This window comes from Sorex fumeus, unplaced genomic scaffold (genome assembly GCF_029834395.1).
Source record: "Sorex fumeus unplaced genomic scaffold, SorFum_2.1 ptg000011l, whole genome shotgun sequence".
NCBI classification, from domain to species: Eukaryota; Metazoa; Chordata; class Mammalia; order Eulipotyphla; family Soricidae; genus Sorex; species Sorex fumeus.
Genome location: NW_026606068.1, coordinates 6946391 through 7016236, shown reverse-complemented (window position 1 = coordinate 7016236; position 69846 = coordinate 6946391). Strand labels below are relative to the sequence as shown.

Below are 69846 nucleotides of genomic sequence, written 5' to 3'. Positions count from 1 at the left end.
ATCTGCGTCTCTGCAGGCTCCTGGCTTTGCTGCAGCCGGACACTCAGGCCAGGGGCAGTGGCCCTGCCCAGCAGCGAGCCCCCAGCCCCACCCACTTCCCTCAGAGGCTGTCGGGGGTGCAGTGAGCTAGGCGCGGAGCCTGGTCAAGTGTGGCCACGGGGTGAGCACTGTGTCAGCACTGCAGGGTGAGCACTGTGCCCAGTGAGTCATGTCAGCAGGTACGTGGAAGGTCAGAAGCGGGTGGAGGGCCCCACCCAGGGAAAGTTTACAGATGGCCTTTGGGCCTTGCACAAACCTGGGCCTCAAAGGGGCCACATGCGAGACGCCTCTGGATTTTGCCTGTGGTCCTGGGGAGCCCTGGGACCCTAAGTCAGGCAAGAAGCCCCTCCCCCCCGCCTCCGCTGCCCTTCACTGCTCATGGGGGCTTGAACTGACGCACTGGGCGTAGCCCCTCTAGGTCACCTTACCATGTGCGCAGTCTTGCCCATCACAGGGTGAAGCTCTGTCCAGGTTGCAGTTAGGCGCTGCCACAGTGCAGCTGACCAGAGGTGGGAGAGGCCTGTGTCCTGACACACAAACTCTGGACTCCAAGGCGTTGGCACCGGGCAGCTGAGGGCCTGCTGTGGGACTGACGGTTGGAAATGCGCACGCTTGTGGGATCCTCTGGCCTGGGCGTCCTTGGGGGGGGGGGGGCGGGGAGTGTGAACTATCACTGCAGGCTTGGGAATAATGGCTCTCTTCACTCAAGAATAAAAGCTATGACTGGCTGCTGGTCCTCCCCTCCCTCCAGATCAAGAATAAGCCCTCTTGGGGCTGGAGCTATGGCTTGCCTTGCAATAGACCAACATCCCAGATGGTCCCCCGAGCACCGCCAGGAGTAATTCCTGAGTGCAGAGCCAGGCGTAACCCCTGGGCATCACCGGGTATGACCCAAAAAGCAAAATAAATAGTCACTGTCCTCCCATTGTTCATCGATTTGCTCGAGCGGGCCCAGTAACGTCTCCATTGGAGACTTTGTTGTTACTGTGTTTGGCATATCGAGTACGTCACGGGGAGCTTGTCAGGCTCTGCCGTGCGGGCGAGATACTCTTGGTAGCTTGCCGGGCTCTACGAGAGGGGCAGAGGAATCGAACTTGGGTCGGCCATGTTGGCTGCGTAAAAGAAAAGAAAAGAATAAGTTCCAGCAGGTCTTGGCTCCTGGGCCTTCCCTTGGTTCCTGCTTCTTTTCTTTTCTTTTTTTTTCTTTTTTTTTCTTTTTGGGTCATACCCGGCGATGCTCAGGGGTTATTCCTGGCCCATGCACTCAGAAATCACTCCTGGCGGTGCTCGGGGGACCATATGGGATGCTGGGAATCGAACCCGGGTCGGCTGCGTGCAAGGCAAACGCCCTACCCGCTGTGCTATCGCTCCAGCCCCCCTGCTTCCCTTCTTGCTGGCCATGGGAAGGCCCCAGAGGGCCTGCACCCGCCTTCGTCCTTCCTAAGGGCGCGGGGCTAGTTCAGGAGCCGCTGCACGTTTGAAAGTTTGGAAACTAGGGAACGAAGACGGATGTGGCAAGGCTGAGTCAGATGAATGCGAGCTCCCGGGACGGGACGCGGGCTGGGTGACAGACCGTCCCCCGCCGCCTGGAAAGGCAGCCTCATCACTCAGATTCCCTTGCAAATCGATTAGTCACTTCAATGCAACAGACTTTTCCTGAGCTCCTCCTGTACCTCTCACTAGAACAGGCCCCGGAGATTATGTAAATGATGACGGCGGCTGCCTGGCAGTGGAGGAAAAATCCGCTGAAATTAGAACCTCGATGGCTCTGAGTTAATAGCAAAAATGCCATGGATGCCTCGTGCTGTTTCCAGGGACGGGTTCACAGCAGAGCGGACTCACTCTCTGGGCCGATGGATGGTGAAAGAACATCCCTTCTGGGGCCAGAGCGATAGCACAGCGGGTAGGGCGTTTGTCTTGCACGTGGCCGACCTGGGTTCGATCCCTGGCATCGCATATGGTCCCCCAAGCACCGCCAGGAGTAATTCCTGAGTGCAGAGCCAGGAGTAACCCCTGGGCATTGCTGGGTGTGACCCAAAAAGAAAAAAAAATAATAAAAAAAATCTAAAAAATAAAGCTTTTTAAAAGAACATCCCTTCTGGAGGAACGGGGAGCCAGGCCCGTCCCAGGGCCCCGAGCAGGGACGCCACCCTCCCCCCATCGCTGGATGCGGCCTGGACAGGGCATTCCTTAGTGAGCTGAGCACAGGCAGAATCTGCGACTCCTGCCCCTGTCCACAGCCTCACAGACAAGAGCGGGGGCCGCCAGCCCAGTCCGAGGCGAGTTTCCCTGCAGAGCTGCATCAGGACCAGGCTGTCGGGGTCTGCAGCACAGCTGAGGGTGGCGGGTGGGTGGGGGGTCAGGCCCCGGCATTCTGAAGTTCCCTTCAGAATCTCGAGTCAGGCCACAGCTCTCCCCTGCAGTGCCCTATTCGGCTGCCCCGTGAGATTCTCCCATCCAAAGGAACTGCACTGAGCACGGAGACCACCGGCATCCCGGGGCTGCCCAGGGAGATGGGGCCGCTGGCCTGCAGGGGGTGCTGGTGTTCGGGCAGGTGGGGGAGGCTGAGGCCGCCTCACTGCCTCTGACCCGGTGGAGCTGAGGGAGAGTGACAAGGAGCTGAGAGGAGGGTGCCCACCTGGCAGGGGACATGCCGAGACACGGTACAGGAAAGGGGGACAGGAGGACGCGCCTGTTTCCCTGGGATGTAGCTGGATGCCTGGCGGGCTCGGCCAGAAGCTGACCTGCCTGTTTCCTCAGGCTCTGCAGACCCTCCTCCTCCCCCTCCTCCCTCCCCCTCCTCCCCTCCTCACCCTCCTGTCATTCCCCTCCTCTCCTCTCCCCTCCTCCCACTCCTTCCCTTCTCTTTCCCTCCTCCTTCTCCTCCTCCTCCTCCTCCTCCTCTTCCTCCTCCTCCTCCTCCTCCTCCCCCTCCTCCTCCTCCTCCTCCTCCTCCTCCTCCTCCTCCTCCTCCTCCTCCTCCTCCCCCTCAGAACTGGAATCGTGTTGATCTCAGACTGATCAGACTCAGGAGGTCACCACTACTTAAAAATTAAAAAAAGATTATGATTAATTCATAGCTATTTTAAACAAGGCAAAGGATTTGGATCACTTTCACCTCCGGTCCCTTCTGCTAATGACTCTTGTGAGGACGGGTAGGGTGGGGGTGTGGGTGTCTGTGTGTGTGTGTGTGCGCACACGTGTGTGCAAGTGAGTGTGTGTGCAGAGTGCCAGTGTGTGCGTGTGCCTCTGTGAGTGTGTGTGTGGGTGCGTTTATGTGTGCATGTGTGAGCACGTGTGTCAGTGTTGTGTCTGCACCTGTGTGCATGTGTCTGAGCGTGTGCTTGTATGCGTGTTCATTTGTGCACGTGTGTGAGTGTGCATGAGTAGGCCTGAGGCCAGGAGGTCCACTCCGGCTCCCACAGGCGGAGGGCTGCAGAGGTGCCCGGGGGAGGCGGTGGGCACAGAGAGGCTGGAGGTGAGCGCAGTGAGAGTGGGGCGTCCTGTGTGATGTCCCAGGGTGGACACTGGTTTTGTTCTAGTTGGGTCTCCGATGGAAGAACAGAGACAAGGAAGCATCAGTCACACACCAAGACGAGTGTGGGAACTGAGAGTTTGGGGTTCGCATCTGCTGGGGGTTCCGGGCTGAGTTTGGGGCTCGTGCCGGCTTTCTTCTGCCAGTTGCTGCAGATGGGGTACAGGTTCTAGCCTGACCAATGGTCTGTTCATCTTTTGTAATTTTTTTTTGTTTGTTTTTAGGTTTTGGGTCACGCCCGGTGATGCTCAGAGGTTACTCCTGGCTCTGCACTCAGGAATTACTCCTGGCGGTGCTTGCAGGCCCATATGGAATGTCGGGGATCGAACCCAAGTCAGCTATGTGCGAAGCAAGTGCCCTCCCTGCTGGACTATGACTCTAGCCCCGTCTTCGTCTGGAGACAGCTGGTTCTTCCTCCCCACAGTGCTGCCTGCGCTCGCCCAGCTGTGGGTCAGTCGGCCTGCTGCTTCCGTGGACCCCTGAGGCCTGCCGTGCCTCCCTGCCCCTCTCGAGTCCCTTTGATCAGATGTGCTTATGGGTCCCGAATGTCCATACTGTTTCATGGGGACAGCCCAGTCTCGAGGATCAGCAGGAAACCCCTTTCTCCAGCATGTGGGAAGCTGGACACCCAGTGAATGCCCCAGAGCAGACATGGAAGGGCCAGGGCAAGTGGCCGACCTCAGCCCCCACAGGCTCCAGCCAGCTCAACGATTTGATCTCAACGTCCACCCAAAGCCTTGGCAAAGCCAACGGTTGTGGAGCTGGAAGACGGCCAGTCCAGTCTGGCCTGCAGCCAGGGAAGAGAACAGTGACCAGGATCCCCACCCGGATTCCCAGAAACGCCCAGCTAAGCGCCAGAGGCAAGACGCCTCGCCTGGCCTCCTCCGGGGGGGGGGGGGGGCTTCTTGTGCTGGGCACCCGGGGGCAGGGCCAGCGGCGCCCCCATGAGTCAAGCCAACGCAGGTCCCCGAGGAGGCTTCTGTTTGCAGACACGATGCTCCGTGAGTAATGGAAAATCACTCACCTCCGCACAGCTACTGTGAGTCAAACTTCAGGAGGACAAAATAGTAGAATTCAGGAGGCCACGGAGAGAAGTCTGGCTCTGCAGTCACCCCCGTCTGCCCGTTTCTTCTGCTCAGCGCCGGGCCACGCAAACACAGGGCCTTATAAATATCCAAGCAGCAGAGTGTGTAAACCCCGTCATCCAAGGCCTCAGCAGGGAACGTGAGCCCACGGCGCCTCGTGCTGCCTTTGACTTCTGGAAGTCACTGGCCCGGCGAGCGGAAACGTTCACGGTTTGTTTCTTCCGGAATCAGTTCAAGTCCCTGTCTGGTTAATTAACAGCAACAGCGTCGGCCCTGCTGGGCTGGAGTCATCCCCTCCCGCCGAGGCAGGGAGAGGGGATTTGCTTGCGTACTAGATCACGGGCCTCCAGAAAACAGATGCCTCACACTATCCATATGAAAACAAGTAGACACAGCAGATAAAATTCAACGTGCATAAATTTGCTTTTGGAGCATTGGAGAATTTTTCAAAAAGAGATGAAACCGGCCTTTCTCCCACACTCCCTCTGCCCAGTCATCTTAGCTCTGTAGCACACACGCCTCAGCCTCTTTTTCAAGTTCATCCTGTCAGTTCATCAGTTCCGTGTCTATGGATTCCACAAATAGGGTGAAATCATCCAATACTTGGCTTTGTCAGAGTCATTGAACTTGTATAATCCCGTGATCCTTCTAGATTGCTGCAGAATGCCAAATTCCACTTTTTGATGGCTCAGTAGTCTATCATTGGGTAAACACAGCACCTCTTTTTTTAAATTTATTTTATTTATTTGGGAAGGGCTGGAGTGATAGCACAGCGGTAGGGCGTTTGCCTTGCATGCAGCCAACATGGCCGACCCGAGTTTGATTCCTCCGCCCCTCTTGGAGAGCCCGGCAAGCTACCGAGAGGATCTCGCCCGCACGGCAGAGCCTGGCAAGCTCCCCGTGACGTATTCGATATGCCAGACACAGTAACAACAAAGTCTCCAATGGAGACGTTACTGGGCCCGCTCAAGCAAATCGATGATCAACGGGAGGGCCTTTACCTTTTTATTTGGGAAACTGACTCCTTTGGGGTCAGGGGAATGAGACCCATTGTAATTTGCCAAGGCGTCGAAAATCAGATGGGCTGGACACGTAATGAGATTTGGAGACGACCGCTGAGCTAGAGCCGTTACCAACTGGATTCCACGGGTCGTCAAAAGACCACATGGCCGCCCAGATGGTCAGACTTCTTCGTCAAGACCCTGAATGATCGGTTTGAGGCTCTTCGTGTTCCTAGAATGAACAGATGCCATTGGGCTACACTAGCACGCGACAGGGACAAATGGAGACGTTACTGGTGCCCGCTCGAGCAACTCGATGATTAACGGGAGGTCAAGTGATCAAGTGATCAAGTTATTTATTTATCCTGGCGGTATTCAGGAATCACTCTTGGTGGTGCTCAGCAGACCATATGGGATGCCAGGGGTTGAAACTGGGTCAGCCATGTGCAAGGCAAACGCCCTCCCCACGGTACTACCACTCCAGCCCCACACCACCCCATCTTTGTTTAAAAAACGTTCTACTGAGAGGCATTTTGACCATCTCCATGGTTCAGCTGTCAGCTGCGAGGCTGCAGTGTGTACTGGGGCCAGTATTACTTTTTGGGGCGTGTTTAATTAATTAGTCTTTTGGGGTTATTTAATTATTTTTAAATTAAAAAAAATTCTTCTGGGAGGGACACATCCAGCATTACTCAGAGCTTAATCCTCTTATCCTGCCTCTGTGCTGAGGGGTCACTTCTGGAGGGCTCAGGGGGGCCGTATGGAGTACCCTCGATCAAATCCAGGTCGGCCTCATGCAAGGCAAGCGCCCTCCCAACTGTGCTATCTCTCTGGCCCTTGTGTGGATAAAAAAGAATCTGTTGGTATCTACCAGAATGGGAAGCTGAGCTTTGTGGCAATTCTGGTTTCAGCTGAAGAAAGCTTCGGACTGTTCTCCAGGTGACCACGCTGAGCCACATCCCACCCTGTCTTTTCCTCCAGGCCTGCCCCACCACCCTCCTCCGTGATGAGGAACAATCTCGTTGTGTGTGTGGGGTGTGTGTGGTGTGTGTGTATGTGTGTGTGTGTGTGTGCTGTGTGGGGTGTGTATATGTGTGTCTGTTTTTGAGTCACACCCAGTGGTGCTCAGTATTTCCTCCTGGCTCTGTGCTCAGGGCTCATTCTTTTTTTTGGCAGGGGGGTGGTCACATCTGGTGATGCACAGGGGTTTCTCCTGGGTCATGCACTCAGGAGTTACTCCTGGCAGTGCTCCGGGGACAGACCGCATGGGATGCTGGGAATCAAACCTGGGTCGGCCTCCTGCAAGGCAAATACCCTACCTGCTGTGCTATCGCTCCAGCGCCTCTGGGATCATTCTTAGCAGGGCTTGGGGGACCACACAGGGTGCTGGGGATTGAACTGGCTGCACGCAGGGCTGAGCCTCCCTTCGTTGTGGCTTTAATTTGCATTTCCACCATTGCTTCGTGAGTTCTGAATATAGCTTAAGATTTATCCAACTTAGGGCTTCTTGGAGTATTATTGTTACTGCAACGTAATGATGAATAACCTAACATGCTACAGCAACAATAGCACTAATAGTAATAATTAGCAGCTTTTTAAAAATCTTGTTTTATTTCAGGACATCATTTCCTCAAATCTGTTCACCTAGCATTAGGGTTTATAATCAAAAACATTTCTCTAGGTCAGAGATGTGTTAAAAAATAGAATGTTTTAGGGGCTGGAGCAATAGCACAGCGGTTGGGTGTTTGCCTTGCACGCAGCTGACCTGGGTTCGATTCCCAGCATCCCATGTGGTCCCCTGAACACCGCCAGGAGTAATTCCTGAGTGCATGAACCAGGAGTAACCCCTGTGCATCGCTGGGTGTGACCCCCCCCAAATTAGAATATTCTAGTCTCTTCTTGAAGATTTATAGAGTTGACTAGAAAAATACCTTTATGTGTCATGAACTTAGAATAAACTGATTTCTATTCAGAAGATCGAACATTTGGTAATGGAACCATTTATATTTGGAATATCTATTAGTGTCACAGAGATTGACATTTCAGAGAACAGATTTTGATTTTTTAATCACTAAAAACAAACTACTAAATAATGATTCCATTAAATATAAGAAAAATGAGAATGAGAAAGGCAATGTGATTTTTTTGTGTTTGGTGGGGGGGGCACACCCGGAAATGCTCATGGGGTACTCCCGGCTCTGCACTCAAGAATCACTCCTGGGGGTGCTTGGGGGACCACATGGGATTCCGGGGATTGAACCCGGGTCGGCCAGCTGTGTGCAAGGCGAGCGCCTTCCCGGCTGTCCTGTGGCCTCGGCCCTGGGCATCGTGATTTTCTTAAGTCAGCTATCAGATTCAGTTCCTGAAATCTGTACTAGCATCGTCTGATTCCAGAACCCTCTGTGAGAGGCTTACCATGCTTGGGAGACAGTGAGAGGCTCCCGAGGGGAACGAGGAGGATGAGGAGGGAAGGAGGCGAGTCCCCTCTCCTGATCTCCACCATGGGCCTAGAGCCAGGAGTCCAGAGAGCATGCAGCCAACAAGACACTTCCACCAACGCCTGCTCAACTAATAACTTACCAAATGTTGACTTCAGGTGAACCTAAATCTTCAGTTTTAATAACATCTAATATATTTATGATCAGTGTTTTGTGGTCGATGTAAGAAATCTTTCCTAAAACAAGATAGGGAAATAGCCACTTTATTCTAAAGCTTGATTCTTCTCACTTTGGGATTTATTTATTTATTTATTGCTTTTTGAGTCGGAAGAGAACAGTGCAGAGTCTCCTGCCCCCACACCTGGGTGTCCTCGCCGGGGCCCCTTGGAGGGAAGCGGGTTGAGTTTCCCTCCCTGCCCCGACCAGGGCTCCGGCAGCCGAAGACCTCCAGGACCAGCCACCACCATGCTGAGACCACTCTCCGCACACATGAAGGTACCGGCAGAGGAACAAAGCCACGTGGGTCCCGGGGCTGAGATCTCCAAGCCTACTCGGATCAGGGCTGAGCATCCTCCACCCAGATCTTCCAAATTCCGGTAGGTGCGGGTCACACCCACCAACTGCCCCCGGCGTCGTGTAATCCCATCATCAGCCAAGACCCAGAGACTATAAAACCCTGCTCCCAGAAGAGAAGACATCTTATCATCTCATTCCTACTTTGGACAAACTGGCAGGCTACCGAATGTAACCTGCCCACATGGCAGAGTCTGGCAAACTCCCCGTGGCGTACCCAATATGCCAAACACCAGTAACAATGATGGGTCTCATTCTCCTAACTCTGAAAGAGCCTTGAATACGGCCCTCCCCTTGATCGTCGATTTGCTCGAGCGGGCCCAGTAACGTCTCCATTGGAGACTTTGTTGTTACTGTGTCTGGCATATCGAATACTCTCGGTAGCTTGCCGGGCTCTCCGAGAGGGGCGGAGGAATCGAACTCGGGTCGGCCACGTTGGCTGCGTGCAAGGCAGACGCCCTACCACTGTGCTATCGCTCCAGCCCTATTGAATATGGCACTTTTTAAAAAAAAAAATCTCAGGGCTAGGATGAAGGAGACGTTACTGGGGCCTGCTCGAGGCAATCGACGAACAACAGGATGGTTGTGATTGTGAGCCACACCCACCAATGCTCAGGGGCTACTCCTGGCTCTGCACTCAGGAATCACTCCTGGTGGTGCTTGGGGGACCATATGGGATGCCAGGGATTGAATTTGGGTCAGTCGCGTGCCAGGCAAATGCCCTCACCGCTGTACTATCACTCTGGTCCCTCACTTTTGGATTCATGGTTCTGTTTTTTCTCAGCACTGTGAGGGTCAGAGAGAGCGCACCTGGGAAGGCGATTACCTTGCAGGTTGCTTACCTGGGTTTGATCCTTGGCATCCCGGAAGGTGCCCTGAGCCTTCTAGGAGAGATTCCTGAGCATAGAGCAAGGAGTAAGCCCCAAGCACCGGTGTGGCCCAAACAAACAAACAAACAAACAAAAAACAATAAAAGAGTGTCAAATGGTATTCTTCCATGGCATTCTGCTCTGTAAACAAAACAAGTAACAACAAAATCTGAGTCTATTAATAGATTTCGCCTTATTAGCAGTCTACTAGTTCTAACCTGTCCTGTCCTGTCCTGTCCTCTTGTTGTTCATTGATTTGCTCTAGCGGGCCCAGTAATGTCTCCATTGTGAGACGTGTTGTTACTGCGTTACTGTCGAATACGTCATTGGGAGCTTGCCAGGCTCTGCCGTGCGGGCGAGATACTCTTGGTAGCTTGCCGGGCTCTCCGAGATGGGTGGAGGAATCGAACCCAGGTGGGTTAGCCACAAAGTTTTAATTTTTCCCCCAAACATTTATTAGAGATATATTGTACTATGTAAGGTACTAAAGCAATTTTGTGCCTTGTGATTAAATAAACATTTGAGTCAGAAAAAAAAAGCATTTTCCACTAGGTGTCTTAAACCAATTACAAACATTAATGTGGGTTGTGTAGCATCTAGATATTTTTTCATTTAGAGTCAGTCCTTTTGATGCTTAAATGATAAACATTTGTCACACCAAAAAAAAAAATAGAAAATACCTAAACAAGTAGACAAAAATCCATGTTTCTGAGTTGAGATATCTCATATGAATATTTCAACATCTCCAGTTCATTTATAGACTGAATATAATTTCCATCAAAATCCAAGATCTTTCAAGTGAATGTAGCTATTAAGTAGTAAATTACACAGTTTTATGGAAATGTTATGAACATAGACTAGTTAATGCAAGAAGAAAAATAAAGGATTGGTAGGTTTTGAGGCTTAGTATGAAGCTGAAGAAATCAAGGAAATGTGGATATTTGCACAAAAGCAGACAGAAAGCGCTGGCAGTCGGAACAGCGTCCAGAAAGATCCCGACACAGACATTTTATTTTTTATTTTTTATTTATTATTTTTTTTTTTTATAATTTATTTATTTATTGAATCACTGTGGGAAAAGTTACAGAGCTTTCGGGTTTAGGTCTCAGTCATGTAGATACCGAACACATTTCCCTTTACCAATACTCATTTTTAACCCCGAACCCCAATAGACCCCCACCTCCCACCCCTCCCAATTCTTATGAGGCAGATGAGTTCTAGTTAATACTCTAACGCAGACATTTTATTCACAGGACAGATTTCCCTGGCGGTATCTTTTCAGGAAATCTTGTCATGAAACATCTAGTATGGGAATAAACTTTCCTGGAGGTGCTGGGGACCATGTGGGCTGCCAGGGACGTCCCTGGGTCAGTGGCCCAAGGCAAGCGCCTTCCTGAATGGACTCTCTCTCCCCTCCCTGACTAATCTATTTTTTCCCCTTACGGGGTCACACCTTCTAGTGCTCAGGGATCGCTACTGGTTGGCTCCAGGGACCATCTGGGGTTCCGGGACTGGACCCTTGGCCAGCTGTGTGCAAGGCAAGCGTCCTACCCACTGTACTAGCCCTCTGGCCCTATCATTCTTTTAAAACATTTTATTCTATAATATGAATGAGACCAGTTGAGGTTTCTCGGGAGTTCAAGATGCCACTCTGTTTAACGTTCATTGATTTAAAGAAGGCCTTTGATTCTGTTGAGACGGACGCGGTCATTGAAGCCCTAGCCAATCAGGGCATTCAAGCCCAATACATCAGGATCCTCCGTGAGCTGTATTGCGGATTCACTACCAGGATCACACCATTCTACAAAGAAGTGATCGTTGATGTCAAGAGAGGGGTGCGGCAGGGTGATACCATTTCACCGAAACTCTTCAGTGCCACCCTCGAGAACATCATGCGACGACTGGAATGGGAAGGAATGGGAGTGAAGTTAGATGGTCGGCAATTACACCACCTCCGCTTTGCTAATGACATTGTTTTAATAACACCAAACATCAGCCAAGCGGCACAAATGCTGGCCGACTTTGACCGTGAGTGTGGAAAGGCAGGACTACAGCTGAATCTTACGAAGACAATGTTTATGAGAAACAGCCTCGTTCCTGATGCCCCATTCGCTCTCAACGGAACGACCATCTCCGAATGCAACAGCTATGTGTACCTAGGTCGAGAGGTCAACATGACAAATGACCTGGCACCCGAGCTGCGCAGGAGGAAGAGAGCGGCTTGGAACGCCTTCAAGAACGTCGAAGAAATAGCTAAGAGGACGACGAACCTCCGGCTCCGGGCACATCTCTTTGATTCCACTGTTCTTCCTGCATTAACATATGCCTCAGAGACCTGGGCCCTATGCAAACAAGATGAGAACGCTATTCAGGTCTCCCAAAGAAGAATCGAAAGAGCTATGCTTGGAATATCACATTTCACTCAAATGAGAGAACGAATCCGGAGTTCTGACATCCGTCAACGATCAAGGATCAGGGACGCTGTCTCATTTGCCAAGGTGTCGAAAATCAGATGGGCTGGTCACGTAATGAGATTTAAAGACGACCGCTGGACTAGAGCTGTTACTGATTGGATTCCACGGGATGTCAAGAGACCGCGTGGCCGCCCACCTACCAGATGGTCAGACTTCTTCATCAAGATCATGAACGATCGGTTTGAGGCCCTTCATGTTCCCGGAGCGAACAGATGCCATTGGGCTACACTAGCACGCGACAGGGACAAATGGAGACGTTACTGGCGCCCGCTCGAGCAAATCGATGACTAACGGGAAGTTAAGTGATTAAGTGATTCTATAATATGCAACTAAACATTCACCTTAAAAATACTTGAGTATTTACATATGAATAGTTAATTTTTTTAGACTATTCTGTATATTCTGGCTTTGAGAAACCTCAGATATAAAATAACTCAAAATTTTTCAATAAAAATGTTTATGTCACAAAATTTTGAATTTATCAATGTAAAATCTTCAGAATTTCAGTAATACATAACACTTGAGCGATAGCACAGCGGGTAGGGCGTTTGCCTTGCACGTAGCCAACATGGCTGACCCGAGTTCGATTCCTCCGCCCCTCTCGGAGAGCCTGGCAAGCTACCCATGATGTATTCGATATGCCAAACACAGTAACAACAAAGTCTCCAATGGAGACGTTACTGGGCCCGCTCGAGCAAATCGACGAACAACGGGAGGGCCTTTACCTTTACCTTTACCTTTACCTAATACACTGCAAAACTGTGAAAATAGATTTTTTTTTTGCTTTTTTGGGTCACACCTGGCAATGCACAGAGGTTACTCCTGGCTCTGCACTCAGGAATCACCCCTGGCAGTGCTCAGGGGACCATATGGGATGCTGGGAATCGAACCCAGGTTGGCTGCATGCAACCCGCTGTGCTATCACTCCAGCCCCGAAAATAGATTTTTGAAGGATGGGTGTTTACATAAAGAATAATTATAAATGGATGAAAATATAAGCATTATAAACAACATATTGCTTTTATAAGTACAAATTGGAGGTAGATGTGAAAAGTAAAATTGTGTTATATCACATATTAAAAAATTTCTTTTTTAGTTTTTTGATCACACTCAGTGATGCTCAGGTGTTCCTTCTGGCTCTGTTCTCAGGAATTACTCCTTGGGGTGCTCGGGAGACCATATGGGATGCTGGCCATCCAACCTGGTCAGCCACATGCAAGACAAAAGCCCTCCCCACTGTACTATCTCTCCAGCCCCTATCATATCACATCTTATTCTATATCTTACCCACAAACTTCATGCTTAAGGTAAAAGGTAAAGGCCCTCCCGTTGATCGTCGATTTGCTCGAGCGGGCCCAGTAACGTCTCCATTGGAGACCTTATTGTTACTGTGTCTGGCATATCGAATACTCTCGGTAGCTTGCCGGGCTCTCCGAGAGGGGCGGAGGAATCGAACTCGGGTCGGCCATGTTGGCCGCTTGTAAGGCAAACGCCCTACCCGCTGTGCTATCGCTCCAGCCCGTGCTTAATATTTAAACTAATTAAATTATAAATATATGATTTATGTATTTTATAATTTAATTTCATTTTTATTATTCAAATTTAGGCGCCATGTTTTATATAGTTATTTATAGTAAGCTTTCAGGTAGGGTTTTTGGACCACACTGCTGTACTAACTCTCTGGCTCCAGGATTTCATTTTTAAAAAATTTTGGTCACACTCAGCTGTGCTCAGGAATCATTCCTGGGGATGCTGGGGTTTGAACACGGGTTGGACATGTTCAAGGCAAGTGCCCAGTCCTTCTCTAATTTTTATCAGCGGTACTTTGTGTTTTTTTTTTTTGCATAAAGCTGTCACATACCTTTTTTTTAGATTTATTCTTAAATTACAAACCATAAGCTTATATTTCTCCTTTGGCATAATTAAATATTGCACATTATTTAGTGACTTATTTTCTCTACTTGATAGTTTTCTATGCAATTGTAAATAGTATTTTCATGTATTTTTCCATCTTTATTCCTGCTGGAATATATAAAAATAATTGTTTTTATGTTGACCTTATATATTTGCTTTTCTTCTAGCGTCTTTGTTAAACTGACTTATTAATTCTAATTTAGAAAACGTATTCATCCATAATCACATCGTTTATGAAGAGAGATGGCTTTGTTCATCCCATTTTTAATCATTGTAGCTTTTTAAATATTCCTTGGTTTATTTTTGGGCCACACCTGACTGTGCTCAGGGCTTTCTCCTGGCTCTGCACTCAGGGATCACTCCTGGCTAGGTGTGGGGGACCATATGGGGTGCTGGGATCAAATCTGGGTCTGCTGAGTGCAAGAAAAGTGTCTTACCAGATGTACTATCTCCCTAGCCTCTATATTTGTAGCTTTGTGTGTGTGTAAATTTTTTTTAAAATCTGGTGTCCAGTATTACATAACTTTCAGGGATGACAATAGAGATCATTTTTTGTTTCTATCCTTACAGAAAAAAACATTAATGTTTACCACTGAGTGTGAGATCAGCAGAAGCTCATTTCTTGTACTCAATTAAGAAAATTCCCTCTAATTCAATATGCTGATGATTTTCTAATTATCAGAAGAATATCAAATTTTACAAAAGGTTGTTTTGTGCAAATGTTGGGAAGATGATAGTTTTTCTCCTCTATTCTGATAATGTGTAAAGTGTTTATAACTTTAATATTAAATTGAACTTTCATAAGCGAAGTAAATTCCATGTGGTCACATTTCATTGTCCTTTTTATGTATTGTGGGGGCACAGGAGGATTTCAGAAGATATTTCTGTTAATCTAGCTCATCCTCTCCTAATAGAATTGAAGATCTTTCTCTCTACACATATAATGCCATCCTTTATGACTGTTTTGGACACATCTAAGACGGTGTAACCTCTATATTTATAATCTATAATGTAGACCATTAAAAAGTTATGGGGGCCATGTTGTACTATATGTACAGATACACATAGATCTTACAGGGGACCGCCAATCTGTCTCAAGAATTTATGACCCTTGGACCTGCAGATGGCTCTGGACTCGCACCCTGCCATAGTCAGTCACACACCCTACGGCCCGGGCAGAGCCAGACGTTCAGGATACCGCTGGCTACCCTACACACGGACATCAGCACCCCATCCTCGCAGGCTTCTGGTTCCCTCCTGAGGTAATGTCAAATGGTAGCAAAGCTCTGTGGCTGAAGAGAGGGTGCTTATGACTTTTCTTTGCACAACAACAACAGTAACAGAATTACAGCATCTTCTATGGCGCTGAACTTATTTTCCAAGCATATCACAAGGCACACAACAAGTCGAATGGACCTTTAAACAAAAAAGGAAAGAAAACGAAGCCACCGTCTTTCCCCAGGGTGTTTGGACCTGGACTCTGATATTAGCTATTTATGAAAAAAGACTTTTCAATGCCCTTTCTGCAGTTGGGAGCTTTTCTTTATATACTATTCCCACCACGGGGAGCAAAATCATTAAAATCACTAGGAATCGCCCAATTTAAGCAGACTTTGCCTTTTTTTTTTTTTTAAAAAAAGCTGGAGCATGAATACCAGAAGGATTCAGTATTCAGTAACTTAAATGAAGTCTTTTGGTCAGAAATTACCTTTTTTGACACATCCTACTGAATGCTGTGTGTATATCTACATATCTACATATATATAGTGAAACTTTGTGAACTTAGAATTTTCTTGTATAGTGGCAGATGAGCCCGGCAAGCTACCGAGAGTATTCGATATGCCAGACACAGTAACAACAAAGTCTCCAATGGAGACGTTACTGGGCCCGCTCGAGCAAATCGACGATCAACGGGAGGGCCTATCTATTTCTGCAAAGTGTAATGATGTACTTATTTCTGCTAAACTTTTAATAAAAGTTTAGTTGTAAATTTAACTCTTTTATACAAAATAAATTTTTGTATAAATTTATTTATACAAATATTTATACAAATATCGCTGGAGCGATAGCACAGCAGTAGGGCGTTTGCCTTGCACGCAGCCAACATGGCCGACCCGAGTTCGATTCCTCCGCCCCCCTCGGAGAGCCCGGCAAGCTACCGAGAGTATCTCGCCCGCACAGCAAAGCCTGGCAAGCTACCAAGAGTACCAATATCCGATATGCAAGACACAGTAACAACAAAGTCTCCAATGGAGACGTTACTGGGCCTGCTCGAGCAAATACAAAATAAATCCAAGTGTGTTTAAAAAAAAAGAATTTATGAAAGTCGTTAAGGGAAGAAATTGTAGTTAAAAAAATGGCTGGGGTTTTAACACAGCAGAGAAAGGGTAGGGCGCCCGGCTGTCAGCCGCGCATGTGCCCAGCCCTCTCCGAGGGGCCATGGTGAGCACTGTAGGGTAAATAACCACGGGCACTAATGGGTCCAGCCAGGCTCGGCCAGGCTGCATTAGCAATGAGGGCGAGCACTTGAAAGAACAGAAATGACAAAATAGACGGCAATTTTAAAAATAGGCTGAAATTTGTCAAATGATTTGAAACAGTTCCCTAAGTGTCTGAGATCATTTAATGCAGTCCCAGAAGTCTCCCAAAGGACTTTGCTTTTCGGGTGCCAGAAAAAGAGACAGATCAGAGTCATTTTCCCCTGTTTCCTGGCTCCTCAGTGCAGCGATTACAAGCCCCAACAGCTCGGTCCCAGTGGCGCATCTTACGGGGGGGGTGGGTGTCTATGGCATGAGAGGACCCCCATCATCGCACAGAACAGCCCTGCTGTTTTTTTCCACTTTTTTTTTGCTTTTTGGGTCACACCTGGCGATGCACTGGGGTTACTTCTGGCTCTGCACTCAGGAATCACCCCTGGCGGTGCTCAGGGGACCATATGGGATGCTGGGAATCGAACCCGGGTCAGCTGCGTGCAAGGCAAACGCCCTACCCACTGTGCTATTGCTCCACTCCCTGGTTTTTTTTCCCACTTTTTATCACTTTATTTATTTTTCTTTTTTCTTTATTTCTTTTTTGGGTCACACCCGGTGATGTGCAGGGGTTCCTCCTGGCTCTGTACTCAGGAATGACTTCCGGCGGTGCTTGGGGGGCCACATGGGATGCCAGGGATCGAACCCAGGCTGGACACATGCAGGGAAAACCCCCTACCTGCTGTACTATCACTCCGGCCCCATCACTTTATTTTTGAAGACATTGTTTGGTATCTTTCTACTGTGTATCTTCATGAATTTGTGTTTTAGTCTTTTGGGCCACATGTGGCGATGCCAAGGGGTTACTCCTGGCTCTGTGCTTGAGAATTACTTCCGGAGAGCCTGGGGACCACATGGGACGCTGGGGATTGAACCCAGGTCAGTGCAGGCAGGCAAGCACCGTATCTGCTGTACTATCGCTCCATCCCTAAGACTCAGAGACTATAAAAACCAGCTCCCGGAAGAGAACAGTGCACTCTCCTGCCCCCGCGCCTGGCTGTCCTCTCCGGGGCCCCTTGGAGGGAAGTGGGTTGAGCTTTCCTCCCCGCCCCGACCAGGGCTCCGGCAGCCGAAGACCTCCAGAACCAGCCACCACCATGCTGAGACCACTCTCCGCACACATGAAGGTACCGGCAGAGGAACAAAGCCATGCGGGTCCCGGGGCTGAGATCTCCAAGCCTACTCGGATCGGGGCTGAGCATCCTCCACCCAGATCCTCCAAATTCCAGTAGGCAGGGGTCACACCCACCAACTGGCTCCCTGGGGCTGTGTAATCCCATCAACGGCCAAGACTCAGAGACTATAAAACCCAGCTCCCGGAACCTGCAAACACGGCCGTGCGACATCTTATTATGACATCTTATTATCTCATTCCTACTTTGGACAAACTGGCAGGCCACCGAATGTAGCCTGCCCACACGGCAGTCTGGCAAACTCCCCGTGGCGTACCCAATATGCCAAATACCAGTAACAATGATGGGTCTCATTCTCCTAAAGAGCCTTGAATATAATCTCAGGGCTAGGATGAAGGAGATGTTACTGAGGCCTGCTCAAGGCAATCGATGAATAACAGGATGATTTGTGATTTGTGATTGTGATCGCTCCATCCCTAGCTTCATGAAGTTTTCTTTTTTTCTCTTTTTGGATTATACCTGTTGATGCTCAGGGGTTACTCCTGGCTCTGCGCTCAGGAATCACTCCTGGTGGAGCTCAGGAGACCTTATGGGATGCTGGGAATCGAACCTGGGTCAGCCCTGTGCAAGGCAAACACCCTCCCTGCTGTGCTATTGCTCCATCCCGCTTCATGAAATCTTTCAAGTGAACACAGGCCAACCAGTCGGAGAGATGTAGAAGCTCTCCCGATCAGAATTCCTTTTCCCGTCCCCTTCTAGCCCATGGCCCTGACACATCAGCACGCTTCTGAGACCCTTCATCTTGTTTCTGTGATGGGGAGCTTCTTACCCGTCCCCCCCACACACGTCTTTAACTTTCTCTGCTGGTGAAGGGGTCCGGGCTCACGGAAGAGAGTCACTGCTCTGCTGACTGTTGCCACTCGCCTGAGTCAGGCCCACACCAGGGCCACAGGGCAGTGCCCCTGTCCTTACAGACTCAGAACTCTGACCAGAGCAGCCCTCGCTGCTGGCCAGGCCTCTCCACCCTCACCGCTGAGACTGTCGCTCCCACAGCTGACTCTGCGTGAGGAGCCGGGCTCAGGACACATGGCATCGGGGTTCCATGACAGCTTTGGGAGAACGAGGAGGCAGCATCCACAGTTTCCTCTGTGTCCCGGCTGGAAGGGACAGGCTCCTCTCCCGAGGAGAAGAAGGAGGAGAAGCCCAGAATGTAGCTCGGAGCCCGAGGACGAGAGGCGCTTCCTTCCCTCCCTCGGAAAGAGCAGCAGGTTGGAGGGAGAAGATGGATTCAGGAGGGCGGGGGTCTGGGCTTGGGGAGCGGCACACTCGGCTGTCACCAAGGAGGAAGAACGACAGATCAGGGACAGAAGCCCAAGCCCAGGGGAATAAGGCCTGCTCCCACTTCCCGGAAAATAATGATCGTAGCATAAGAAAATAGACTTTCAATTGATGACAGGCCAGGAAACGATCTTTTCGGCTGCTGAAGCGGACACACGATTTATATCAGTAATAACAAATGATGTCCCCGAAAATAAAAAATAAAAGCTGTCCAACAGGGTAGAACTCCGAGCTGAGGCTATAAATAGCCCACGACAGCTGGGAAAGTCTAAATTACTAATATGTTTGTGAAAAGTGCTCAGCTCGGTAATTAAAAAACCGGCTCGTTTAAACAACAAGGGGGTGGATCCTGATAGACAGTTCCCGGGAGCATCCCTGGGGAGGAGGGGGATTGGGCCTGGAGGGGAGCCTGAGGGAGGGCAGGGGAAGGGGCCACTCAGGGAGGGCTGGGGAGGGCAGGTGCCCCTACCAGGGTTGGTGCCCACTGACGGGAGAGATGGGGATGGCCCCTGCCCAGGCTGGGAGGGCAATCTGCAGGTGGCACCCCGACATCTGAGTGCAGAGTGAGAGAGAGGAGAGGAGAGAGGGAGAGAGAGAATGAGAGAGAGAGAACGAGAGAGGGAGAGAGAGGGAGAGCAAGTGAGGGGGGGGCGAGAGAGGACAAGAGAGCACATGCTAGGGGAATAGGCAGCTCAGATAGAGAAGGGAGCACCAAATAAAGGGTGTTGGGAGGATCCTCCCAGGATGGGAGAAGCATGCTGAAAGTAGACTATAGACCAAACATGATTGTCACCCATTGCCTCTTTTGCAAACCACAGGACCCAAAAGGAGAGAGAGAACAAAAGGGAATGCCCTGCCACAGATGGGGGGATGGGGGGTGGGAGGGATACTGGGAGCATTGGAGGTGGAGAATGGACACTGGTGGAGGGATGGATACTGGATCATTGTATAACTGAAACCCAAGCACAAAAATTTCTAAGTCTACAACTGTACCTCATGGTGTTTCACTAATAAAGATTTTTTAAAAAAATGAGAGAGGGCAAGAGAGAGGGAGAGATAGGGAGAGAGAATGTGAGAAGAAGAAAGAGAGGGAGCGAGAGGGAGGGAGAGGAAGGGAGGGAGAGGGAGGGAGGGAGAGAGGAAGAGAGAGAGGGAGAGAGAGGGAGAGAGAAGGAGAGAGAGACGGAGAGAGGGTGCTAATGTTGGAGTGGATCGATGAGGGTCTTGGTCTCTCTTGCGCTAAGGGATGTGACAATCGCTTCTTGTGCAGAAGATGCTGATGGATGTGACATGGGCACAGGTGGGGGCTCGGAGTCAGGAGCCAGTCGGGACCCCCGAGAGGTGCGGCTGAGATCCCGTGGGAAGGACGGGCTAAGTAGCCCGCGGTCTGCAGATGAAGTCACAGGGAGAATGAGGTGTCTCAGGGAGGGGTAACGGGGCAAGTGGGGGCTCAAAGAACCGTGACCCCATCCTCGATGGTGGGAGCCTGGAGGGGCGAATGGGGGGGGGGCTGCCCAAGATACCCAGATGCCCCTTGCGAGGGGAATAGAGATATTCTGTGCTGGTGAAGGAGCTGGCAGTGTTCCAGAGCGTTGTCGGGCCAACAGGGAGCCCCTGGCCCCACTGCATCCTGGTCATAGCTGACTGGGGGTTCTTTGAGGCCACACCCAGCCCAGGGGTGCTCAGCGCCCACCCTGGCTCTGTACGCAGGGATCACTCTGGTGGGGCTTGGGGAGCAACTGGGGTGCTGGGGATCGAACTGGGGTTCGCTGGAACCCCGACTCTCGGCTTTACAAAGCCTTTTAAGTCCCCCCGGTCCCCAACTCTTACCTCATGCTTTAAAATGTCTGGGTTCTTGGGGCCGGAGCGATAGCACAGTGGGGAGGGCGTTTGCCTCGCACGCGGCCAACTGGGTTCGATCTCCAGCATCTCACTGGGTCCCCTCAGCCCACCAGGAGTGATCCCTGAGTGCAGAGCTAGGAGTCAGCCCCGGGCATCGCTGTATCCATAACCCACACCCCTACTACATCACCTCCAGATGTGCATTATTTGGATCTCAGTTTGGAGGGCCGGTCCCTCCCCCAACGTCCGTCCACCGTCTCCCAGGGGCACTTTGTCGTGTCTCTGTCCGTCACTGTCTGCCTTGTTACTGTGGCAGACAGCATCTTCCTGGGCCCAGAGGCTTCGCTCTGCGGGCTGTGGTGAAGGCTTTGCACGTCAGAGAACCAGGTTCAGCTCCAGACCTGCCAGCAGTACCCCGGGACACAGAGTCACAAAACCCGGCGGTAAAGTGAGCTTGTGAAAACAGCGAGATTCGATTAAGGAAACCCGTGGGAGCCTGCGGGGGGGCTGGCGGAACAAGAAAACGGAGAGTTTTAATAACCTGTCACTACCGTAATAAATATTTCACGCAAGCACATTTGGAGCTGTTGAGGTAAATTAAAACATGGGCTCGTTTCCATTTCTTTCCTCTCCCCAGCATTAAAGTCTCAGCATGGGCCGGCAAACCTTCTGACTTTCCAAGAAAGGCCGGGGCGGAGAGGCGGGGCAGCAGGCTAGGGACTGGCCTTGTATGCCGCTAGCCACTGGCCCGAGTGTCAGTCTCCTGGCACCACAGAGGGTCCTCCGAGTCGCACCAGGAGTGACCCCTGAGCACAGAACCAGGATGACCCTCAAACACTGCTGGGAGTGGCACCCAAGCAAAAGGAGATGGGGGTGGGAGGAGGAGAGAGAGAAAGAGAGAGAGAGGGATGGGGCTGGAGCGATAGCACAGCGGGGAGGGCGTTTGCCTTGCACACGGCCCACTCAGGTTTGATTCCCAGCATCCCATAGGGTCCCCCGAGCACCGCCAAGAGTGATTCCTGAGTGCAGAGGCAGGAGGAAGCCTTGAGCATCACCGGGTGTGACCCAAAAGGAAAAAAAAAGAGTGAGAGAGACAGAAGGAGAGAGGAAGAGAGAGAGAGGGAGAGGGAGAGAGAGGGAAAGGCGAGGGAGAGGGGGAGAGAGAGAGAAAGAGAGAGAGAAAGTGAGAGAGAGAGTGAGAGAGCTCAGGAAGGGAAGGGAAGGGAAGGGAAGGGAGGGGAGGGGAGGGGAAGGGAGGGAAGGGAGGGGAGGAGAGGGGAGGGGAGGGGAGGGGAGGGAAGGGAAGGGAAGGGAAGGGACTCCCCTCTCAGGGGTAACGTGGGTCCCAGGACATGGTGCCCACTAGTGGTCATCACAGACCACAAGAGGATGATTGTTATCATTTTCCTATGAATCACCGTATACACAGTAACATGATTGGGTCTCAGTCATACACTGTTCCATCACCTGTCGCTTCATCAGTGCACATTCCCACCACCAAGGTCGCCAGCTTTCCTCCCTCTATGGCAGGCACTTTTCTTCTCTCTCTGTCTCTCTGTCTCTCTCTCTGTCTCTCCCTCTCTCCGTCTCTTCCTCTCTCTCTCCCTCTCCCTCCCCCCCCCTTTGGTCTTTATGGTTTGCAGTACAGGTACTGAGAGGTCTTCCTGCTTGTCCGTCTGTCTCCTTCCATCACACAGTTCTTGTCCAGAGGATCATTTCCAATTGTCATTGTCATAGTGCTTCCTTCTCTGTTTTTCAGAAAGCAGAGACCCCTCCCCCCGCCGCCACCAGCACAGAATGAAGTCAAGGTCAGGGTGGGGTTGTGCTTGCGGGAGGGGATCCCATGTCAGGCTTCGCCGTGATGTGGCAGAGGGAAGGGCTGCCCTGGCATGGGGCTTGCGGGCTCAGCTCACTTTAGGGGGTGACAGGCTGGAGTTCCCAGGTGCCCCCGGAAGGCACAGACCGAGAGAAACATCATAGACAAGCAGGGGAAAAAAATCAAAATAAGCCGAAACTAGTGCTGAGACAGGCTTTGGAGGGAGGAAGCGGCGCCTCATATGGTCCTGAGGGTAGCCTGTCCACAGCCAGAACACAAAGACCGGCCATGCCCAGTGGTGGGTCCTTGCGAATCACACAGGCCCGCTCAGGGAAGCCGACTTACAACAGAGGAAGGTGGTTCCCGGAGGATGCTGAGCTGCCCCGGCCGGTCACTGAGCTTTGGAACGGAAGATGCTTTTAGGACAAGGCACCCAGGAGGAGGGGGCGGGAAGGAGAGGCTCCAATGCTCCTGCTCTCCGGAGAGGAGAGAACGGGCTGCTTTTCAGCATTGGCACGAGCCGGAGCGTAACCCCCAGGAGGGACTGTGTTCTCCAGGGTTTACTTGTGAGGGCGCGTTAGGGGCCTTGCGGTGAGGATGCAGGCACGGAGCGAGGGAGTGAGGGAGGGCTGAGGATGGGCATGGGGAGAAGCCTCAGTTCCCTGGGGTCCAGCTACCCGGGGACACTCAGGCGTCGAGCCTGTGGTTGCTGCCACCCCAGGGCTGAGGGGACCCTGTGGGGACCCGGGCAAAGGCGCTTACATGGCTGAGTCGGGGTTTTTGTCACTGGCCCGTGTGTTCTCAGACCCAGCCTCTAGGTTGCCCACGTGAGGAGTTGGAGCATGAGAACGCCCCCACGCCAACCCCAGAGGCCTCAGCCCCAGCCCAGCCCAGCCCGGCCCCACCTCTGCGGGTTCTGCTCCCTGGAGCAAAGTCCCAGAGGCTCAAACACACTGCGTATGGGACAGCTCTTAGGGGAGAGCCCTGGGCTGGGGGTCCTGGGGCTCGGGGCTGCCTTTCAGGGTGTGTGTGTGTGTGTGTGTGTGTGTGTGTGTGTGTGTGTGTGTGTGTGTGACAGACAGGGATAGGGATAGCATGTGCAAAGGCCAAGGTAAGACGGGGCCGTTCTGTTTCTGCCAAGAGTTGCATGACCTTTGGCGACAGGGAGAAAAACCATGACATGGGTCCTGGAGGGGACCATGAGGGCTTGTCTCTCAGGGGCTGGGGGCAGAGTTGGGGCCTGGGGGAAATCCCTCAGGGAGGCTCAGGCTGTGTGGAAACTCAGGAGAGAGGGAAGCCTGCCCAGTGGGGTGCCCAGGATGTTGTGCTTGTGGGCCCGGGGGTCAGTACATGGGTGACTTGTGAGCCTGGGGGGGGGGTCAGTGCATGGGTGATTCCTCAATGTGTCTCCTTTCGGGGTCACAGGTTTAGGGGACAGTCAGTGTGCGGGGTTTCTTGGTGCAGCACAAGGTATGCAGGAGGCGGTTTCGAGGGTGGACACCAAGCAAAAGGAACCAGATGTTCCAGCAACCAAGCGCTGAATTGGAAAGGTAGAGGCAAGGTGGGCCAGGCCTCCATGGGGCGCTCCTCTTGTGGGCCATGCGCGGCTCCTGGGGGCTGCAGCCTGAGAGTTGCCCTGGTGAGAACTCGGGCCAGAGGCTCTAAACCTGCAGGCAGACGCGCATGGGGACACTCAGCGGCCGGCAGGACGGCGTGGAGCACAGGGCTGGACAGGGCATGGAGTGCAAGACTGGACAGAGTGCACGCTTGGTACCCAGGGGTACTGCCAGCCCGGATGCCCTGCGCCTTGGCCCCCCAGAGCCCAGCATCCCGCAGACGGCCGAGGCGCTGAGGTCTCTGCTCTGGGGGTCAGTTCCGGGGCAGGCAAGTAGGGTGGGGTGGCCAGGCCTCCTCTCCATCCAGGCTTCTCACTTGAGGGGGGATGCAGGCGCTGGCAGGGATGAAGGGGCAGAACCCGCACCCCCAGAGGAGCCGCAGACTCCTGCCCAGAGGGGGTTCCTACCCGGTGATTCCGGGGAGCTGCTGGAGAAGCTGGGGGGTAGGACCCCGGAGTGGGGCAGGAGCACGGGGCGGGAGGTCGGCCCATAGCCCCCTGTGGCTCGCCTCATCCTGCCCAGCAGAAATCCAGCTATGGAGGGATCGAAAAGCCTCCTGGAGCCACAGCAAAGCTGACAAGGAAGGGCTGAAATTAATTTGAACAATATATGTCACACGCTTCCACTTGTAATTAATAGATGTTCATGCAGGAACCGGCTTATGCTTTTTAATTAAGTCTTTAACGTCGGGCGCGTGTGTGCGTGTCTGAGCGCCGGGGGCGAGGGGGGGAGGGGGGAGTGGCCGTTCTGGAGGAGACAGTGCCGAGAGAGACACTTGGTCCACCTCGCTTGGGCCCCAGCATTGATGGCCAGGAGCCGAGGGAGCTATGCCGGGGAGTGCCTTGGAGCGCCAGGAGAGAAACCACTTCACTGATGATCCTGCCTTGGTCATCCCGAGCATTGAACCCCAGGACTTCAGTGCACTAAGAGTGGCCTTCTTAGCTGGAATAGAGAAGGGATCACTAAGAAAATGATGGCTGGAGGAATCGGTCAGGAAGGGAGATGTGTACAGAAAGTCGATCAAGGACCAAACATGATAACCTCTCAGTGAATGTATTGCAAACCATAATGCCCCCAAAGCAGAAGAGAGAGATTATGGGGAATAATATCTGCCATGGAGGCAGAGGAAGAGTGGGAAAGGAGGGTTATTCCAGGGATATTGGTGGTGGTGAACGTGCACTGGTGTTTGATCATTGTGTGATTATAACCCAAACATGAAAGCTTATAGCTATCTCACGGTGATTCAATAAAATAAAAATAAATAAATAAAAGAGTGGCCTTCTTCGGAGAAAGAACCACTAAGTCAATGACGGTTGGAGGGATTGTCCGGGATGGGAGATGTGTGCTGGAAGTAGGCCAAGGACCAAACACGATGACCTCTGAGTATCTGTATTGCAAACCATAATGCCCAGAGTTAGAGAGAGAGTAAGAGGGATGGTACCTGCCACAGAGGCAGGGAGTGGGGTGGGGTGGGGGTGGCGGGAGGGTCACTGGGGACAATGGTGGTGGGAAAAGTGCACTGGTGGATGGGGGCTTGAGCATTGCTTGATTGCAACACAATCATGCAAGTTTGTAACTGTGATCCAATAAAACTTCTTAAAAAAGAAAAGAGTGGCTTCTTGGTCTGGGGGCCAGAGCTATAGCACGGTGAGGAGGGCATCACCTCGCACGCAGCTGACTCAGTTCCACCTCCGACATCCCATATGGTTCCCCGAGCACCGCCGAGAATCATTCACGAGCACAGAGCCAGGAGGAACCCCTGAACATCACCAGGAGTGCCCCATCCCTCCAACCCAAGCCCCCAAAACGAGTGTTCTTGGTCTGAAGTCAGAGAGAGAGCTGCTTGGCATACCGCAAATCCTGATTTGGTGCCCTGAGCACTGCGGGTTGGACCCACTGCCCCACCCCAAAAGAAAGTTCTTGGTCTTAAGTAATCAAAAATAGGCAAAGACCCTCAACTCTCATCTCGTCGCACCCATGGGTGCCAACAGAGGCTGTGTCCAGGCCTGGGTCCAGCAGAGCCCATGGGCATCTGTGGCCCGGGCAGAGGGGGGCGGGGGACAGTCTCTGAGCTCCTGCTGGTGGCTACTGGCAAGGGGAAGGGGTGAGTTGGTGAGAATGAGGTGTCCTGGGGGGCTGGTTTAAGTGTGAGCTTGGTTTTTCGAAGAACCGTGATTTACAATGTTACTGATGGTTAAATCTTAGGCAGACAATATTCAAAGCCCAGTGGCTGTTTCTGGTCAGTGCTGAGTTAGAAACGGGCAGAGATTGAGCCAGTCCTGGTGGTTCCGAGGGAAACTTCCAGAGCGTGGGTCGGTTGGCGCCCACGTTACAGGGGCCCGGCCACGGCCCACTGTGCCCCGTCGCCCGTTCTTCCCTCCCTGGAGAACAAACAGAGCCTGTTGCATTGCAGCCATCAGCCAGAAACCGTCAAGGCCGGGGGAGCTGGGGAGACAGTCCAGCGGAGGGCGCTGGCCATGGCCGAGGCCGACCTGGGTTCGATCCTCGGCACCCTGTAGGTCCCTAATTCCATCCAGGAGTGATCCCTGAGTGCAGAGCCAGGAGTGAGCCTTGAGCACGGCCAGGTGCGGCCCCCAGACCAAAGTGCAGCTAAGAGGTTGACGCCCGCTGTGCAGTGAATCTCCCCTGGTTGTGCTGATGCCCAGCTCTCCCTTTTCTGCCCCCCCACGCCCCTCTCTGAGCTGACAGGCCCGATCTCGAAGCCTGGAAGCCCAGGGTCTGTTTCCCCCAGCGCCTCAGCCTCCTCCTCTGTAAACCAGGACGAAGTTTTGGTCTCTCTGCAGACCCTGCTGCCCCAGTGAAGGATAGCTTTGCTCTAGGCCGGGGGTCTTCTGTGACCGCAGACAGAGAGGGGAATGACCCCTAGAGCAGGGGTTCTGTGACGAGGCCTGGGCTTCCTGGGGCTCTGGTGGGGGTCCGGGTAGGCGCGTACGTGACCAGCTGTCACCAAAGCCCAGACATGCAAATGGAGAACCCGTGGGGCTGGTTCTGCCGCGTAGCATCCAGCTCTGCTGTGCTCCCAGTGTAAAGCTCTGCTGTGCTCCCAGTGTCCAGTGCTGCTGTGCTCCCAGTGTCCAGCTCTGCTGTGCTCCCAGTGTCCAGCTCTGCTGTGCTCCCAGTGTCCAGTGCTGCTGTTCTCCCAGTGTCCAGTGCTGCTGTGCTCCCAGTGTCCAGCTCTGCTGTGCTCCCAGTGTCCAGCTGCTATGCTCCCATGGTGTCCATCTGCTTGTGCTCCCACGGAGTCCAGATCTGTGCTCCCGCAGTGTTCCTAATGTCCAGCACTGCTATGCTGCCCCCCGCCCCTCCGTCTACTTCCTCTCCCAGCCCCACCTGGGAACTTCCTGGGGTCCTCAGGGTCTCACCTTGCAGCTGCTTTTGTGAGACCTGGTCTGTGTCTGTGCTCACACGGGCCTCGTGGGGCAGAAGCTCCCGTCAAGTGACAAAGACTGTGAGTCTTTCTCCCTCATCCTGTGAGCCCGCTGCTGGCCAGAGCCCGCCACAGCCATCTCAGAGAACTCACTCTGGACTTGCTGAATTAGGTTAGCATTCCCCCGGACAGGAGAAAAGAAATTCTCTACACATGCACGACTAAAGCAGTGCTTTTTTTCCAGAGCAAAGTTTAGCCTACTCCGAAAATGGCCACTCAGCTCTCAGAGTGCAGAAACGACTTCCAGCTTACAAAGGACAGTTCCCAGCCATCAGCATTTTCAGCGCCGGTCTAAGCCAGGACGCCCTGTTCTGTGAATAACCTTAACTGGGCTTGAAAGACAATGAGGCTCTGCACGGCGCTCCCAGGCCCCCACGCCGACTTGCTTCAGTAATGAGGGTCTCAATGTAAAGCAGCACTAAACAGGTGCCTTTGTGCACGCACACATCGAGAACACCTTCACTTATTAAGCTCTGCTTCCCGTTCCCCTAGTGATGCCTGGAATCAAACCCACGACCTCTCCTGTGCCAGGCTGGTGCTCTGCCGCTGGGCTCACATCCGGCCTCTTAAACACAGTCTTCCCTCCGAGGGCCTTTAACTGCATCCAATTTACTGATGATGCACCCCAGGCCCTTCCAGAAAGGGGGCCAGCTCACCTGGTACAAGAATCAGTGCACGTAAAAAGGGAGAGGAACGTGCAACACGGGACTGGCATCATCTCAATCAAATGCTGCACCCCCTCAGCGCAGAGGCTGTGCCCTCCCCAGATACCCACTTCAGTGGGCCTGGACCTGGGGCAGTGAGGCGGGGGCAGAGAGAAGAGAAGGGGGCAGGGGGACCCAGATGGGAACCCGCCTGACAGATCCCAGCAGCTTGGGCACCACACATCAGCTCTGAACTTGCATGGACCTTGAAGTCAGGGGGAGCGCGGTTTAAGTTGCGGCTTCTAGGATCCGACTGAGGTCTGGAGGATGTTGCAATAAAGCAAATTGTGGGGAGAGCCTGGGTCAAGGACCTCCCCCAGCACTGGGCACCGGCCTGGAATCGCGAGCAGCCGCTATGACCAGCAGGGGGCAGCAAAGAGCTTCTGGCGGTGTGCTCATCCCAAGGGGTGCAGGGTAACTGGCCACCACCCTCTGGGGGCTTTAGGGTGCAGACGGGGCCTCCTCAGCACGGAGTCAGATTGCTCTGCGGGGGTCCGCAGACGTGGGGGTCCTTCACTGTGTCATCAAAAGCAGAAGTGGTTCCCACTTCTTTCAGGAAGATGCCCCTGGTGCTGCCTGGCTGGTCCTGAGGGGATCCTCCTGGCCAGCTACGTCCCCCTCGGACCCCGAGCTGCAGTGGGAGGTGTGCAGAGGGGCGCGGGGTGTTCGCACGACGACCAAGTTTCTGAACCGTGATGCTTCGTTGGCCAGGTCCGCCGCAGTCTCAGACATCACCGTCTGCTTCAGGGTGCTGGTACACAGGCCGGGGGAAGGCAGTGAAGGTCCATCTGCCCTTGGACCCCAAGAATGGAGGTGGGCATGGGGACTGTGTCCTGAGGGTGCTAGCACCCCCCAGATGGACGGCCTAACGCACCTGTCCCAGCTGGCGCAGCAGTGAGATGGGAATGCCGCCTCCGGGGGCCCCCACGCAGCCCCATGGCTTGACCGCTGCTGTCCTTCTGAGGGTCAGTGGTGCCGTGTCCATGGCAATGTCCAGTCATTGGTCCCTCTGGGCTCTGGTCCACCCTGTGAGCAGGCCACATCTCAGCCATCCCGCTGTGTTATTAGGAAGGGGGCTGCTCTGAACACCTCCCTGAAGGGGCATGCCTGCCGTTGTAACACCTGCTGCTACTTCCTTGGCGACAAACTGTCCCCTCGATGCAGGCAGGCAGATAGGGAGGGCCCCTTCTCAGGCAATGGCAGTGAATCTCCGGGGAAGTCGTAGCCCTGAAGTGGCAAAAGCCGACCTTGCAGGAAACAGGAACTAAGGCCTGATAAGACCCTCACCTGGCATGAGGACCCAGAGAAGCTCAGCCAGGAACAAAAGTCCGCCTTGGCAACTTCCTTAGCAACGGACTTTGACTTAGGTAGAAGCCCCAGGTGGGGGCGGGTTGGAGAAACCCTATAAAAATCACCTTGATGTTGGGAGGATCCTCCCAGGATGGGAGAAGCATGCTGAAAGTAGACTATAGACCGAACATGATGCCACTCGATGCCGCTTTTGAAGACCACAGCACCCAAAAGGAGACACAGAACAAAAGGGAATGCCCTGCCACAGAGGCAGGGTGGGAGAGGGGTCTGGGGGGTGGGAGGGATACTGGGATCCATGGGTGGAGGGATGGGTACTCGATCGTTGAAAAACTGAAATCCAAGCACAAAAATTTGTAGGTCTACAACTGTACCTCACGGTGTTTCACTAATAAAAATAAAAAAAAAATCACCTTGAACAAAGGAAGGGCACGCATATGCCGCCCGAACCCATGTGCTGCTTGTGCCCATGTGGCCGAACTCATGTGGCACCTGAGCACATGTGTCACCCGCATCTCCCCTCTTGAGACGTGGATTTTCATGCTTTTATATCTAATGCGAGTGCTGGGGTGTGTGTAGGGTTCTCTCCGCCTTTGGAGAAGCCCATGCTCTCTCTTGTCTCTCTCTCTCTCTCTCTCTCTCTCTCTCTTCCTCCCCCTCTTCTGAAACCCTTCAAATAAAATCTGTTTCACTTCAGTGCTTGTTTACTCCTGAAATTCTTTTTTTGCGAGGCGAGAAAAGAACCGAGTAACCCTGGGTCCTGGGGGGCAGAGGCGGATGGGGAGAAAGTGGCCGTCTCTTTCCTCCCCGCCTCACATAAGCCCCTCCATGACATGACCCTTCTTCATGTCTGTGGCTATCGTCAACCAGCGTTAGGAGCCCGAGACAGTCTGGGACTCTGCAATGGGTGGTGATGGCGCTTCCCAGGGCTGTGTCTGGGCATCTGCGCCGCTCATTTTCACCTGGGAGGAGTTGGTCCTTTATTGGCACTCATCATGCTTCTGATTTCTATTTGAACAAATCTGCATCAACAAATTCATACCCTGTATTTACAAGAATGAATGTGTATTGGTCGGTATTGGGCCAGGATCATCGGGCAGTGCTCAGGGGTTACTCCTGGCTCTGCACTCAGGAACCACTCCTGGTGGTGCTCAGGGGACCATTTGGGTTCCTGGGGATGGAACCCAGGTCAGCCACGTGCAAGGTACCCTACCTGCAAGGTGTCCTACCTGCTCTAATGTTGCTCTGGCCCCTGTGCTTGGCTTTTTGGATATAAACTTTTGCAAACTAATTGCTCAGTCTCTTGCCCATTCTGGAGTGAATTTTCTTTTTCCTACTGATGTAAAAGATTTCTTTATCCTGGTTCTGAGTCCTTTGTCCCATATAATCATCTTCTCCTGCTGGTGGTTTGCACAATTCCTCTGCTAATGGAGTGTTTTGATGAATAGAAATTCTTAATTATATCCTAGACAAATTATCTTTAAAAATTACTTTATGGTTTGTGCGTGTTTTTCCTCTTTCAAAAGCTTTGCCTCCGCCATGGCATTAAGCCATTCTCCAATATTGCTTTTTTAGAATTTATATCAATATTCCTATTGCATTTAGACCTCTAATCTATCTGCAACAAATTTTATGCATGCAATGAAGAAAGAATCAATGTTCATATTTTTTAATGTGACTATTCAATTGATTCCAAATAATTCATTTACTTATTGTGACTGTGTGTGTATTTAGAGGAAATTTTATTCTATTCTGTCCCTGGCTGCCTTTTCTGTACACATTATTGTGCTGTCCTAATTATGTGATTTTATACAAACCTTAATAAGGGGTCATAGAAATCTTTGTGTTTCTTCTATTCCGAAGCTTATCCTGCTCTTTTAGGCCATTTGAATTTGCATAAAAATGACTCAGACAAAAGGAGCAACACGTAACTCGATTTTGAGTTTGCCTTATTTTATTTTTACTTTGTCTAAGATTTTTGATCCCAAAGTCTAAGTTTCTTGGAAGTTTGTCTCAGCCAACAGAGAAGTACAAACACACACGTGCGCACACACACTCACACACACACATGTACACACATGCACACACACCCCTTTAAGCAACTGTTCTTCCTGGGTGCCTGTGCTCGTATGTGCCCAGGCGCCTTGGCCTAGCTGGGCTGTGCAACTGACTTCCGGCTCAGGATGCTTGGGTGAGTGTCTGGGCCCTGAGGCCTGGTTTCTGGAAGCATCCGGGGGATTCTTTGGATGCCACCCACCTCTTCGAATGCAGATGTCCATCTCAAGAGTCAGGCTGGTGGAGGGGTGAAGGTTGAGGATTGCGACCCAGCTAGCTGCAGAGCAACGGGGCCGTCCCGGAGGTGTATTCCAGCTCCCAGAGTGTGAGCACCTTTGGGCCCGTGTGACCCATCCTGAGCAAAGAAGGGGGTTCACTGAGCCGCCGCCCAGCTGTTCCTTACACCCTGGACACGTGTGCATGTATGCTGACCGTGTGTGTCCACACGCAGGCAGTCGGGGGCTAGGACAGGTCCAAGGAGAGTTTGACACTGTCTGAAGTGGAGCTTTCAGGGATGGACGAGCAGTCGGAGAGGCACCTTCCATAGGGAGCTTGTGAAGAATAGGATGCCGCGCCCAGTTAAGCCCAGCCGGCAGAACGAGAGGGCGAGCTGCTGGATATCTGTCACCGTGGTGGCAGCTTGGCTGATTGCTCCCAGGGGTGCGGCTAGTCGTGGGGAATAAGCCTTCGGAATGTCGAAGTGTAAATTGTGTACGTCTGGGTGATAGATCGTGTTTTTTTTTTTTTTTAAAGTTTTCCTGTTACAGGAGCTGATGACATTCCTAGTGAATTTTCTTTTTGAGCTAAGTGTGCTATTGCAGTGGACACATGCACCTCTTGGAAATGTTTTTTTTTTTTTTGGTCAGGAGTAGAGCAGGCTGTGTGTGTCTGGGCACCTTTTCTGGACCCTTCCTGAGGAGTCTCGCAGCTGAGGTGCTGAGGTTTGCAGACCTGTCTTTTGTAAATAACGCAGCAGTTCCGGGCTCCGTAAAAGTCTTCACTGCGTTTAGATGTCTCCACAAAAGTGCACTGCCAATATTCTCTCTCCCGCTGCCCACTGGTGTGCACACCCTTGGTCCCCTCCCTCCCCAGCCCTGAGCTGACAGCCGCTGGCCTTCCCAAACTTGGAGCGCCACCCCCTCTGCTCCCAGGATAAATTTGGCTACCGGGGAGCACTGGCCAAAGATTGGAGTGAGAGAAGGTACTATAAATCACTTTTTTGGGACACACCCTGTCCAATCATTAGACTCTTATTTTGAGGGGTTTTGGGGGACACATCTGGCTGTGCTTAGGCCTTACTCCTGGCTTTGTGCTCAAGGGGAGGGCTCGGTGGTACTGGGAGGACCCTATGTGGTGCTGGGGATTAAATTGAAGCTGGCCGTGTGCCCGTCTCTCCAGCCCGTGATGGGGGCTGATGCCACCAGGGGCCATCTTAGACAACACTTCTCCTTGGCAGTGCCAGCGGGTCTGGGGGTGCCCAGCTCCCCATGATCCCTACCCGATTGCTTCCTTGACTGAAGGATGCAACGACTCCTCTTCCCGAGGCTCCTGAGCAAACTCCCCTTCACGAGACGCACAGATTCTCCCTCCTGCCAGGGCCCGAGGAAAAGCTGACACAATTTCTTTCTCAGCCTATCTTGCTGAGAAATCTTGAGTTAATTTGTGGGATCAGCATCCAGACTTGACTTAATCCTCCCGGCGTGAAACTCGAGTCCGAGAGATTAAGCCCGACTTCTCCGAGGAGTCCCTCCGGCCCAGCCCGACCCAGCAGAAGCAGTGCCGCTGTATCAGTGGCGATTGTCTCCCCGTGAAAACAGCGAATCTGGGGCTTCCTGGGTTGTGCTGGAAAGGAACCCGGAGCCTGTCTGACCACACGCCCTGTGTGTGTGTGTGTGTCTGTGTGTGTGTTGGGGGTGGCACTCTCCAGAGGCAGAAGTATTGACCTCTGGTCCCCAATACGTGGGTCTGAGGGTCCCTCCAAAGGCGACTCCCTTGTTTGGTTCCTGCCAATGGGCCCTACTAGGAGCCCCTGCGGAAGTGAACAGGGCAGATGCAGTTCCTGCTGCGGGTGCCCATCTGACAGTCCAGAGGAAGCTGGGCCAAGCAGCTGGCAGGGGGACACAGGGCATGGGGAGATGTGGAGTGGTGTTGGGGGAGAGAGGTGGTGGTAGGGAAGCGGGGGGTGGGGAGACAGGGGTGGGGGACAGGGGACAGGGAGATGTGGGGTTGAGGAGATGAGGGGAGAGTGGGGTGGGGAGAGAGGAAATTGACCAGGACGCCCTCCCTGCCCCATCATCTGAGCTCTGCTGCAGGGAGAAGCTGCAGTGACAGGCGCAGGGGTAGCACTGCAGGGTGAGGGAGAGACCGGCTTCTGGCGGGCCCCACACTCCCCACGCCGTGGACCCCATGTGTGTGCATAAGCGTGTGCGTGTGTGCCTGCATGCATGTCCTGTGCGTGTGCCACACACTCTCCTGGTCATCACTCCCTAGTGTGGACCCAGAGCCTCCGGGTCTCTCGGAACCTTGGTCCCTGCGTCCATGGCTCAGGGTGCAGTTCCCCGCCGTGAGTGGAGTGGCACTCTGTCCCTGGTGATGCTGTCTGCATCCCCCCAGCCCTGTGGCACGTGAGCGAGGGACCGCGTGCTCCTGTGGCTGCTTCCGTGCGGGCTCAGGACGTTGCCTCCCTTAGACCCTGATGCCGAGGCTGCCTGGGGCGTCAGTCCTGTTTGCAGCTGGTGCACTGGGGGTTGGATATTCAGGCACCCCCTGCACAGGACCCTCCCTGAGGGTCAATTGTTTGGCCCCTGCATAGGACCTCTCCCTGGTGGTCGGATATTCGGCACCTGCACAGGACCTGGGATAGATCCTCGCCCCTCTCCTGCATTCTCCCAGCTAGTTTCCAGCTGTGCTTCCTTCTGGGCCCCTGAGCTGGACCTCTCCTGTCCCGCCCGCTGGGAAGAGTGGGCGGGGGGGGGTGGGGTGGAGATGCAGCTCTGACCCCTCTCCCCTTCTCCCCAACCCATTTTTTTTGCCTTTTTTGGGTCACACCTGGTGATGCACAGGGCTTACTCCTGGCTCTGCACTCAGGAGTTACTCCTGGCGGTGCTCAGGGGACCATATGGGATGCTGGGAGTCAAAACTGGGTCGGCCGCATCCAAGGGATCACCCTACCCATTGTACTATTGCTCCAGTCCCTCCTCAGCCCTTCTTGCGAACTCTCTAGACCTGGGAACAATGACCCAACAATCACGGGGGGAGCTGGGCATGGTAGCGAGAGCTCTGGCTCCAGAGACAGGTTTGGTGAAAGCTCAGGAGTTTTGGGGGTGCTGCTCTCACCAAGCAGTGGGGTGACAGGTGCGGACGTGCAGGGGACCTGTGTGTCCCTGACACCGCCTGCAGGTAAGCTGCCCTCTCGACAGCTCCGTGAGAAGGGAAAAGCCCAAACACCCATTTATAAACGTCGCGGCGGGAGACAGTGCCTGAGAAGGGCACGCCGCTGCCCCTCTGAACATGCATATCCCCTTGCAGGAGGAGTCAGCGTTCGGGGGACAGCCCGAGCAGGGCTCAGCACCCCAGGGAGAGCTGTCACTGCCAGGGCTGAGTGTACGGCTTCCAATGCTGGGCCGTGCTGCCGCCGCCTGGACCATCTCCAATGGCCAGGATTCGACTCACACGTTCGAATCATGTCATGCACGACACTCAACTTGTGAAATGTGGAAACACGATGGATTCTGGAACCTTCCTGGGCCCCCTGGTGTAGCATCAGGCACCTGAATCTCAGGTACTAGCTTTGTTGTAAAGTGGCTAAAGACAAGTCAAGAATAGTTAGAGTGCAGTGAGGGGCTTCCAAGGGCCACAGGGCCGAGACTCCACACACCATTTTATTTATTTATATTTATTAAACGAGACCCGTTGTAATTACTGGTTTTGGCATATCAAATACACAACCGATAGCTTGCCAGTCTCTGCCATGTGGGCGGAATACTCTTGGTAGCTTGCCAGGCTCTCTGAGAGGGATAGAGGCTTTTGGGGCAGACTCTAATTGCCCTTGTAGGTGTTCCCATTGTTCGACATTGGCAACTATCGCCCGATCTGCCTATTGTCTGTCATCTACAAGCTGTTCACTCGAGTCATCCTGAATCGGATTGGCAGAACACTAGATTAAGGACAACCAGGCAAGAAAGCAGGGTTCCGAAAAGGATTCAGCACCATCGACCATATCCACACGATAACCATGCTTATTGACTTTTCTCGGGAGTTCAAGATGCCGCTCTGTCTAACTTTCATTGATTTAAAGAAGGCCTTTGATTCTGTTGAGACAGAAGCGGTCATTGAAGCCCTGGCCAATCACAGCATTCAAACTCAATACATCAGGATCCTCCGTGAGCTGTATTACAGATTCACTACCAGAATCTCACCATTCTACAAAGACGTGATCATCGATGTCAAGAGAGGGGTTCGGCAGGGTGATACCATTTCACCGAAACTCTTCAGTGCCACCCTCGAGAACATCATGCGACGACTGGAATGGGAAGGAATGGGAGTGAAGATAGATGGTTGGCAACTACACCACCTCCGCTTTGCTGATGACATCGTTCTAATAACACCAAACATTAGCCAAGCAGCTCAAATGCTGGCCGACTTCGACCGTGAGTGTGGAAAGGTAGGACTACAGCTGAATCTTACGAAGACAATGTTTATGAGAAACAGCCTTGTTCCTGACGCCCCATTCGCTCTCAATGGAACGACCATCTCCGAATGCAACAGCTATGTCTACCTAGGTCAAAAAGTCAACATGACAAATGACCTGACACCTGAGTTGTGCAGGAGAAAGAGAGCAGCTTGGAACGCCTTCAAGAACGTCGAAGAAATAGCTAAGAGGACGAAGAACCTCCAGCTCCGAGCACATCTCTTTGATTCCACTGTTCTTCCTGCGTTAACATATGCCTCAGAGACCTGGGCCCTATGAAAACAGGATGAGAATGCTATTCGGGTCTCCCAAAGAGGAATTGAAAGAGCTATGCTTGGAGTATCACGTTTCACTCAAATGAGAGAAAGAATCCGGAGTTCCGACCTCCATCGATGATCAAGAATCAGGGACGCTGTCTCATTTGCCAAGGCGTCAAAAATCAGATGGGCTGGACACGTAATGAGATTTGAAGACGACTGCTGGACTAGAACCGTTACCGACTGGATTCCACTGTGTAAAGACCGCGTGGTCGCCCCCTTACCAGATGGTCAGGCTTCTTCGTCAAGACCCTGAACGAAAGGTTTGAGGCTCTTTGTGTTCCTAGAATGAACAGACGCCATTGGGCTACACTAGCAAGCGATAGGGATGAATGGAGACGTTACTGGGCAACGTCTCGAGCAAATCGATGATTAACGGGAAGTCAAGTGATCAAGTGATATTTATTTATTTATTAAAAGGATCTTTGAAGGTGTGGAAGGGGAGAGGAGATTGTGTGTGTGTGTGTCTGTGTGTGTGAGAAAGAAAGAGAGAGAGAGTTAGAGAGAGAGAGTAACGTGCTCAAGAGAGACTGCAGGCTTCCCAAGGGCGGACGGAGAGAGCCTTATACACACCCCAGCATTAGACACGACCACAAAATCATGCCTGATAGGAGGACCTATCAGGGTGCTCATGCACACACACATTCACACAGAGGTTATCACATTCTCCCCAACCCCACTAGGGATTTCCAAGGGAGCATATCTCCGCAGCAGATTTCCCACAGATTACCTCCTTCCTCGTGGATTGGATTTCTTCACTGCATCATCCCATCTTGAGTAGACGAGCAGTGAAATCACAGATTTTATTTGGAGGTTTTGAAGTGAAGGGGGTAGAGAAAGTGGGAGAGAGTGGAAAGTAGGTAACACGCTCAAGAGAGAACCAGGGCATCTCCCAGGGCAAAGAGAGCCTCTACACACCCCACAGTATTAGACGGGAAAACATAAAAGTCCCCATCTCAAGAGGGAAGATGTGGGCCACACATGTGCTCGGCCACGTGGACGCAGGCAGCACCTGGGCTCAGGCAGCATATGCGCCAGAAACTGTTTTCAGTTTTTCTTTTTTTCTCCACTCGACAGTGCAGCTAGATTGACCAGAAAGACTGAGGGGAGTGGGGCAGTTCGAGCCTGCCTGTGCCTCTCGCGTCTGCTGACTGTCGTGTCTGCTGACTGTCTCTCCGGCAGGTTCCAGCCACCGTTTCTCCAGAGAAACCAGGGCCCAGCTGACCCTCTGTGTGCCCACTGACCCCTCGGTCTGTGCCTAGGAACTCATCCTCTCAGGCTCCTCTAATCTGCTCTGGGGAAACCGCGGGCCAGGTGACGCTGAAGCACATGGCAGTGAAGTCCCCACACAAGAGGGGGAGCACTGTCACGGGAGGCCAGTCGGAGGGAAGAGCCTCTGCAGGGAGCAAACCAACCGGAAGGCCAGAGGAAGAGGAGGATTCGGCCCTGCACCCATCTGGGTGTCCCTCACCGTCCTCGGCGAGCACATAGGCATGTGGAGAGCTAGGACTACACCTGAGAGTCTCCTCTGGGGCCTGGCATCTGAGTCTGGTCCTGGGGCCTCGCGTCCAGGCGCCCAGGTCTGGTCTGCTCCTGCCCTGACCTGTCTGCATCTTACTTGGATGCAGAGAGCAAGGGGGCTCCTAGTGGCTGGCGGGTCCTCAGGATGCGTTGGGGAGTGACCAAAAGTAGAGCGGCTCTGACGCCATCTGGCCCTTCTGGGAACTGGGAGTTTGGGACCTTCCGGGCACTGAACCCAGAAGTCCCGCTCACTGTGGCCAGGCCTGGCTTGGGGTCACCGGGATCCAGACACCCGGGCATCCGGCACTGACACTGGGCTTGAGCCCGAGGCGCCTGGGGCTCAGTCCGTCACAGTGCCCAGAACTGAGCTGGTCTCAGTGCCAGGTGCAAGGCCAACAGCCCACTGGGCCTCCACCCACCCACTTGCTCAGCGGAGGGAAGGGTCCACTGCTGAGTGCAAAGTCGCTGTGCCCAGCCCGTGGGCGCCACTGCTCACACAGAGGCTCAGACAGAGTCGAGGCACAGAGAGCACCAGGGGTCCCCACCCAAGGGCTCTGTCAGCAAAGGCCCAAGAAAGAGCTGAGGGTCCCTTCAGGTCTCCTCTGGGTCACCCACCTCTCCCCCACTCACATCCCTGCAGAAAGGGGGAGCTGCAGAGGAGTCTGGGATTGTTCAGGACTGTACTGAGGCATGAGTTTAACAGGCCATGGGCCTGCAAGGCTCTCCCCAGACACAGGGCAGAAATTGCTCTTTTTCATTCCCTGGAGGCACAGGCAGGGTGTGGACACCAGGCTGGCCCCTCCCTAGCCTAACCTAGTGACCCAGCCAGGTCCTGCCACACCCTGTCTGGCACCCACCCTCCAGGCTTGCATAAAAGCACTTCCCCTACCACAAGTGGAAGAGCATCCCTCTGAGAGCTTCTGCCTGAGCACATCCCTCTGAGAGCATCTGCAGCAGAAGCAGAGTGGCCCGGCCATCCTGGACGCTCTCATCACTGAATGGGGACAGTGACCAGGAGGAAAACGAGACTCAGAAAGCTTGGGAGCTCAGGAGAATCCAGAGAGACCCAGAAGAGCTCGCTTGCACTGGGAGAAGTCAGAGAAGATGGCGCTCAGCAGCCTTTTACCTACCCCAACTCAGCTAGCTCAGGACCAGCCTGAGAATAAGAAAAAGGCAAGGTACCAGAGGACCCCACAGACCTCACCTATTTTCTACCGAGGAGAGCCTCCGGCATATGGGTACAGGAAAGGTTGGATACCTCCCTTATTAGAGGAGTTTGGAGATGGAGGTGGTTTTCCAGAGATCCACGTGGCCCAGTATCCACTGGCTATGGGACCGAAGGAAAAAATGTCAAATGCACTGTCCATTCAGGTGGACACTGAAGGAAAAATCAAGTATGATGCAATTGCTCGACAAGGACAGCCCAAAGACAAGGTCATTTACAGCAAGTACCATGACCTAGTGCCCAAAGAAGCCTCGAAGGCAGATGACCCAGACCTCCAGAGACCCAATGAAGAAGCCATTCGAGAGGTAACAGAAAACACCAGATGGGCCTTCGAGAGGTCTGTGTCTCAGAAGCTGGCTGCCGCCATGCCTCCCCGAGAGGCTGACAAGCGGGTTCCTGCTCAGTATATCCAATACACTTCAGCTCAGCAAGGAGCAGCTTTCAACCCAGGAGCCAAACAGAGGGTTATCCAGTGGTGCAAATACAGAAAGATCCCATGGAACCTCCGAGATTCAAAATTAATAAGAAAATTCCTCAGGGACCACCTTCTCCTCCTGCACCCGTCATGCATTCCCCCAGCCGGAAGATGACTGTGAAGGAGCAACAAGCATGGAAGATTCCTCCTTGTATCTCCAAGTGGAAGAACGCGAGGGGTTACACAGTTCCCTTAGACAAGCGCCTGGCTGCCGATGGAAGGGGAGTGCAGACCGTGCGCATCAGTGAGAACTTTTCCCGGCTGGCAGAAGCGCTGTACATCGCCGACCGGAAGGCTCGTGGAGCTGTGGAAATGCGTGCTCGGGTAGAGAGAAAGATGGCTCAGAGAGAAAAGGAGAAACGTGAGGAGATGCTCAGAGAAATGGCCCAGAGAGCCAGGGCGAGGAGAGCTGGCCTCAAATCCCACGTTGAGAAGGAGGACAGAGAGGCACGCGAGAGGGATGAGATCCGGCAGGATAGGCAGAAAGAGAGACGGCATGACCGCAATCTTTCCAGGGCAGTGCTCAGGAAAAGGCCTAAACTTCATGAAAACCGAGATTTCAGTGAAGTGACTGCTCTCAGTGTGGCCAACCCTCGGCCTTACTGTGGTGTTCAGTATGACCAGAGGCTCTTCAACCAAACCGAGGGGATGGACAGCGGCTTTGCAGCAGGAGAAGATGAACTATACAACGTTTACGGCCAAGCATGGAGAAGTGGCAAAGGTACGGCCCCCAGCATTTAGAGGCCCAGCAAAAATTCGGACAAGGACACGGATGGTGGTGACCTCGAAGCCAGAAGAAAGACCCACAGATCTGTTCCCGATAAGGAGTTTTCTGGTTCAGATTGTAGGCAGCGAGGCCAAGAGGGACCAGTTCATTTCAAAGAGGATCCTTTTGGCTTGGACAAATTTCTGAAAGAAGCCAAACAGCATGGTGGCTCAAAAAGATCTTCAAATAGCAGCTGTCCTGAGTGAGGAACATGAGCATGAAGTCAGGAAGAGAAGAAGGCAATAGAGGCGCCTCTCTGGGGGGATGAACTGTGTGACTCAGTGAAGGGATGCAGGTCCCTTATGGCAACACTTGATCTGGGAGCAACCAGAATAAAAACCAAATATGGAGAGTCAGAATCCAGGGTTCCTTTTTATTTTGAGGAAAAAGAGGTGGCAAACTCTACTGCCATGGGGGTCCCCTACCACACGGCCCTGCGACATGGCATGGCGAGGGAATGTGGCTTGTTTATAATCCCCTTTCCTACTGGTTTAGTGCGTTTTCAATTACGAATAAAGGTTTCTCTGTTTAATCCATCTCGTGCGTGTGTGTGTGTGTGTGTGTGTGTGTGTGTGTGTGTGTGTGTGTGTGTTTTGGTGATAGGGAGGCTCCAGCCATGGGGGTGGTGAGTCTCAGCTCTAGCCAGAGACAGAACTGTCCCATGACCCGCCTGGGACTTGTTCCCTCTGTTCATACCCCCACCTGCCCTCAGAACATTTGGGACCCCACTCAGATGTGGCGCCTATTCTGGATCCCTCCCGATCCCTCCCTCTGTGCTGCTGGATTTCCGGGTCTCAGGGTGCTCCTTGCTCCCCACCTGAGCCCATGGCAGCAAAGGAAACAGCAGCAGCTGAGGAGATGCAGGGGCTGGAACTTGCGTCCTGTGTCACTGGCACTAGAAAGTGGATAAATGTTTGCATATTTGAAAAAGAAAAACTCAAATTCAGATGCCCGGGGGCAGAGACAACGCTGTCCCTGAGTTTATCAGAGGGTCAGGGTTGGTGGGGAGGAAAGCCGAGAAGCTGACGGTCTGCATGAAGGAGGCTGTGGGCCCAGCCCAGCCCCTTAGCGTCGTGGCCAGTGAGTGTGCAGGATCGAGGAGAGCCAGACCTGCGCCTGAGCGTCCCCTTTGGGCCCTGGCATCAGAGTCGGGGTCCTGGTGCCTGTCCCAGCCCCTTGCCATCTCCTCGGCATCTGCCTGCCTGGGGAGGGGCTGGGACAGTGTCACCTTCCAGGGCACGTGAAGTGCTGGACACACGGCCACAGTCCCTGGTGTGGGACGGCCTCCAGCGGGGAGCTGGGGTTAGGGAGGGATGAGAGCCAGGAGAGAACCCAGACTGGCCTCCCCGCCTGGTAATGTCCTGCTGGGTAGTAATAAAACTCAGATTTCCTAGCCCCGAGACCACATTTCCTTGACATACACACTTTTAGCTCTTCAGAGAGGAGAAACTGAGGCACTACAAAGATGCAGACATCCCCAGCTGCAGCCAGAGGATGGTGGGCCCCTCAGAAAGGGGGGAGTCACAGGGAGAATCTGAGAATATCTAGTGCAAAGTGAGGCATGAGGTTATGCACAGTCACCTGCATGCAAGGCTTTCTTTCTTTTTCTTTCTTTCTTTCTTTCTTTCTTTCTTTCTTTCTTTTTTTCTTTCTTTCTTTCTTTCCTTCCGTCCTTCCTTTCTTCTCTCTTTCTTTTATTTTGTTTTATTTTTTACCCCCTTTTTATTGGTTCACCATGAGGTACAATTACAAAACTTTCTTAATCATGAAAGCTTTGTAACTGTCATGGTGATTTAATGATCACTTGATCACTTGACTTCCTGTTAATCGTCGATTTGCTCGAGTGGGCGCCAGGAATGTCTCCACCTGTCCCAGTCACGTGCTAGTGTAGCCCAATAGCATCTGCTCATTCTAGGAACACGAAGAGCCTCAAACCGATCGTTCATGATCTTGATGAAGAAGTCTGACCATCTGGTAGGTGGGCGGCCATGCGGTCTTTTGACATCCTGTGGCATCCAGTCGGTAACAGTTCTAGTCCAGCGGTCGTCTCTAAATCTAATTATGTGACCAGCCCATCTGATTTTTGACACCTTGGCAAACGAGACAGGGTCCCTGATTCTTGATCGTCGATGGAGGTCGGAACTCCGGATTCTTTCTTTCATTTGAGTGAAACGTGATACTCCAAGTATAGCTCTTTCAATTCTTTGAAAGATTTAATGAAAAATTTAAAAATATATTTTAATTTACACATTGCTAAAACTGCCAAGCAAGTCAAGTGCATGTGTCTAAATACAGAAGATTCAAGGTTTGGTGAAATGCTTCCCTTTCAAATTTCATTTCTGTGACTCGATACCAAGAACTTCCTACGGAGAATGCAGTGAGCTGTGGCTTCCCCAGAGATAATGCAGCATCTGACAGGACAAGGTGTCACCATGCATAGCTTGCTTCATCAAAGGCTTTTCTAGCACATTTTACTTCTTCATTCGCAATAAGCAAGTCTTTCACCCTAGCAAACTTCCTCGGGTCCTTGCGAACCAAGAAGACAATATCTTCCACTTGGACGCGGCCTTGCACGCCGATGGACATTGCTCTGTGCGTCATTTCCGTGATGAATTCTACGACGATGTCTTCGAGAATTTCCACTGATTCTGTATAAGGATTCTGGTCATCCCCAAACGCGTACATCAGGCATCGTAATTCTTTGGAAAACAGTCCCTTTCTGCGAGCCTGCCCACCTGCACCACCTCGTCCAGTTTCTTGGTTTTCTTCCCCCAGAGTGAGGGTTTCCTCCTGCTGGGCCATAGCAGCTGCCCACCCACCCGGGTGTCAGGGCCTCACTCCTGCTGCTTCCCCTCCTTCCTCCCTCTCGCTTCCTGGAGAAGATCTTTTTGGTTGTTTTTTGGGCGGTACCTGGCAGTGCTCTGGTACACTCAGGAAGATGCTTCTAGCTCTCTTCTTCCCTGGGGACAGGAGCTGGGGGAAAGGGCCAGGGCAGAGCCCCTGAGTCTTGGCTTCCAGAAAGATGCTGCAACCTCCAGGCCTCACTTGGACGCTCTTCCTGCTCTCAGACTGACGTGCTCAGAGGAACATTCTCAGAGGGACACGCTCAAAGGGACTCTCCAAGAGGGATGCTCTTCCAGTTCTGGATGGGAAAGAGCTTTTATGCAAGCCTGGAGGGTGGGTACCAGACAGGGAGTGACAGGACCTGGCTGGGTCACCACGTAGTGCTAGGGTAGGGCCAGCTTGGTGTCCACATCCTGTCTGTGCCTCCAGCGAAAGAAAAAAGTCGATTCCTGCTGTGTCCTGGGAGAGCCTTGCATGCCCATGGCCTGTTAATCTCACCCTCAGGATGGTCCTAAACAATCCTGTATTCCTCTGTGACTCCCCTTTCTGCAGTGAGGCAGGGGGAGACAGGTGGGTGACCCAGAAGAGACGTGAGGGTCCCTCAGCTCTTTCTTTCCTCATCTGACCACCTAGAGCCCGCCCTGCTCTGCCTCATTCCTTGGGCTCATTTCTAGGACACGTGAGGACCCTTCACGTGACATCTCCGTCGATGATCAAGAATCAGGGTAGCTGTCTTGTTTGCCAAGTCATCGAAAATCAGATGGGTTGGACACATAATGAGATTTGGAGATGACCGCTGGACTAGAGCCGTTACCAACTGGATTCCACGGGACTTCAAAAGACTGCGTAGCCACCCACCTACGAGATGGTCAGACTTCTTGTTCAAGACCCTGAACCATCAGTTTGAGGCTCTTTGTGTTCCTAGAATGAGCAGACACCACTGGGCTACACTAGCATGTGATAGGGACAAATGGAAACATCACTGGTACCCGCTGGAGCAAATCGAAGAGTAATGGGATGTCAAGTGATCAAATGATCAAGTGAGAAATCAGGTAGCGGCGATCAACTCCCACACCACCAAGGACAAGTGGGCTCAGGTGCAGCCTGACGGCTGCCTGTGGAAAGGGTGTGTCATGAAGTCGGAGCTTGGAGCTGACTTGATTAGTCTATATTTCTCCAGGTCATCCTATGGGGCAGAGGAAGAGAGAGGTAGAGTAAGAGGATGAGAGAGAGGAATAGATAGTGAATGAGAGGAAGGGAGGAAGAGAAAGAGGGAGAAAGAGGAAGAGAGAGAGAGAGAGAGAGAGAGAAGGAAAACAGCTCACCCTGTTCCCAATTCTAATCAGAGGTTACCTGGACCCCAAGGTTTACCAAAAGCAATGGCCAGAGACCTCTGGTTATTTGCAAAATTATCCAGACCTGCGGACTTGCAGGATGTCACAGCTTAGACCTTAAATGGCGCCACCTCCCCCTCCCAGTCTGTGTACTTCCCACCATCTTCCCACACTCCTCCCTCCGGGCAGGTACGACAGACCCACATGAGCTCTTTCAGCATTTCTGGTTTCTCAGTCCAACCATTCTATCTTCTTCTCCAAGCTCAATACCAACAGATTTAGGAGGTATTTGCTGTTTCAAAAACTGTTGTGCTCCTGTAAACTTGTGTGGTGTGGGGCTCGATATTAATGTGTGGAAGGTGCTGGCTTTGCATGCTGCTGACCTGGGTTTGAGCCTCAGCAATCCACAGGGTTCCCTGAGCTCCGGCTAGTGGGATCCCTTGGTGCAGAGCCAGGAGTAAATCCTGAGCGCCCCAAGGTGTGCCACAACTCAAACCCAATACAAGAGCCATTTATGTGGTGTGGCAGGGAGTGACAGCCTTGCAAAACTGACTGTGCTCCATATTGCCCCCCCCCTCTCCCCCGGTAGCAGGTTGGCACCTATGTCCACATCTGCACACACTCCTCCCGTCTGCCCACAAAGAGCAAAAGGGAGTGCGGTGACTTCTCACCATACCTCCTGGAAGCTTCACACTCCCAAGTCGGCTCTGAAACTGGCCACGTGGAGGTGGTTCTCAGAAAAGGGAAACTTTCCCGCAAGCTGCCATGATGCCCTGATTTTGCTACCCTCAAGACCTCTTAGGAAGCAGGTCAGGTAACACCAGAACTGGCCAGTCCGTTCTACTACTGGGTGTGTTTCTTTTGGCAAATGTGTGAAATCAGTGTTTTAGTGGGGCCCAAGGAACTTGCTGGCCCGGGAAAACCTAGATTCCATCTTTCACCACATAATTGTGAGAAATTCTAGGCTAAATAGGATTAATTTAGAAGCATCTAGTGCCATCGTGTGAAGCTTGGTCTTTTTGTTGTTGATTTTTTGTTTCAGTTGAGACTGGTGAGATACAGTGCAGAGGACAAAAAATTTACTTTGCACGATACCCTCCGCCCCCAGTACAGTCCCTGATTGATTAACATGGTTACATGAGATCGGAGGAGTAGATCCCTGAGCATAGTCAGGAGGAAGTTGTGAGCTCTGCGGGGTATTTCCCGAAACATGACAAAACAAACAAAAATAGAGTTATGCCAGCACATTTTTATAAAAGTCATTTTCCTTAAAATGTCTAGGATCATATAAAAGTTATAAATCAATATATAAAGTCACAAACAATTTGTATACAGCTGGTGTGTTTCTTTGGGTTAATGCCTGTGAGGTTGGTCATTTTTGTACAGCTCAAGGAGCAAGATGGTGCAGAAAATCTAAGATTCCATATTTCAGAACATCTGCATTACAGATATTTGGCCAAATGGGGAGGGTGATATGGTGGGCTTGGCTACATGAATTTGTTTGCAATTGATCCTGGAACCAAAGGAACTCACTTTGCACACGTTCCACCCCAGTTCACTCCCGTGAATCATACAGTCCATACAATCATAAAGGATTGATCCCTGAGCACAGAGTCAGGAGGAAGTAGTGAGCATTGCTGGATGTGGCCCCAACATGACAAAACAAACCAAGAAAAGAGAAGAATTACGCCAGTGCATTTTTATAAAAATCATTTTATTAAAATGTCTAGGATCACACAAAAGTTATAAATCAAATGCATAAAATAATAAACAATGAGGATACAGCTATAAATCACCAGGAAGATGGTGCAGCCTGCAAGGCTTCCCCGGAGAACAGCTCTGAGTGCTGGAAGTTGGGTCCCCACCCCAGGTCTTATGTTTGGGTGTCCCGGTAAAGTCAAAGGAGGGGGAAGCGTCCAGCCGTGTCTGGGTCACAGGAAAAACGTCCCACAGGCAGCAGAGCGCAGACACTCGGGGCCAGGCTGGGTGTGGCACTGCTGGGCTGTCAGAGGCGGGGCCCCCGTGGGAGCTGAAGGCTGTGCAGGACCCGCTGGCTTTTCTGGCCTTTCCTGCCCTTCCTCCTGGCGGTCGTGGCACACGTTTCTGGGACAGCTTTAGGGGGCGCAGGCTGCTCCCGGGGCGCCCCATGCCCGTGTCTGGAGCCGTGGATGACCACGGCGTTGGCGGGCAGGGTGGCGTCCGTCTTCCTGAGGTTGGGCGGCGGCTTGGGTCGGCTCTGCTCCTGGAGCCGCCTCCAGCAGTCCAGGCTGATGCTAGGAGAGTCCTCACCAAGCTCGGGGTGCCCAAACACCGAGGGCTCGAGTTCGCAGGCAGGGTGGCCCGGCAGGTCCCCGGGGATCGCTGAAGACACGCAGCCTGGCCCCTCCGGCCCGGCCCAGCCCCCGAGGCCGCCGCCTTTGTCCCACTCGGCCTTCTGCGTGTAGAACAGGACATAGGCCTGCTGGCTGAGGACGCGGGAAACGTCGCAGGCACTGACCTTGGCGTCGTCCATCTGGTACCACTGCCCGTCTGCTGCTCTGACGTAGCACAGGTAGTGGCCACCGTGAGAGGTCCAGCCGGTGTGCACCAGGACAGCGTAGAGCAGGTAGACGAGACGCCCCTCCTGGGGCTCCGACGTGCAGCTGCCCACGTCTAGGCACTCGGGGTAGCTCACATGGCCAGCCAGCTTGGCGCCGCCGTCCTGGCAGAACCTCTTCAGCACCAGCATCAGGACCGGCGAGGCCGCGTGCAGGGTCAGCGTCTTGGTGGCGGGCGTCTTCTGGCCGCAGCTGCCGCACAGGTAGGCGTCAGGCCCCTCCAGTCGCTCGGGCTTCACCAGCTCTCGCAGGGCTTGGGCCACGCTCGGAGCCGCTCCCACGTCCAGCGCCACGTCCAGGTAAGGCTCAAAGGTGTCGGAGATGGCCAGGCAGCGCAGACACTGCACCTGGGACCGCCAGCGGCCTCCAAAGATGCCCGGGATGTCGGCTGGCCTCTTCCCGCCGCCCTGTGGGCAGCCTTGCTGCATGGCGTCCAGCGTGGACATGAGGAACTCATGCGCATCTTCCTGCCGCTGCCTGTGGAATCCGGCCAGCAGCGATGGGCACGGTGTGAGGACCTCCCCAGGGCTCCGCAGGGCCCGGCTGATGTGCTTCCGCACCCCGCATGCCCTGCAGCAGGGCCGCTGGCCATGGGAGCCACGATGAAGTCCGGACGCTGCCCAGCTGGCCAGGGCCGGAGTGTAGGTCAGACACTGCAGGGCGGCGTTCACGTAGCAGCTGTTCCCGACGTTCCGCAGCCCGGCTCCCACCGCACGTCCTGTCTTCCTCTCGGGAGGGAGAGCCTTGGCGCCAGCCCGCCCCTGGCCCTGCAGAGCCAGACCCACCTGGGAAGTCGTGGGCCACAAGTGTGGGGTGGCCTCAGTCAGGAGTGCGTCGCTGCAGACCCCAGCGTTCTTCTTGCTGCTCCAGGATGCGGCTTGTGCCATCTCTTGGCTTGAATGGAAGCTGCCCAGTGCAGAGAAGGGGCCTCCGTATCTCCAGAACTCGGCGATGAAGACTTCGTAGGAACGATGACTTCCCTTGGCAGAGCGCTGGAAAGAAGCTCAGCCCCCTGGCAGGCGAGTCCCTAAATACGTAGATGCAGCCCCGCCCAGCACAGGCTCTGCCCACCAATCTGCAACTTGTCCAATCCGGTTGAGGGGAGAGTAGGGTGTGTGACCACGCCCTGTGATCAAATGACCCCTAAGAGGCTGGCCACAAAAGGGTGTGGCAAGCACAGGGCTTGGCCAGTTACGGAGGCCCTATGGCCACTGGATCCCTGGGGTGCTGTGTCTCCAGAGGCCCTTCAGACTGGCGTGGCACCTCCTCAGTCTACGCTAGCATGTGACTGGGATGAATGGAGACATTACTGGCACCTGCTCGAGCAAATGCATTAGTAACAGGATGTGTGTTGATCAAGTGATCAAGTGGTATCTTGGTTCGGTCATCCTGAGACGTTAGAGTCAGGCTGAGGGGATGGTGGCGATTTTGGATTGTGGAAGCACGTGGCTGCTAGGGGCTCTGCTTGGGAGGACACAGGCCAACTCTCCAATTTACCCAGTCTGTTCAGCCATGCATGGGTCCAAGCTTTTCTGCGGTTTTTGATCTCTTTCAAGATTTATTTAGGGGTCCCTGAAGCAAGGCCGGAGTAGCGCTTACAGGGTGCTGTGGAGTTGGTTCCAGGGGTGACGGCCAGTGCTTCCGTGTGTATTAGGAAGTCAGCGGGGGTAGCCCATCTCAACTCCATGAATGCCAGGAGATTTCAGTCACAAAACCCACACACCAGCATTTTCAGCAGATCTTACCTTGGTGAGGTCCGTCCTGAGACGGTGGAGTCAGGACAGGAGTATGGCAGCGAATTTGGATTGTGGAAACAAGCAGCTGTTGGTAACTTCCTGTTGCTATTCTGAAATCTGGACCCTTACTGAGGCAGTCACTGGGGTTACCTGGCTGAAGCGGGAATGCTGGTGACCACTGGCCACCAGGATTTTTAGATCTCTGAGTTCCCCTTGGGATCAGAAGATGGGAGGGTGAGCTGATGTCTCAGTCTGATGGTCACACACACAGACAAATCGCAGCCGGTTGTTTTAAACACAGAAACCTTTAATCCTCACTGAAAATGCACTAAACCAATAGGAAAGGAAATGACACACAAGCCACATTCCTTTCCTCTGCCATGTCGCAGGGCGGTGTGGTAGGGGACCCCCATGGCAGTAGAGTTTGCACCCCCATATCTCTAAATAAAAAGGAGGCCTGGATTCTGACCCTTCAGATTTCATGTTCATTCTGGTTGCTGCAGATCAAGTTTGACCTGGGTGCTATCACTGAGTCACACAGTTCATGCTCCCAGAGAGGCGCCTCTATTCCCTTCTTCTCTTCTTGCCTTCATGCTCACGTTCCTTGGGGCAGCTGCTATCTGAAGGTCTTTTAGAGGCACCGTGCTTATTGGCTTCTTCCAGAAGCTTGTCCAAGCCAAACGGATCTTCTTCAAACTGAACTGCTCCCTCTCGGCCTCGCTACTTACTATCTGGACCAGAAGACCCCTTCTCGGGAATAGATCTGTTGGTTCAGAGGACATCAGGAGACATAGGGAACCAACCTGGGCTGGGCCCATGGGGCAAACGCCTCCCAGCTACAGTCTAGCTGTGCTGCGAGGGGCTTGGTCTTGATCTGCAGGGGGCGGGGATCCTGGAGTTTTGCACAATAAAGTGAAGCTGGGCGTCTTGCAGGAAGGTTTAGGATATGCAGAGGGGTTGGCTGAGATGGAACTCCCCCCAGAAACCTGCCAGGAGAAACTGTGGTCCCTCCTCGAGCCCCAGTGATGGGTAGGGAGACAGCTCTGAAATTCCCATCCGGAGCCCCCACACTCTCAGCTCAGCTCTGAGGTTTCGGCAGCTCTGGGCCTACATGCTCTCCCCTTGGATGAAGCCCAGAAGGAACTGACACCAGTGGGTCCCCTGTTTCCCGGATCCCCGATCCCGCAGTCCCCCTGACCTGACAGCCCCCACCCATCCCGCCGCCAGAAGACTCCGAAGGCTTCAGTCTCTTGCGAGGGAGAAACATCCAGCCTCCCTGCTTTTTGCTTTTGAGTAAGTTGACCCCAGGGTCCACTTCACCCTCTCTGGGTGATTTCATGGAGTAGATTGAGGGAATCCGAAGGAAGAGACCAGGGCCTCAGCAAGGACTGTGAAACTCATGGCCTGGCCCTGCTCTGGACAGAGGGACAGAGGGAGAGAGAGAGAGACAGAGAGAGAGAGAGAGAGAGAGAGAGAGACAGTGAGAGAGAGAGAGGAATGATTACTTGCAGAGCCAGGACTAACCTCTGAGATAGATCTTGGCAACCGCTGCCCTTGCAAACAGTGAGGCCGCAGCTTCCCCTTACACAGCTCCTGCTACTTTCCAAGCAAAAGGCTACAACCAGGCCCACCTGGGTTTCTCCTACCTCGCCCGCCCACGTGGGAAGCTGGGCCCGGAGCCCCTGACCACAGAACCCTAGTCCTCGGGACCCCTGGGCCCCAGCAGAGACAGGCCTGGAGCAGAGCAGCTGCCGCTGGTCCCTCAGGAGTAGCCGCAGCTCATGAGGCTCCTTGTGGCAGCTGAGCCCACACCTCACGGGTGCCCCAGGCCCAAGGCCGCCTGCCCGGAGCTGACACCAGCAGCTAATCCCAACTGGCTAACTCTGAAGCCTCCTTGCCTTCCTACAGAAAGCAAAAAAAGAAAAAAGGAAAAAAAGAAAGGGGGAGCTGCAGAGGAGTCTGGGATTGTTCAGGACTGCCTTGAAGACTGAGATGAACAGGCCATGTGCATGCAAGATTCTCCCAGGACACTCAGCAAGGGTGTCTATTTTCATGCCCTGGAGGCACAGACAGGGTGTGGACACCAAGCTGGCCCCGCCTTAGCCCCACCAGGTGACCCTGTCAGGTCCTGCCACACCCTGTCTGGCACCCACCCTCCAGGCTTGCATAAAAGCTCTTCCTCATCAGGACCTAGAAGAGCATCCCTGGAGCCTGTCCAGCTGAGCGCAGCCCACTGAGGCAGGGAGGCTTCCTGGCTCAGCATGATGGATCCAAGCCTGTCGAGAGAACGGGAGCTATTCAAAAAACGAGCTCTTTTCACTTCTGGTGTTGAAAACAGATCAGGAACTGCCTGCTCATCGTCATCATCATCACCAAAGAAGAAGAAAGCAAAACTCGAAGAAGGAGGTTCATCAGGCACTAAACAAAATTCTGATCAGAGTAACAGATCATTGAACGTGAAAGCTCTGTCGGGAAGCTCTGGATATAAGTTTGGTCTTCTTGCGAAGATCGTGAACCACATAAAACACGGCATCAGAGAGGAGACACACACCCTCTCACTTTGGAAGAAATTCTGGATGAAATACAGCATTTAGATATCGGACTCACACAGGGACAGTGGTTTATGAGTGAGGCTTTAGTCAAGAATGCCAAAATTGAAGCCATCAACGGGAAGTATGCCTTCAAGCCCAAGCACAGCCTGAAAGGTAAGAAGGGCCTGCTCCGGCTCTTACAGCAGCATGAGCAGCGAGGCCTGGGAGGGATTCTTCTGGAAGACCTAGAGGAGGGACTGCCCAAGGCCCAGAAGGCTCTCAAGGCCTTAGGGGACCAGATACTAGTTGTCAACCGACCTGATAAGAAGAAAATTGTTTTCTTCAACGATAAGAGCTGTGAATTGTCTATCGATGAGGAGTTTCAGAAACTGTGGAGGAGTGTCCCTGTGGATTCCACGGATGAGGAGAACATTGCAAAGTACCTGAGGCATCGGGGTATTTCCTCCATGCAGGGTTCCGGACCCAAGAAAGTGGCCCCTGTCCAGAGAAGGGCAAAGCCCGCTGTGCAGAAGAAGCGGTGCTGGAAGATGCAGAACGAGCACTTGGCGGGAGTGCTGAAGGAGTGCTCGAGCTCGGCGCCCGGGAAGTAGTGGCCGGTGCTGGCCAAGCCAAGTCACCCAGAGAATCACCAGCCCTGTTGGAGTCGTGACCTGGAGATGACCGCATTCCTGCTCACCTTCCTCCGACTGAGGAGAGGAGCATCTCACAGTCAAACCTTGGCAGGAGCCCGTGGGAAGCAACTGTGCTCCGGAAACCTGGTCCTCTACGCTGAACCTTGGGAACTTCCTGGGGGAAGCTGCTGAGCTACAGGGGTCGCCTGACCACGCAGCCTTGTGGATGTGGCATGGGGAGGGGATGGGAATTGAGTATAGTTTTTTCCTATTGGCTTAGTATGTAGCGTGTTTTCAATTAGGAATAAAAGTTTCTCTGTTTAAACCATCTTGCTGGACTTTGTGTGTGGGTGACCATGAGACTGAGATGTCAGCTTACTGCCCTTCTTCTGATCCTAAGGAACCTCTGAGATCTGAAAATCCTGGTCACCCGTTGGTCCAGTGTCCCACTGCACAGTATGCATGACCTTGAGATTGTAGAGTTTTCTCCTTAAAGTTTCAAAAGCAGGGGGCTGGAGTGATAGCAGAGTGGGGAGGGCGTTTTTTTGCCTTGCTTGCTTCAGACCTGGGTTAGATCCCCAGCATCCCATAGAGTCCCCCGAGATGTGCCAGGAGTAATTCCAGAGCACAGAGCCAGGAGAACCCCTGAGCATCACTGGGTGTGACCCAAAAGGCAAAAATAAATAAAAATTAAAATTAAAAAACAATTTTAAAAAAGTTCAAAACAGAAATGAAATGATGACCTCTTTGGAGAGAATGGGACTGCCACAAGCATGGACCATCCTGAGGGTCACTGGAACCATCTTAGCCTCAAGCTGTCTTGGTTCATGACCTGGAAAAACCCATACCCATTGGCCCTGTGCCCAGGGAGGGACCTGACACCACTTTTTTCCAAAGAGGAACATCCGGCTTCCCATCTGTGATGCAGACAAGAATGAACTTGCTTTAGAGAACCTACTCTTTAGGCCTCTACCTCAACAGAAACTAGGTATGTACTCTGGAAAAGTCCGGCAGAGTCTGGATTAGCAGCACTGCTGCAATGACTCCCCTCAGGTTCTTTGTAACCCAAGCAAGAGAAGCCGATGGACTGCGAGATGACCGGTGTTATGGCTCTATCATGTGTCCCTGGAAGCCAGCCAAGGGCCTCTCTGCAGCCGACCCCTGGGAAGGGGCAGCAGCGTGATGCTGATTGCCTGTGCCCTGTGGGAACAGGGATTGGGGGTGACCAATCAGGTCACCTACTTAGGTCAACAGGGTATGTGATGGGGACCTTGAGGTCTAATCATCTGGCCCCTCCCAAGTTACTTCTTATCTGTGACAAAGTAACTCATTCCATAGACAGGATAGCTCCTGGGGTAGTTTCAGAGTCTTCCATTGGCAGGAGTTGGCCAGAATTTCCATAAAATTAGTCTCCGATGTCCTGCTCTCCCGTGGGACAGAGGTGTGTGCCAAGGACAACCTTCCCATGGCACTGCAGTCCATAATGTTCAACCTCAGGAGAGACAAAGGCACAACATCAGAGGTTCTTTTTTCAAGAGGATGGGCATCTTCAAGCTGTCCCACACAGCTCTAGTAATTAAAACATCATGGTACAGGAAAAAAGGACTGACTCAGATCAGTGGGTTAGAATTGAAAATTTAGAGCCAGATCCTCAGGTATACAGACAGCTAATCTGATCAAGGAGCAGAAGATGTGAGTAGATCAAGGAAAGCCTCTTCAACAAGTGATGTTGAGAAAACTGGCCAGCCACATGCCAAAAAAATAAACTCAGGCCCCTTTCTGACACAATACATAAAAGTAAGTCGAAATCAATTAGACTTGAATTGAGAAGATCTTAGGAGAACATGAGTGGAACTCTCCATGACATTGGCGCTAGATGCATCTCTAAGGAGTCAAGGCACTGACCCAACAAACAGAGCAAATATAAACAAGTGGGACTACATTCAAAAGCTTCTGACTTCAAGGGAAGTGGTGCCCAAAATAAAGACACCCCAGGGAGCTGGAGGGAAGGGGCCCCTAAGACAAGCAGAATCTCTCTGCTGAGCCCTAAGGTGCCCCTGCTCACACAGAAGCTCAGACAAAGACAGTGGGACAAAGATCAGCAGGAGTTCCGCACGGAGCCCAGAGGGCTCTGCCAACAAGGGACCAGGAAAGAGCTGAGGGCCTGTCTGGTCTATTCTCGGTCACCCAACCCCACTTCGCCTCCCTGCAGAAAGGGGGAGCCGAAGATAAGTCTGGGATTATTCAGAGCGATCCTGAGGAGTGAGATTATCAGGCCATGAGCATGTATGGCTCTCCCAGGACACACAGCAGAAATAGCCTTTTTTCATTCCCTGGAGACACAGAGAGAGTGTGGATACCAAGCTGGGCCCGCCCTAGTCCTACCCAGTGACCCAGGCAGGTCCTGCCACACCCTGTCTGGCACCCACCTTCCTCACTTTCGTAAAAGCCCTTACCCCTCCAGAAGTGGAAGAGCATCCCTTTGAAAGCATCCCTCTGAGAGTTTCCCTATGAGATGGTACCTTGGAGAGCACCCGTCTGAGACTGTCCCTCTGAGACTGAGACTTGGAAGTTGCTGCATTGGTCCAGGAAAGCCCAAGATGAGGTTGCGACTGAGCGCTGGTGCCCGTGTGACAGAGCAGAAGGGCAGCACTCTGTTTTTGACTGGCCCTCCCTGGCCCTCCCTGCATGCCAGCAGCAACATAAAAATGGCAACCCAGCCTCCCCTGTTGGAGTCAGCACTGCAGCAATCACGATTTCGCGTCCAGGCACACTTAGGAAACAGGTGCGTGGCAGGTCAAATGGTACTTCTCGGGAAAGCAGCCTGACTATGCCCCCCGGAGTCCTCAGAGGATGAGGATGGAGCGTGTCTGTTCTCTCCAAAAACCCTGGAGCAAGTGGCAGCTCCTGAGGCCTGGGACGAAGATCCCCTGAGAGAATCTCAGCTCCGGAGTCTGCAGAACCGCATCACTGAGGCCGCACAAACAGGATTAGCCTGACATCGGGAAACTGTGGAAGCAGGAGCAGCAGGAGAAAGGGACTCAGAGGCAGAAGGACAGGCCGGGCATGTGGCACAGGCAGACAGCAGCGAAGGACATGACGAGGGAGCGGATGAGGAGGACGAGGTGCAGCCCCACCCCAAGCCCGTTTTGGTCCCCAAAAAGGACCGAGGGGCAGTTTCAGAATACGAGGCCCCGACACAGAGGGTTTGGTAACCCCAGAGCCTGTGTTCATGGCCAGCAGTTTGTGATGAAAGCTGTCTGGCCCAACAACCCAAAATGAACTAGAATATTCCAGGTCTGAAAGGCAGAAGTTACCGCTGACAGCTCCCTTTGAGCCGTTTTGAGATTTGCCCAGGTGTCCCATCAGTTCCACCTCTGGCAGCTCTCACTGAACCTACCATGTCTTCACAAAAGCAGAATCCGAGAAACAGCATCTTCTAGGAATGTTTTATCATTGGATGCCCGGCTGTGCTGCCAGGAGGGAACTCACCAGGGTTTGTGTAACGGTTTGCATGCAAAGTAACAGAGACTGGACATTCTGGATCTTTAAAAAAAAAACTTTTATTACTGAAGGGCTGGAGCGATAGCACAGTGGTCGGGCATTTGCCTTGCATGCAGCCAACATGGCCGACTCGAGTTCGATTCCTCCGCCACTCTTGGAGAGCCCGGCAAGCTACCCAGAGTATCTTGCCCACGCGACAGAGCCTGGCAAGCTACCTGTGACGTATTCAATACGCAAAACACAGTAACAATGAGTCTCATGATGGACATGTTATTGGGCCCGCTCGAGCAAATTGATGAACAATGGGAACACCGTGCTTGCTTATATTATTACTGAAATACCATGAGGTACAGTTGTAGACTTACAAATTTTTGTGCTTGGGTTTCAGTTATACAGTGATTATCTATCTCTCTCCCAGTGCCCATTCCCCACCTCCAAAGCTCCCAGCATCCCTCCCACCCCACTCCTGTGGCAGGGCATTCCCTTTTGTTTTCTCTCTCCTTTTGGGTGCTGTGGTTTGCAAAAGAGGCATTGAGTGGCAATCATGTTTGGTCTATAGTCTACTTTCAGCATGCGTCTCTCATCCTGGGAGGGTCCTCCCAACACCCTTTACTTGGTGCTTCCCTCTCTATCTGAGCTGCCTTCTCCCCCAGTGCGGGGGGCCCCGCCAGACCACTCTCCGGCCCGTGGAGGTGGCCCTAGGACCCGTAGGTGCAAGGAGGGACCAACCGAATGAAGACACAAGACACAAGAGACAGAGTTCAGTTTAGAAATAGAGAAAAAGAGACAGGACAAGACAGGACAGGACTTTATTCAGGGCAGCAGGGGTATTATATACTTTGCGACGCAGGAAACTATGCTTACATCACAGAAGGCAATTACATCACTAGGTCATATCGTACATTGTTAGGAGAGTTACAAAAACTACATGTTCCATGTGCTTGATTAGTCAGTGTCAGTTACTTCTTATTCTTGGGCTAGCTGTGACAAATGTTTTCTTTTAGATAAACATACATAGCTCATAGGCTGCGGTCAGAGCAGACGCAGTACCAGATTTGCGCTAGTCAGGACCCGCTTATTCAGGGTCACAGAGGCCAAGATAACCATACATAGCACAGGCACGTAGGCCCTTGGTCAGTTAAAGGGCCAGCTTCCCACATCTCCCCCTTCCTTTATTATAAAAGACGCCAGCTAGGGGGAGCATTGACTGGACCCCTGCAGGATATCAAGAAGACCTCTGTTTTGCGGAGGGGAGGAGAGTAAATAAAGCCTATTTCCCCTGCTCACCCTACTAGCGGAGGGGAGCTGCGGAAAAAGGCCAGGCTAGGCAGAAGAAACCTCCATGCAGGCCCAGTGTACTCCACAGGGAGTCGGAAGCAGCCATGAGGCCTCCCTTGCAGTGCTTTGCCAGACACCTAGCAGTTGAACAAAAATGGAATAGGGTAAAGTCCGACTCTTTCATACTCAGAGTGTCAGATCAGAGAGGGGCGGGGGAGCTGGCCAAGAACAACTCAAGGTTGGTTCCAACTAACCACAACCTGTGAACCATTCTCTGCAGTAGGCTGCATAGTGCAGGGAAGCATCTTCCATTGCCAGGCGGTGGTAATGCACTTGTATGAGGTTGGCAGATAGAGAAGCCATCTGTTGTCTAACAAAAGGTAATCTGGTTAAAAATGCAGGGGCTCACAATAGCAATCAATAAAATGCAGTCAGGGGACCCAAGAGTGGCAACAGGTAAGGGAGTAGAGAGTGCAGGGCACACCCAGAGCTAGAAGACATAGCACAGGCACGTAGGCCCTTGGTCAGTTAAAGGGCCAGCTTCCCACAGCAGACTTGCAGGATGTCACAACTTAGTCGTTAAATGGCGCCACCTCCCCCTCCCAGTCTGTGTACTTCCCACCATCTTCCCACACTCCTCCCTCCGGGCACGTACGACAGACCCACATGAGCTCTTTCAGCATTTCTGGTTTCTCAGTCCAACCATTCTATCTTCTCCAACCTCAATCCCAACAGATATAGGAGGTATTTGCTCTTTCAAAAACTGTTGTGCTCCTGTGGGTCTCGATATTAATGTGTGGTAGGTGCTGGCTTTGCATGCTGCTGACCTGGGTTTGAGCCTCAGCAATCCACAGGGTTTCCTGAGCTCCAGCTAGTGGGATCCCTTGGTGCAGAGCCAGGAGTAAATCCTGAGCGCCCCAAGGTGTGCCATAACCCAAACCCAATGCAAGGGCCATTCGTGTGGTGTGGCAGGGAGTGACAGCCCTGGAAAGCCGACTGTGCTCCACATTGCCCCCCAGTAGCAGGTTGGCACCTATGTCCACATCTGCACACACTCCTCCCGTCTGCCCAGAAAGAGCAAAAGGGAGTGCGGTGACTTCTCACCATACCTCCTGGAAGCTTCACACTCCCAAGTCGGCTCTGAAACTGGCCACGTGGAGGTGGTTCTCAGAAAAGGGAACCTTTCCCGCAAGCTGCCAAGATGCCCTGATTTTGCCACCCTCAAGACCTCTTAGGAAACAGGGCAGGTAGCACGAGAACTGGCCAGTCCGTTCTACTACTGGGTGTGTTTCTTTAGGCAGATGTGTGAAATCAGTGTTTTAGTGGAGCCCAAGGAATATGCTGGCCCGGGAAAACCTAGATTCCATCTTTCACCACATAATTGTGACAAATTCTCGGCTAAATAGGATTAATTTAGAAGCATCTAGTAGCCATCTTGTGAAGCTTGGTCTTTTTTTTGTTGATTTTTTTTCAGTTGAGACTGGTGAGATACAGTGCAGAGGACAAAAAATTTACTTTGCACGATACCCTCCGCCCCCAGTTCAGTCCCTGCATTGATTAACATGGTTACGTGAGATTGGAGGAGTAGATCTCTGAGCATACGCAGGAGGAGGTTGTGAACTTTGCGGGGTATTTCCCGAAACATGACAAAACAAACAAAAATAGAGTTATGCCAGCACATTTTTAGAAAAGTCATTTTCCTTAAAATGTCTAGGATCATATAAAAGTTATAAATCAATATATAAAGTCACAAACAATTTGTATACAGCTGGTGTGTTTCTTTGGGTTAATGCCTGTGAGGTTGGTCATTTTTGTACAGCTCAAGGAGCAAGATGGTGCAGAAAATCTAAGATTCCATATTTCAGAACATCGGCATTACAGATATTTGGCCAAATGGGGAGGGTGATATGGTGGGCTTGGCTACATGAATTTGTTTGCAATTTATCCTGGAACCAAAGGAACTCACTTTGCACACTTTCCACCCCAGTTCACTCCCGTGAATCATACAGTCCATACAATCATAAAGGATTGATCCCTGAGCACGGAGTCAGGAGGAAGTAGTGAGCATTGATGGATGTGGCCCCAACATGACAAAACAAACCAAGAAAAAAGAAGAATTACGCCAGTGCATTTTTATAAAAATCATTTTATTAAAATGTCTAGGATCACACAAAAGTTATAAATCAAATGCATAAAATAACAAACAATGAGTATACAGCTATAAATCACCAGGAAGATGGTGCAGCCTGCAAGGCTTCCCCGGAGAACAGCTCTGAGTGCTGGAAGTTGGGTCCCCACCCCAGGTCTTATGTTTGGGTGTCCCGGTAAAGTCAAAGGAGGGGGAAGCGTCCAGCCGCGTCTGGGTCACAGGAAAAACGTCCCGCAGGCAGCAGAGCGCAGGCACTCGGGGCCAGGCTGGGTGTGGCGCTGCTGGGCTGTCAGAGGCGGGGCCCCCGTGGGAGCTGAAGGCTGTGCAGGACCCGCTGGCTTTTCTGGCCTTTCCTGCCCTTCCTCTTGGCGGCCGTGGCACACGTTTCTGGGGCAGCTTTCGGGGGCGCAGGCTGCTCCCGGGGCGCCCCGTGCCCGTGTCTGGAGCCGTGGATGACCACGGCGTTGGCGGGCAGGGTGGCGTCCGTCTTCCTGAGGTTGGGCGGTGGCTTGGGCCGGCTCTGCTCCTGGAGCCGCCTCCAGCAGTCCAGGCTGATGCCAGGAGAGTCCTCGCCAAGCTCGGGGTGCCCAAACACCAAGGGCTCGAGTTCGCAGGCAGGGCGGCCCGGCTGGTCCCCGGGGATCGCTGAGGACACGCAGCCTGGCCCCTCCGGGTTGGCCCAGCCCCCGTGGCCGACGCCTCTGTCCCACTCGGCCTTCTGCGTGTAGAACAGGACATAGGCCTGCTGGCTGAGGACGCGGGAAACGTCGCAGGCACTGACCTTGGTGTCGTCCATCTGGTACCACTGGCCGTCTGCCGCTCTGACGTAGCACAGGTAGTGGCCACTGTGAGAGGTCCAGCCGGTGTGCACCAGGACGGCGTAGAGCAGGTAGACGAGACGCCCCTCCTGGGGCTCCGACATGCAGCTGCCCACGTCCAGGCACTCGGGGTAGCTCACGTGACCAGCCAGCTTGGCGCCGCCGTCCTGGCAGAACCTTTTCAGCACCAGCATCAGGACCCGCGAGGCCGCGTGCAGGGTCAGCGTCTTGGTGGCGGTCGTCTTCTGGCCGCAGGTGCCGCACAGGTAGGCGTCCGGCCCCTCCAGTCTCTCGGGCTTCACCAGCTCTCGCAGGGCTTGGGCCACGCTCGGAGCCACTCCCACGTCCAGCCCCACGTCCAGGTAAGGCTCAAAGGTGTCGGAGATGGCCAGGCAGCGCAGACACTGCACCTGGGACCGCCAGCGGCCTCCAAAGATGCCCGGGATGTCGGCTGGCCTCTTCCCGCCGCCCTGTGGGCAGCTTTGCTGCATGGCGTCCAGCGTGGACATGAGGAATTCGTGCGCGTCTTCCTGCCGCTGCCTGTGGAATCCGGCCAGCAGCGATGGGCAAGGCACGAGGACCTCCCCAGGGCTCCGCAGGGCCCGGCTGATGTGCTTCCGCACCCCGCATGCCCTGCAGCAGGGCCGCTGGCCGTGGGAGCCACAATGAAGTCCGGACGCTGCCCAGCTGGCCAGGGCCGGAGTGTAGGTCAGACACTGCAGGGCAGCGTTCACGTAGCAGCTGTTCCCGACGTTCCGCAGCCCGGCTCCCACCGCACATCCTGTCTTCCTCTCGGGAGGGAGAGCCTTGGCGCCAGCCCACCCCTGGCCCTGCGGAGCCAGACCCACCTGGGAAGTCGTGGGCCACAAGTGTGGGGCGGCCTCAGTCAGGAGTGCGTCGCTGCAGACCCCAGCGTTCTTCTTGCTGCTCCAGGATGCGGCTTGTGCCATCTCTTGGCTTGAGTGGAAGCTGCCCAGTGCAGAGAAGGGGCCTCCGTATCTCCAGAACTCTGCGATGAAGACTGCGTCAGGACGTCGACTTCCCTTGGCAGAGCGCTGGAAAGAAGCTCAGCCCCCTGGCAGGCGAGTCCCTAAATACGTAGATGCAGCCCCGTCCAGCACAGGCTCTGCCCACCAATCTGCAACTTGTCCAATCCGGTTGAGGGGAGAGTAGGGTGTGTGACCACGCCCTGTGATCAAATGACCCCTAAGAGGCTGGCCACAAAAGGGTGTGGCAAGCACAGGGCTTGGCCAGTTACAGAGGCCCTAAGGCCACTGGACCCCTGGGGTGCTGTGTCTCCAGAGGCCCTTCAGACTGGCGTGGCACCTCCTCAGACTTCACTAGCACGCGACTGGGATGAATTGAGACATTACTGGCACCTGTTCAAGCAAATGCATGAGTAACAGGATGTCTGGTCATCAAGTGATCAAGTGGTATCTTGGTTCGGTGATCCTGAGAAGATAGAGTCAGGCTGAGGGGATGGTGGCGATTTTGGATTGTGGATGCAGGTGGCTGCCAGGGGCTCTGCTTGGGAGGACACAGGCCAACTCTCCAATTTACCCAGTCTGTTCAGCCATGCATGGGTCCAAGCTTTTCTGCGGTTTTTGATCTCTTTCAAGATTTATTTAGGGGTCCCTGAAGCAAGGCCGGAGTAGCGCTTACAGGGTGCTGCGGAGTTGGTTCCAGAGGTGACGGCCAGTGCTTCGTGTGAATTAGGAAGTCAGCGGGGGTAGCCCATCTCAACTCCATGAATGCCAGGAAATATCAGTCACAAAACCCACATACCAGCATTGTCAGCAGATCTTACCTTGGTGAGATCCGTCCTGAGGCGGTGGATTCAGGACAGGAGTATGTCAGCGAATTTGGATTGTGGAAACAAGCAGCTGTTGGTAACTTCCTGTTGCTATTCTGAAATCTGGACCCTTACTGAGGCAGTCATTGGGGTTACCTGGCTGAAGGGGGAATGCCGGTGACCACTGGCCACCAGGATTTTCAGATCTCTGAGTTCCCCTTGGGATCAGAAGATGGGAGGGTGAGCTGATGTCTCAGTCTGATGGTCACACACACAGACAAATCGCAGCCGGTTGTTTTAAACACAGAAACCTTTAATCCTCACTGAAAATGCACTAAACCAATAGGAAAGGAAATGACACACAAGCCACATTCCTTTCCTCTGCCATGTCGCAGGGCGGTGTGGTAGGGGACCCCCATGGCAGTAGAGTTTGCACCCCCATATCTCTAAATAAAAAGGAGGCCTGGATTCTGACCCTTCAGATTTCATGTTCATTCTGGTTGCTGCAGATCAAGTTTGACCTGGGTGCTATCACTGAGTCACACAGTTCATGCTCCCAGAGAGGCGCCTCTATTCCCTTCTTCTCTTCTTGCCTTCATGCTCACGTTCCTTGGGGCGGCTGCTATCTGAAGGTCTTTTAGAGGCACCGTGCTTATTGGCTTCTTCCAGAAGCTTGTCCAAGCCAAACGGATCTTCTTCAAACTGAACTGCTCCCTCTCGGCCTCGCTGCTTACTATCTGGACCAGAAGACCCCTTCTCGGGAATAGATCTGTTGGTTCAGAGGACATCAGGAGACATAGGGAACCAACCTGGGCTGGGCCCATGGGGCAAACGCCTCCCAGCTACAGTCTAGCTGTGCTGCGAGGGGCTTGGTCTTGATCTGCGGGGGGCGGGGATCCTGGAGTTTTGCACAATAAAGTGAAGCTGGGCGTCTTGCAGGAAGGTTTAGGATATGCAGAGGGGTCGGCTGAGATGGAACTCCCCCCAGAAGCCTGCCAGGAGAAACTGTGGCCCCTCCTCCAGTCCCAGTGATGGGCAGGGAGACAGCTCTGAAATTCCCATCCGGAGACCCCACACCCTCAGCTCAGCTCTGAGGGTTCGGCAGCTCTGGGCCTACACGCTGTCCCCTTGGATGCAGCCCAGAAGGAACTGACACCAGTGGGTCCCCCGTTTCCCGGACCCCCGATCCTGCAGCCCCCATGCCCTGACAGCCCCCACCCATCCCACCGCCAGAAGACTCCGAAGGCTTCAGTCTCTTGCCAGGGAGAAACATCCAGCCTCCCTGCTTCTTGCTTTTGAGTAAGTTGACCCCAGGGTCCACTTCACCCTCTCTGGGTGATTTCATGGAGTAGATGGAGGGAATCCGAAGGAAGAGACCAGGGCCTCAGCAAGGACTGGGAAACTCATGGCCTGGCCCTGCTCTGGACAGAGGGACAGAGGGAGAGAGAGAGACAGAGAGAGAGAGGAATGATTCCTTGCAGAGCCAGGACTAACGTCTGAGATAGATCTTGGCAACCCCTGCCCTTGCAAACCGTGAGGCCGCAGCTTCCCCTTACACAGCTCCTGCTACTTTCCCAGCAACAGGCTACAACCAGGCCCACCTGGGTCCCTCCTACCTTGCCCACCCACCCTGGGAAGCTGGGCCCAGAGCTCCTGACCACTGAACCCTGGTGCTCGGGACTCCTGGGCCCCAGCAGAGACAGCCCTGGAGCAGAGCAGCTGCCGCTGGTCCCTCAGGAGTAGCCGCAGCTCATGAGGCTCCTTGTGGCAGCTGAGCCGACACCTCACGGGTGCCCCAGGCCCAAGGCCGCCTGCCCGGAGCTGAGACCAGCAGCTAATCCCAACTGGCTAACTCTGAAGCCTCCTTGCCTTCCTACAGAAAGCCAAAAAAAAAAAAAAAGAAAGAAAGAAAAAGAAAGGGGGAGCTGCAGAGGAGTCTGGGATTGTTCAGGACTGCCTTGAAGACTGAGATTAACAGGCCATGTGCATGCAAGGTTCTCCCAGGACACTCAGCAGCAGTGTCTTTTTTCATGCCCTGGAGGCACAGGCAGGGTGTGGACACCAAGCTGGCCCCGCCTTAGCCCCACCAGGTGACCCAGTCAGGTCCTGCCACACCCTGTCTGGCACCCACCCTCCAGGCTTGCATGAAAGCTCTTCCCCATCAGGACCTAGAAGAGCATCCCTGGAGCCTGTCCAGCTGAGCGCAGCCCACTGAGGCAGGGAGGCTTCCTGGCTCAGCATGATGGATCCAAGGCTGTCGAGAGAATCGGATCTATTCAAAAAACGAGCTCTTTCCACTTCTGGTGTTGAAAACAGATCAGGAACTGCCTGCTCATCGTCATCATCATCACCAAAGAAGAAGAAAGCAAAACTCGAAGAAGGAGGTTCATCAGGCACTAACCAAAATTCTGATCAGAGTAACAGATCATTGAACGTGAAAGCTCTGTCGGGAAGCTCTGGATATAAGTTTGGTCTTCTTGCGAAGATCGTGAATCACATAAAACACGGTATCAGAGAGGAGACACACACCCTCTCACTTTGGAAGAAATTCTGGATGAAATACAGCATTTAGATATCGCACTCACACAGAAGCAGTGGCTTATGAGTGAGGCTTTAGTCAACAATCCCAAAATTGAAGCCATCAACGGGAAGTATGCCTTCAAGCCCAAGCACAGCCTGAAGGTAGGAAGGGCCTGCTCTGGCTCTTACAGCAGCATGAGCAGCAAGGCCTGGGAGGGATTCTTCTGGAAGACATAGAGGAAGGACTGCCCAAGGCCCAGAAGGCTCTCAAGGCCTTAGGGGACCAGATACTATTTGTCAACCGACCTGATAAGAAGAAAATTGTTTTCTTCAACGATAAGAGCTGTGAATTGTCTATCGATGAGGAGTTTCAGAAACTGTGGAGGAGTGTCCCTGTGGATTCCACGGCTGAGGAGAACATTGCAAAGTACCTGAGGCATCGGGGTATTTGCTCCATGCAGGGTTCCGGACCCAAGAAAGTGGCCCCTGTCCAGAGAAGGGCAAAGCCCGCTGTGCAGAAGAAGCGGCGCTGGATGATGCAGAACGAGCACTTGGCGGGAGTGCTGAAGGAGTGCTCGAGCTTGGCGCCCGGGAAGTAGTGGCCGGTGCTGGGCTAGCCGAGTCACCCAGAGAATCACCAGCCCTGTTGGAGTCGTGACCTGGAGATGACCGCATTCCTGCTCACCTTCCTCCGACTGAGGAGAGGAGCATCTCACAGTCAAACCTTGGCAGGAGCCTGTGGGAAGCAACTGTGCTCCGGAAACCTGGTCCTCTACGCTGAACCTTGGACCTTCCTGGGGGAAGCTGCTGAGCTACAGGGGTCGCCTGACCACGCAGCCCTGTGGATGTGGCAAGGGGAGGGAACGGGAATTGAGTATAGCTAATCCTTTTTCCTACTGGCTTAGTATGTAGCGTGTTTTCAATTAGGAATAAAAGTTTCTCTGTTTAAACCATTTTGCTGGACTTTGTGTGTGGGTGACCATGAGACTGTGATGTCAGCTCACCCACCCAGCTTCTGATCCCAAGGGGACCTCAGAGACCTGAATATCCTGGTCACCCATTGGCCCAGTGTCCCACTGCACAGTATGCTTGACCTTGAGATTGTATAGTTTTCTCCTTAAAGTTTCAAAAGCAGGGGGCTGGAGTGATAGCAGACTGGGGAGGGCGTTTTTTTGCCTTGCTTGCTTCAGACCTGGGTTAGATCCCCAGCATCCCATAGAGTCCCCCAAGATGTGCCAGGAGTAATTCCAGAGCACAGAGCCAGGAGAACCCCTGAGCATCACTGGGTGTGACCCAAAAGGCAAAAATAAATAAAAATTAAAATAAAAAACAATTTTAAAAAAGTTCAAAACAGAAATGAAATGATGACCTCTTTGGAGGGAATGGGACTTCCCCAAGCATGGACCATCCTGAGGGTCACTGGAACTATCTTAGCCTCAAGCTGTCTTGGTTCATGACCTGGAAACACCCATACCCATTGGCCCTGTGCCCAGGGAGGGACCTGACTCCACTTTTTTCCAAAGAGAAACATCCGGCTTCCCATCTGTGATGGAGACTAGATTGAACTTGCTTTAGAGAACTTACTCTTTAGACCTCTACCTCAACAGAAACTAGGTATGTGCTCTGGAAAGGTCCGGCAGAGTCTGGAGTAGCAGTACTGCTGCAATTTCTCCCCTCAGGTTCTTTGTAACCCAAGCAAGAGAAGCCGATGGACTGCGAGATGACCGGTGTTATGGCTCTATCATGTGTCCCTGGAAGCCAGCCAAGGTCCTCTCTGCAGCTGACCCCTGGGAAGGGGCAGCAGCGTGATGCTGATTGCCTGTGCCCTGTGGGAACAGGGATTGGGGGTGACCAATCAGGTCACCTACTTAGGTCAACAGGGTATGTGATGGGGACCTTGAGGTCTAATCATCTGGCCCCTCCCAAGTTACTTCTTATCTGTGACAAAGTAACTCATTCCATAGACAGCATGGCTCCTGGGGTAGCCTCAGAGTCTTCCATTGGCAGGAGTGGGCCAGAATTTCCATAAAATTAGTCTCTGATGTCCTGCTCTCCCATGGGACAGAGGTGTGTGCCAAGGACAACCTTCCCATGGCACTGCAGTCCATAATGTTCAACGTCATGTGAGACAAAGGCACAACGTCAGAGGTTCTTTTTTCAAGAGGATGGGCATCTTCAAGCTCTCCCACACAACTCTAGTAATTAAAACATCATGGTACAGGAAAAAAGGACTGACTCAGATCAGTGGGTTAGAATCGAAAATTTAGAGCCAGATCCTCAGGTATACAGACAGCTAATCTGATCAAGGGGCAGAAGATGTGAGTAGAACAAGGAAAGCCTCTTCAACAAGTGATGTTGAGAAAACTGGCCAGCCACATGCCAAAAAAAAAATAAACTCAGGCCCCTTTCTGAAACAATACACAAAAGTAAGTCGAAATCAATTAGACTTGAATTGAGAAGATCTTAGGAGAACATGAGTGGAACTCTCCATGACATTGGCGCTAGATGCATCTCTAAGGAGTCAAGGCACTGACCAAACAAACAGAGCAAATATAAACAAGTGGGACTACATTCAAAAGCTTGTGACTTCAAGGGAAGTGGTGCCCAAAATACAGACACCCCAGGGAGCTGGAGGGAAGGGGCCCCTAAGACAAGCAGAATCTCTCTGCTGAACCGTAAGGTGCCCCTGCTCACACAGAAGCTCAGACAAAGACAGTGGGACAAAAATCAGCAGGGGTTCCGCACGGCGCCCAGAGGGCTCTGCCAACAAGGGACCAGGAAAGAGCTGAGGGCCTGTCAGGTCTATTCTGGGTCACCCAACCCCACTTCGCCTCCCTGCAGAAAGGGGGAGCTGAAGATAATTCTGGGGTTATTCAGAACGATCCTGAGGCGTGAGATTATCAGGCCATGAGCATGTAAGGCTCTCCCAGGACACACAGCAGAAATAGCCTTTTTTCATTCCCTGGAGACACAGAGAGAGTGTGGATACCAAGCTGGGCCCGCCCTAGTCCTACCCAGTGACCCAGGCCGGTCCTGCCACACCCTGTCTGGCACCGACCTTCCTCACTTTCGTAAAAGCCCTTAGCCCTCCAGAAGTGGAAGAGCATCCCTTTGAAAGCATCCCTCTGAGAGGTTCCCTCTGAGACGGTACCTTGGAGAGCACCCGTCTGAGGGTGTGCCTCTGAGACTGTCCCTCTGAGACTGAGACTTGGAAGTTGCTGCATTGGTCCAGGAAAGTCCAAGATGAGGTTGTGACTGAGCGCTGGTGCCCGTGTGACAGAGCAGAAGGGCAGCACTCTGTTTTTGACTGGCCCTCCCTGGTCCTCCCTGCATGCCAACAGCAACATAAAAATGGCAACCCAGCCTCCCCTGTTGGAGTCAGCACTGCAGCAATCACGATTTCGGGCCCAGGCACACTTAGGAAACAGCTGCGCGTCAGGTTAGATGGTACTTCTTGGGAAAGCAGCCTGACTATGCCCCCCGGAGTCCTCAGAGAATGAGGATGGACCATGTCTGTTCTCTCCAAAAACCCAGGAGCAAGTGGCATCTCCTGAGGTCTGGGAGGAAGATCCCCCGAGAGACCCTCGCCTCCAGAGTCTGCAGAACCGCATCAGTGAGACGCAGTAGCACGATTAGCCCGACATCGGGAAACCGTGGAAGCAGGAGGAACAGGAGAAAGGGACTCAGAGGCAGAAGGACAGGCCGGGCATGTGGCACAGGCAGACAGCAGCGAAGGACACGACGAGGGAGCAGGTGAGGAGGACAGGTGCAGCCCCTTCCCAAGCCCGTCTTGGTCTCAAAGAAGGACCGAGGGGTAGTTTCACAACACGAGGCCCCGACACAGAGGCCGTGGGTGACCCCCCAGCCTGTGTTTGTGACCAACAGTTTGTGATGAAAGTTGTCTGGTCCAACAATCTAAAATGAACTAGAATATCCCAGGTCTTAAAGGCGCAAATTGCTGCCGACGCCCTCATCCCTTTGGGTCGGGCTGAGATTTGCCCAGGGGTCCCGTCAGTTCCACCTCTGGCAGCTCTCTCTGGACCCACCATGTCTTCACAAAAGCAGAATCTGAGGAACAGCATCTTCTAGGCATATTCCATCATTGGATGCCCAGCTGTGCTGCCAGGAGGGAACTCACCAAGGTTTGTGTAATGGTTTGCATGCATAGTAAAAGAGACGGGACATTCTGGCTCTTTTTTTTAACTTTTATTACTGAAATACCATGAGGTACAGTTGTAGACTTACAAATTTTTGCTCTTGGGTTTCAGTTATACAATGATTGAGTACCTATCCCTCCCCCCAGTGCCCATTCCCCACCTCCAAGGCTCCCAGCATCCCTCCCACCCCACCCCTGTGGCAGGGCATTCCCGTTTGTTTTCTCTCTCCTTTTGGGTGCTGTGGTTTGCAAAAGAGCCATTGAGTGGCAATCATGTTCAGTCTATTTTCAGCATGCATCTCTCATCCTGGGAGGGTCCTCCCAACACCCTTTACTTGGTGCTTCCCTCTCTATCTGAGCTGCCTTCTCCCCCAGCATGTGTGGCTGGACTCCAAGCCATGGAGTGAACCTCCTGGTACTTATCTCGGCTATCATTCTGGCTCTTTAATCTGACCATTCTCCAGCTCCCAAGTCACTATTTTGTTCTCAAGTTTCTATTTCTAGGAATATGGTACAGCTCCCCTACTATAGTGCATTGCCAAGGTGCAAATCCGGGTGTCCTCAAGGACCTCCCATGTCTGTCCATAGTTTCCAATCTCCTCTTTGTCCCTCCAGAATGACCGCTCTCCCGGACTATTACCGGGCATTCTTGCTGCCAGCCCTTCCCCCCTTCAGATGGGTATTTACAGTCTGGTCTCGTGCTTCTTCACAGAATAGCTTCTATGGTGCCCGATTGTCCACCCAAACCAGCCCAGCAGAGGTTTTGTGTGTGTCCTTTTGTGATTTGGTTCCAATCTCCCCTTGGTGTTCTTTTCCTGTGTCAGACAAGATGACAAGAACAGCTGTTCTCTGCGGGCTCATTTGTAAGCTGTAGGAAAGGGTAGAGACGGCCTGGGCCAGTCCCCACGCACAGGGGCCACTGTGCAGCCCAGTGAAGGAGCCCTTAGCAAGAGCGACTTCTTCACAGTTCAGGAGGTCCAAGGGCCATATTCTTCTTATGAGATCACTTAATCACTTATCACTTAACTTCCCGTTAGTCATCGATTTGCTCGAGCGGGCACCAGTAACGTCTCCATTTGTCCCTGTCGCGTGCTAGTGTAGCCCAATGGCATCTGTTCGCTTCGGGAAAATGAAGGGCCTCAATCCGATCGTTCATGATCTTGATGAAGAAGGCTGACCATCTGGAAGGTGGGCGGCCACGCGGTCTTTTGACATCCCGTGGAATCCAGTCGGTAACAGCTCTAG

General features: G+C 52.9%; 3 protein-coding genes and 3 pseudogenes across 3 annotated transcripts; 3 read left to right on the top strand and 3 right to left on the bottom strand.

Annotated features, from left to right (window-relative positions):
* The first annotated feature begins 39348 nt into the window (after positions 1-39348).
* LOC130020343 (SNW domain-containing protein 1-like) lies at positions 39349-40956 on the top strand (annotated as a pseudogene).
* Positions 40957-43137: 2181 nt separating this feature from the next.
* LOC130020295 (transcription initiation factor TFIID subunit 13-like) lies at positions 43138-43512 on the bottom strand. The gene has a single exon (XM_056110892.1). It carries the CDS (start codon positions 43510-43512, stop codon positions 43138-43140), a length of 375 nt encoding a protein of 124 aa, XP_055966867.1.
* A 3381-nt stretch (positions 43513-46893) lies between these two features.
* LOC130020294 (ubiquitin carboxyl-terminal hydrolase 17-like protein 6) lies at positions 46894-48372 on the bottom strand. Its single transcript, XM_056110891.1, has one exon. It carries the CDS (start codon positions 48370-48372, stop codon positions 46894-46896), a length of 1479 nt encoding a protein of 492 aa, XP_055966866.1.
* Positions 48373-51485: 3113 nt separating this feature from the next.
* LOC130020387 (general transcription factor IIE subunit 2-like) lies at positions 51486-52363 on the top strand (annotated as a pseudogene).
* A 7241-nt stretch (positions 52364-59604) lies between these two features.
* LOC130020293 (ubiquitin carboxyl-terminal hydrolase 17-like protein 6) lies at positions 59605-61083 on the bottom strand. The gene has a single exon (XM_056110890.1). The coding sequence runs from the start codon at positions 61081-61083 to the stop codon at positions 59605-59607; it is 1479 nt and encodes a 492-aa protein (XP_055966865.1).
* A 3084-nt stretch (positions 61084-64167) lies between these two features.
* Positions 64168-65044, top strand: LOC130020316 (general transcription factor IIE subunit 2-like; annotated as a pseudogene).
* The last annotated feature ends 4802 nt before the right edge of the window (positions 65045-69846 follow it).

Excerpts from the sequence above, each read along its gene's own strand:
- LOC130020295 (XM_056110892.1), bottom strand. The coding sequence starts at position 43,512 with ATGGCCCAGCAGGAGGAAACCCTCACTCTGGGGGAAGAAAACCAAGAA.
- LOC130020294 (XM_056110891.1), bottom strand. The coding sequence starts at position 48,372 with ATGGCACAAGCCGCATCCTGGAGCAGCAAGAAGAACGCTGGGGTCTGC.
- LOC130020293 (XM_056110890.1), bottom strand. The coding sequence starts at position 61,083 with ATGGCACAAGCCGCATCCTGGAGCAGCAAGAAGAACGCTGGGGTCTGC.